Source organism: Electrophorus electricus, chromosome 9 (genome assembly GCF_013358815.1).
Source record: "Electrophorus electricus isolate fEleEle1 chromosome 9, fEleEle1.pri, whole genome shotgun sequence".
Classification (NCBI taxonomy): Eukaryota; Metazoa; Chordata; class Actinopteri; order Gymnotiformes; family Gymnotidae; genus Electrophorus; species Electrophorus electricus.
In genome coordinates, this window is record NC_049543.1 from 18,777,113 (window position 1) to 18,827,915 (window position 50,803).

Sequence of the window (50,803 nt, forward strand, 5' to 3'; positions counted from 1 at the left end):
CTACGGCTGTCAGAGCCACTGAACCGGAGGAGGGACACAATTCCTATCACATGACCCTATGAACAGAGCACTCCTTTTGAGAGAGAGGGAGAGTGAGAGAAGGAAAAAGAAACTGGCTCTCGTAAAGCATTATGGGTTGTGTAAATGCAGTCTCTTTAGAGACAAGATCCAATGAAAACTAAAAATAGAGTGACTAGGGGGAGATATAAATGCCTCAAAAACATACACAAATGTGTACATACATGTCATAGTCATTCTGTCTAAATAAAATGTGCATCCTTTTCTCAAATCTTCATCAAATCTATCATGAGTGTCAAAAAATGGGAGAATAGTTATTCAAAGTAATTAAGTATCATACATGTCTAATTACACTTTAAGTCTAATTACTATTTGACACCTTATTGTAAAGGTACCCTAGGAATAGTCAATATAAAGTCACCCTGTGTAATTAGGGCTGTGTATGATCAGGTGAGACAAACACATGTTCAAGTTCAAGTTCAAGTTTGGTTTATTTGTCACATCCTTTGTCATGCACAGTATAACTCGCAGTGAAATGGTTGAAAGTGCTCTGTCCAAACTGAGGAAAAAGAAAATGGGGGGAAAACAGGGGTGCATAGAGAACCCTGAACATGTGAACTTGCCTCAAGGCAGTAAATTTTGGTTAAACTACATACAAAGTGGTTTGCAGCCACAAATGAGTTAGACAACATGCAAAATGCTTCACAGACGAGATTGTAGCAGCCTGCAACTTTACACCCATTATCCTCCCTATAATAGCCAGCAGGCATTTCCTGAGCACTTAGGATTATTTTTTTGCATTTAAGAACATATCTTATAATTATAGTTTCGCCTGCCATGAAACATTCTTACCTTTTCTCACCCTTCAAACTTTGTCTTTTCTGCTGTGTACCATTCGGAACTCTATTATTAACATTGGCATTATAAATCACTACATTACTTCAGGAGAATGACAACCCATTTGGAGATAATGCAGTTTGGAGTAGATACAGGTAGCACTAAGTGGATAAGGAGAACATTTATGTGATAATCTTAAGTCTCCTGTAGTTACAAATTGCTAATAAAATGATAGGACAAAAGTGGGTTTTTTTGGTTTGTTTATTTGTTTTTTTTTTCAGAATGTCAAGGGAATATTTACAGTAGATCCAAAAGCACCACTACAAACCCTTCCCTGGAAGGTATATTATATTCAGGCATAAATATGCATTCTTGGAAACAGAACATAAATTTATTATGTTGCATATGGCTAGTGGTAGGTAATATAATTGCTCAGAATAGGTGATGGGAAAGACATACAAGTTTTCAATAAACAGTCATTTTATTGTACACATTATTATGGTACTTATGAGCTCATTCTATGATGATCCTATTGTACAATGCAGTTCAACTGGGAAACTCTGTGGTGCCTTTTGCTAAGTATTCTGTTGTTTAAATGGTGATTCAAGCTATGGCGTTTAAAACATCTCTCTTCTAGGCAAAGTGTATATTAGTAATGCTTTTAGGCTACGTTTTTCATTACAAGTTACATTGTTCAATTCTGAAATTTTTTGCTCAGATAGGAATTGACTGTCTGATGATTCACATTCACAAGTGACCGGTAACTGTGCGTAATGGGAACACATCTGTCTTCCAAAATGGGATGCATGCACACAGTGATATGTTTTTGCAAAAGTAACCTGTATTACCAATAATTTTTTTTTGTCATGGTATTAAAACTAACAAAATGAACCTAATAGTAGCTCTTATATGCATCGCTCTGGAGGATAGCAAACAATTCGTTAGCTGTACGCAATCAGGTTCAGAAGAAAAAAGGCAAAAAATTGGATTTGAATTTCTTCATCCTGGCAATGTGAACATAGCCATAATGTCTAAGAATAAGTCAACTACACAAATACATGTCCTTGATTATAGACTACTATCACTGTTCTGCTATGCTTCAAAACTTCCACTGTGTGTATACTCTGAGTTAGTATACTCTGACTGAGGCAGTTTTGTATTCATTAGCCCAGACATGGGTTTGAGGTAGGAGCTGTCTTCTCTCTTGAATCAGGTGCAGTGAGCTAACTGTTCTAAAGAGGCTCACATGTTCAGGGAGTTCCTCTGCACTGTCCACAGACACCCTGGAGGTGCACTTCCAACATCTAGGGCCCAGGGCAAACTTGAACTGAAATGGTACATCAGCATTATCCCTGGGCTGAAGTTCATTCTCAGTGACAGTGTTTAACAGTAGAAGTCACAGTTCTTTGCAGGACCAGGATATTACCTACAGGCAAGCACACACTTGAGAATGTAAGAAGAAAAGAACTTCTTTTTACTCTTAATAAACAATTTTATGGGAACACAGGTGCACGAGAGTGTAAGTGATATTTGGATGACACTAACGCAAGGCCTGCCTATCTTCTGTGTTCATGGTGCTAAATAGTGCTGCTTGACTGGCATTTCAGAAAGAGGTGAAGGTAGTTTAATTAATTATGCAATTATACATACTTAATGGTTTACAATGACTTACAATAGCATCCAAATGGAATGCAAAGATGTACTGTACTTCAAACAGCCACAGAATAATACACACTTTAGGAGTACTGTATTCTCAGTACTGAAAGGAAGATGCAAGACAGTTAAATGTGGTATAATAAAGGCTTATAACCCCATGGTTGTGATTAAAAAATTACAAAATTAAAAGGGATAAATAAAGGGCAGCAGTACCCAAGAGGGCAGAGGAGATTCTGACAGTCCATTTAAGATAACATTTCACAGCTGCGGTTTTGGCAGTCCAGGGAGGTATCTCATATTATTAATCCCCTTTGGATCAGCGATTACAAGAGGTCCAGGTGGAGGCCCCAAACCTCTCTCAGACAAAGCCTGCCAAATAATAGATCTTACTGGATTATCTATCCATGTTGGGCCCTGCCTGGCTTCCCCTTTTACCATAACAGGTAAATTTGCACTGGTGTACCCCTCCTCCACACACAAACACCAAAATACAAATGCAAATTCACTCATAGCACAGGGCAGAAAGCCTGCCCCTGACACACAAACTTTAGCTTTTCCTCTTAACTAAATCCTGTAAGTGCAGAATTTGGTATGCAAACTCCTAAATATCCTTCTTCCCAAGCGTCATTAGTGAGACTAGCTCTTACAGTTATTACAGCGTTTGCTGTAGAGGATATCTCAACAGATTGACATGCACTGTCAACCCTCCTGGTGCTGACTGATTGGATCTACATCTTATATAACTTGTGGCAACATTAGTGTCTAAACCTTTAACATATACTTACCAACCACATTATTACAAACAACAGTAATAAAGAAACACCTTTAGGTTGCTGTTGCAATGCCATTTTCTGTTAAGTTTGTGTTAGCCCTTTTCTAACCCCTATTTGTACATTCACACAGCACGTTTCTTTAGGATTCTCAAGTGTGTTCCAAATCCCTGTGCACTGATGCCTTATGACCTTTTTACAAGTCTCCTGCAAGTATTACCCCTCGTTGGATTAAAAGAGAACTTGGATCAGTGGTCGTATAGTTTCTTACCACAGGTTGAGTTTTGCTATTACAGTTGAGCTGGACTAGAAGACAGCCTTGTATAGTGTGAAAATGCTTTCTGGTTATGAGGCTGCAAAAGCACCACGGGTTTGTGGCCTTAACTTGGATTAATTATACTTTTGATCTAATGAGCCTTAAACATCTGGAATGGATTTTAAATTAATGTGCATAGTGGATGAATGGTGCTTCCTTAGAAAAAAAGTGTTAATATTCTCCTAAATAGGTACTACATAAGTTACCTGCTTAAATAAATCCGTAGTCAGGGGAAAAAAATTGCCACCTGAAAGGAGCTGCCATACAAATATTTACATGTGGTCCAAAGCAAAGACCTTGAGCCTCTGAGTTAATCTGTGCTGCCCTCAGACCTCTGAACAGGATGCGTGTACCGTGAGATTTGACTGCATGTCCAACTCCCACCTTTCAAAAGACGTTTGACGCACCTGTGTAAGAGAATAGAGATATTGTGATATTAATAGAGATATTGTAAGGCATATGCCCTCATTTCCCGCTGAGGGTTTTATTCGAAGAGCCTTTCAGTTGGAAACTGTGTTCCATCTGTTTCTGTCATGACAGGTGCTCCACAGAGCATTATAGTAAGACAATTGTCTTAGATGTTACAATTATTGCTGCTGAATGACAATGAGTCATGTCACATGTGAGGTAGAATTTGCAACAGATGAAATTATGCTTTATGAAAGGACCATTCACCTGCTGTCAGAACTCCTCAATAACAAAAGTCCAAGAAAAAGCTTCTAGTATGCAGGCAAACTTTAAAAATCTTCCATAACACAGACCTCAAATGAATTTTCTGGACACCTTTTTATGAGTAAGATTAATTCCTATGTAACCTGACAACTGTAGACTAACCCTTCTATTCCCTGTTGAGTGTGGCAAGTTGATGCACCCAATAAGTTTTCTAAGGGTTTCACAGCTCATAATCAGTTCATAATCCTGTTCATATGCTTAGCGACTTTAAGAGCCAGTTACCTCCACAAGAAAAAACTTGTCTCCCTCACACACAAACAAATCACCTTTAGCTAGCTGCTCTTATTTCCAAAAGTCATCATGTGCTCACAGAAGAGTTAGAAAGTTTGATTCACCTCCTTAAATTCTTTCACAGGCAGTTTGTATGATGCTGTTCCCTAAAGTAAAGTAAGTGTGTTATTATGTGTAGATTCAGTGGAAATAGTTATTAAATTACTTTTATGTAACAAGACCAGGAACCAGGATGACATCATGTCATCCCAAGCGTGATACTGTGGGAAGCTTGTATGGAAAAAGGTCATCACACAGAAGAACAGAAAAGTATAAAGCTCTAGTAAGCTACTGCCACAGACAAGTCTGGATGGCCAAGGGATTTCTCTGCATGACATAGTACATTGTATGTAGCACTTGGAATCTCTGTAGAGATGAAATCTATAGCATATATTGCAGACACTGTAGAGAAAGCCTACAGATGGTTTTGGACAGCAGGTGTCATGTGATCAGCATGAAAAGCACCCAAAAAGCCATATTAAAGACCAGATGGGTATATATGTATATATAATTCTTTCCTTCTCCATCAAAACACACACACAAACATACATGTGTGTGTGTGTATGTGTGTATATATATATATATATATGTTTGCACAGTCTGGGGTTTCATCCACAGTACTGGCTCTCTCAGCAGAGCTCAAAAGGAGGGTTGATAATGAGGACCGGAAACGGCGAGTGGCCTTTCCCGCCACATTCGGAGAGCTGGGGGATCTGGTCTGTGGCTTAAACCCACACAGAAAAACAAGGTGCGTACTGTGAACTCCAAGGCTGCTAGCAGTCTCCAGTTACCCCTGGTGGGGGAGGGCTAGGTGAAGAAAGAGTGTTTGCCTCACAGAGCGATACAGTTTTGAGTATGGGAAGGGGTAGGGGCACAAAAAGACGGGCAAGGCTAATGCAGACCAGGTTGAGAACATGCTGCTTTGAGCTGAGCTAACAGATTAGCTCCATCTGCCATCCTTGAAAATAACCCCTATTCCCTATGTAATGTTCTACTTTTCCATCAAAACAATAGTATGTTAGCATGAACGATGCCAGTGTTTAATCATTTATGTTTATGACTGTATTTACAAAATGATTAAAGATATCAAGACCTGTTTTATGAGTTTTGATATGTAGGTTTTGTCATGGCAAGCTAAGTCTCATCGAGAGATAATTCAGAAGCATTTCTTCTAGGGGCAGCACTTCTTGCCTCAGGCTGAGAGGAAATAGTTAAGGAATACAAAACCTGATCTCAGGAGAGGCAGATCTTCACCTTAATTTGGTGGTTCACTAGGGCAGGGCAGAAATTGTTTCAGTTTTTTATAACGGTCCCATGCAAATTGTTACCATTCAAGATGGGGTCCAGTTGTACAAGAAAACATTATGTCCATTATTCCAAATGACTAGAACATAAACCATGGCAGGTTCAGGCAATACTTTCATAGCAATCACAAGCAACTTCTATTAATGTTTGATTATGCTATAGCATTGTCAATGATCCATGGTGTTCTTCCTTGTTGTGAGTATCATTAAAACTTCACATTTTCTTTTCAGAAGGCTGGAATTTCTGAATATAATAAAGTGTCTTAACATTGGTTAGTCAGATCCTTTCAAAGTGTGCAACTACACACACACACACACACACACATTCTACAAAAAATGTATGCATTTATGAAGACATTATATTGGTCTCTTGGTTTTTGTTATATTGTCAAATTTGTTTTCATATCTCATGTATTTTCTTGTTTAACCTTCAAATTAATCCTGCATTTCAGAATTTTTAAATTCCTTGTTTCAGCACCATGGACAGTCCTAATTAGTCATGTATTTGTCATTGAAATTCCATAATTTCAATAATTCCATAATCTAGAAATTTCATAATTTGCCTGTATTTGTTTCATCAGTACCTTACCTAATGCAAATCTAAGTAAGCATGAAGTTATTCAAGTTTTTTTTAATTTTTTAAATTTTTTTACAAAATTCCCTTGTCAGACCTGTGTAGTAAATCCATCAGTTGTAGAAGTAAGACAAAACTTGGATTAAGCACATGGTGCTGCTGGGTAAAGATTTGCTTGGTCACTTTGTGTGGCGTCTCAAAAGAATTTTTTTACATGAGGTGTATCTAATATGCAACAGAGAAAATGAACATAAATATGACTCTGCATGCAGTAAAATTACTCAATGTGTCTTGGCAGAATAACAATTTTAGTACTGTCAGAACCAAAGCAGCACTTTCTGAGCAAGGCGAGATATTTGTTGGAGTTTATCTACTGGTTTTGTGTGGGTAGAATCTTATATTGCTGTGATTTTATAATGCTGAATTTGTGGTTGTTAAACTAGTATTGCCAATTGACTACACCTCTTGCTAAAAAAGCTTGTTAGATAAAGAGGTTGCATACAAAAATGTAATGAGATCATTTTTACACTGATTTCTAGTACTGTTTCATTATTTTCCTCAGAACATGATCCTTCATTGATCACTGGTTTCACATTTCAGATATCTGAGTCTTACAACTTGACTTGTATGAATATCTTTTACAGTGAATATGAAATGTAATAGTAAAGTCAGCAATTATGCATTACAACCCGGCATTGTAATATTTTTAAAAGTAAGAACAATTACGAATCAAGGCATATTATTGAGTGATATTATAATATTAGCCCTTTTTACTGTACCTTTTGTATGCATTGAACAGCAGTTTCATTGGACTAATCACTAACAATAAGGACTAATGCAAAATTGTTTTTTGGGGTCAATCCTGTCAATGAGTTTGCATGCATTTTGTTACAGGTATTTCTCTTTTGTTGGGAATGGTATTGTGATATTGGTCCTTCACAAGCAGAGACTCATCCTTCAGCCTACAGATTTGTTGATGTTAAACCTTGCCATCACAGATGCAGCTATAGCTGTGTTTGGATACTCCCAAGGGATTGTGAAAATATTCAGAATTTTCAGAGATATGTCATCACAGATATGTCATCACATGGATCTGGACTTGCCAGGTATGACATTTTAATATAAGCCTCTGGTATATGGAAAAACATATATTACTGATCATTTCATATGTACTGATCATTCTTTTATATGATATCTGTTTTCAGGTATATAGGTTTTACTTAAAACAAGGATGGATGATTTGTCAATGTAATAATAATAATAATAATAATAATAATAATAATAATAATAATAATAATAATAATTCCTATATAAAATATATACTAATGAAATAAAATGACTATAAGTTCTGAAATATAAAATAAAATTAATTCAAACAAAATAAAAGGCCCAACAAACTACGAATAGCCCTGGCTACATTGAACACAAATGAAAAAACACCTATAGATCTTGCAGTCCTAATACTTTAAGAAACAACATTACAGAGGTTAGAAGCCCTATAAAAGCAAAATAAGTATCTTCCACCAAGTTGGAAGTGATCCCAGGGATCAACAGTAAGACTGCCTCAGATGAGCAAAGTGTTTGGATGGACTATAATGCTTACAGAGATCAGAAAACTATGTCAGATCTAGGCTATTAAAGGGGTAAATGTCAAATGTAAGACTGTGGATTTAGCACTGGATTCTTATTTAAATATGAAACCTATTAAAAGAAAGAGCAGGGAAGGTCACACACTGCAGTAGTTTAATGTAGAGGGGTAGGGAAGCTTGTACTACTAAGGGAAGCTTATACTACTTTCTCAGCATCATGTAGGGTTAGCATATATCTTTTTTGGATGTTATTTTGGATATGAGGGACCCCCAGTCACTGATATTAATTCTAGATTCAGAACTAGAATTAAAATGTGATGTTCTCTATTTTATTATTTTAGATTTTTAGTGTGCACCACACATCCATGAGAATTAGGATGAATGCCATATCTCTTGTAAAATATAGAGCTCTGCCAAAATAAGTCATAGATGTCAACAAACCCAATTATATTACTGAAGTACCACTTTTTGCTAAAACCTTAAAATAACGTCTTAGAATTCTTTAAATACAAGTTAGTGCTTGCATGAACAAAAAGCATGCACTGCTTTTTTTCTTCAGCAGAGAGATTAACTGCAAATTAAGATCCAGCACGCACACGCACACACAAACACACACACACACACACACACACACACACACACACACACACACACACACACACACACACACACACGCATAGCTGCTAAGGCTCCTAAACCAGTCAAAGAATAGTTCAAGCCATTAGAAAGAACTAGTAGCAACTCACCATGCCAGACAAACTCAAAGAACCTTGTGATTTGCTTTGGTATGGTGATTTAGTTTTAAAACTAAAATATGCTGTGTTTTCCAACATATTAAGCAAAACATAACAGTCGTAACATAACTGACAACTATAGAAAAACTGTGTACTAATCTGCATTTATAAGATATTGTTGTGCCTGCCCAAATGTTTGAAGGGGCATTTCAAGTGGCTGCTTTGTGCACATCTTGCAAGAAGTGCTTGGAAGGCTTGGTTGGTAAATATCCTTGAGCCAATATCCTTGATCACTGGTATTCAGTAAAACTTCTGACTGCTAAAGACAAACATTTTGGGGATTTGAACAGGGAGAAGTTAAGGTTCCTGTTTTTAAAGGAAGCTTTATGTAAGTGAAGAATGAAGAACAGGTCACGAGTACATGCTGTCAGTTATATATACAATGTGGCATTGAACTTGAGGGTAGGGCCTCTACCACGAGCTAACCACAAAGCTGTTCTTGCTTTTTTTTCCCTTGCTTTTTTTTTTGCCACACACTAGCCTACCAAATTATTCTTTCACAAAATTTTACTAAATTGTACAGTTACAGTCAGTTACCATATGTTCTTTTTGCTTCATGAAAAAGCCACCTTGGAAACCTTTATTGGGCTACATTTAAATAGCACTTTGTCTTTAATAACCACAAACTATCATGTCTATATGATTTCCATCAAAGGCAAGACTTGGCATATTAGAACAATTGTCTGCATTTTCCTAATCCTTGGCTTGGAATTTGCTCTGCTTATTTTCATATGTTCCAGGACAGTAGGCAATATAAAATCTCCCTGTCCTAGCCTCTGTATGTGAGGTGTCCATGTGGAGCCTTAGAAAAACATCCTTGCCAAACAATAACAGGCCAACACCCTCCCTTGTTTTAGATGTATGGAGATAAGAGTGCCTATAGAAGCTCCTGTGGCCCAGAGAATCTATCTTTATTCCAGACATGGCATTAGCTCATCTCCCAGTCATTTGATCCCTGGGGTGCTGTGTTCAAGAGCAAACCTCATTCTACAGAAGCTCCCTATGCACATGCACCCTACACCCTACCGAGAAGGAGTCAAGGGAGAGAGAGAAGGATACGATGACATGGTGGTGGGAGGAGTGGATTGGTGAGTTTCAGAGGCCAGAGGCATGAGGAGTGAACAAGTGAGGGAGAATAAGAAGGAGGGAGAAGGTTAGGCATGTGAAAAGCATTAACAGATTACTACGTCAGCATGACAGGACATGAACATCTCTGTGAACTCTGATGGGACAGGGAAGAATAGCTTGTACCCTTTCCTTAGAAATGGCTGGAAATGTGTGTTTGCAACTAAAAAATACATAAAATATCCCATTCTTGTTCTGTGAAAATACTTCTTTATTCATCTTTTGCTAAACATTTCCATGTCTGCTGAGTTAAACAAGCTTATATTATTTTAAAGCCAGGTCTCTATTAGCCAAGTCAATATTGGGCATTTTTAAGCCAAGACTCTACTGGCAAGTTCAAGTATGAGTCAACAGGATTCTAGTCTTGCATGCTAATCCAAATATACACTTGGTGGAATATGAATGTTTATGTACCATTGCCTTTCCGAGTTATGTACTAACTTGAAGCAACATATCCCTTATTAAATGTACATACATTTGCATATATTACAATAACAAATTACGATCATCTTGCTTCAGGTTTTGGATTTTTTTGTAGGCTGTAGGCTGTAAGGTTGAGGATGAAATAAGGAGGTTAACATTTAACAGAAGTTTGAGAGCTCTCAGGGCCAGTACAACATGCAGTGCTGTGGAGTGAAGTGAAGTGGCAGCAGCGATGAGTAGCAGCTGTGTGGAATGGCAACAGCAACAGGTTTTTGGGACAAAGCCATGTTATGATGCAGCAAAGACTAAGAGACACATAAGGGACATTCACTCCGGGTAAACTAGGGGAAGTGCTGAGACTGGTGTTTTGGGATATCTGACCGAGATGGAAAACAAGCAAAGCCTGCAAGTGGAGCAGACAGAACTGAGATCTAAAAGACAGATGTGGCCCTGCCTTCATTAGGGCCTTGTTCATAATTAGCTGGCCAGGAGGTGGCGGTTACTTAGTGTGACCACTGACCAACTGGAATATAATCTCTATCTTTTTCTAACCCCTCCCCCACTCCCCCTTTAGGTGAATGGTTTTCTAACCCTACTCTTTGGTCTGTCCAGTATCAACACCCTTACTGCTATCAGGGTTACCAGATACCTCAAAGAATATCATGCAAATAAAGGTAAAAAGAGTGAAGAAATAAGGTTAGTTTACCTTAGAGTCCAAATAAAACTAAATCTGCCTACAAGGAAAATACACTATTTTGCTAATCTTACAGAGTTATAGTAGAGTATCCATCTCTAAAGATAAGCTCTTTAAAATGAATTAAATGCTCTCCAACTTGTGTATATTGTAAAAAAAAAAAAAAAAAAAAAGATTTTGCTTTTTTAACCTACTAAACTCTTAGTTTACTACATACTGTCAAGCACTGTAACTACATGCCTATTATATTTGTTTCAGTGTAATTACTGAAATAAATACTCTGACTTTTTAACTTACTAAACTCTTAGTTTACTAAGAGTTTAGTAAGTTAAAAAGTCAGAGTATTTATTTCAGTAATTACACTGAAACAAATATAATAGGCATGTAGTTACAGTGCTTGACAGTATGTAGTAAAGTATGACAGTTTGGATGCTCTGGCAGGGCCTTGGAGTTAAGGTAATGCAATTCACTTTAGTTGGAGTTAGGCAGTACATGTTACAGTTGCTCAAACACCTGAGCATGTTCTGTCTGAAAGTTATCTTTAACAGACACACCGGTTATAGACACCTGCAGTATACCAAATTTCTATTATATGTGACTATTTTATAAGTCAGAAATTAGGGTGCACCAACATCAAATAACATCAATTAATTTTTTTTGTTGTTCCTTACACAGTGTAATATGTGCTGTGTCAACAGTGCTTCTTTTCATTGGCAAAGGTTTGCATGGGTGGTTATGCTGAGAACAGTTTATTGTTCCTAAAATGCCACAGTGTGACATTTATAACTGCAAGAATGCTGTACTTTAACCTTCTTCCATCTGTGTTTCACTTTGTTTGATAAATGATTACATTGGTGCATCTACCCACAGGCATTTTTCTTGTGCATTTGTAACAACACTAGTATTTCTATATTTGTAACAAGAAGTTCGGTTGCATACCTTGGCAATAGACCTCTATGGGATGTTCTGGTTTTCTAGTCTCTTCTATCACTACAGCTGTTCTTGCACTTTTAAATGAGCCCCCCTGATAAGTAATTTTTCACATCTTTTAGATTATGTGAAACCTAGTCTGGATTCTGATAGTCCGTTGAGCGTGATGACTCATCTTCTCTATGATGTGCTTTCACAGGATACAGTGTGAGTAGGAGCACTATCCTCATATCCATTATCTTCATATGGAAGGGAACACTTTTCTGGTCCATGGCCACGCTGCTGGGTTTGGGCGGTTACACAGTTGCACGCATTCAATTCAAATGCACTAATCTGAACTGCATCCATGAGGCTGAAATTAGCATATATTTTATACATATATGCATGTGCATCAGTCCTTGAATCACAGTGTGCATTTATACAGGTTATGCTTACTGTTATCAAGCATTAATCATTCATTATGTGAGAGAAGAAATTATGGAATTTTGCCTATATGTCTTTAAATATACATGGGTTATCAGATATCACTCATGAACACTCAGGGAAACCCTGTATTCTATTGTAAGAATAGAATAGAATAGAATAGAATAGTATATGCACCAACTCACCATGATATTACTCCACAGACCGTGGTTATGGCACATGTGATGTGGACTGGTTCAAAGCCAACTGCTCCACCACATACAAATAATTCCTTACCTTTATCCTCACTTCCTGCTTCATTATCCCTGCTCTGGTCATGTTCTCTACCTACATATCCACCATAAACACGGTTAAGAGCAGGAATGCCATGTTGGTTAATGGCTACTTCTCTGAAAGGCAAAGGAGCGTGGAGAGAGACATGACCAGGGTAGGTGTTTGCCAACATCACCCTACACTGTACATCTGATGTACTGAATTCCTATGAAATACAGACTACAAATATAACTTTGTGAAAGGGCAAGTAACATACTGTCACATTTATTGGGTCCCAGCTGTAGACATCATGCATGGATATTCAAGAGACAGATATTCAAGAGACTGTGATAGAAGCCATGAAGATGATTACAGATAGCAGCTATGAAAATGATTACACTGAAAATGATCACAGATTTCTTGGTGTTATTCATGAGTAATCAACTTCCTTCAGCAGAGTTGGGTGGGACAGCGCAGGGCTATCATTTCCTGGAGCCAAGCTCAAATGAGTCATTCACAAGGGTTTAATTTCAAACCCTGGTATCCAAAATGGGGAAAACACAAGCATGCACTGACCAAAGACTAATCAAAAACTAGCATTAGTGTATACAAAGGAGATGCAATAAAATAAAAGAGCCCTTTCCAGTCCAAACAGAATTTAAAGTTGTTTGATGAGCAGGGGGTCTGGCATCATATGGTGAGGACATCATTGTAGGCAGCACAAACACCCCCTCCCCCCACGATCTCACAGCTGTTCGTGCTCTTAGTAAACCTTTAGCTCAGGCTGCCACATGCAAGCTCTTATAGTAGCAAACAGTTACAATAAAGCAACAGAAGATGACAGTAATTCCCACCTCATAACATTTCATGTCTCTGTGATTAATTTAATAGAAAAGTGAGACTTTTTAATTGTTCAAGTTGCAGTCAAAAAAAAACAACCATATAAGGATAAACTAGATGAAGACATATATCAGCATAATGTGGCAAGATTAATACATGCAACATGGTAAATATAACACAAGCTCGGTGCTGTGCAGGCTATAGCAATTTTTTCTGCATTTCTGCAAAAAATGATTTCACCAAACCATTTTTAATTGTTAACTTTGCCATCTCTATCTCCTGTACATCTAACTGCAGGTTTCTATAGCCATCAGCACAGCCTTCATCCTGGCCTGGTCTCCCTATGCCATAATGTGCATACACTCGGCCTGGGGCCGGCACATGCCCAATGAGGTCCGTCTCTTCACCTGCCTCTGGGCCAAGTCCGCTTGATTTTACAACCCATTCATATACCTTGCCGTGAGCTCCAAGTTCCGCTGGGAAGTCACCCACCTGGTGCCAGGCTCTAGCAGGCCCAAGATGCCATAAGCCTCCTGTGCTTGACATCGTCCAAGCCCAAAGCTGAGCTGGTGTCAATTAGCCCCCCACAGGGAGAGGTTAATCAGTCCAAGGTGGAACTGCTGACAGAAGACAAAAACTCGGGGGTTAACAGCCTTCTTAGCACACTGCCCCAACTCAGCAAGGGGCACTTTGACATCCGCCTTCACAAAGCTTCTGATTCAACAGAGTATGAAAGTGACAGACTTCGAAAGGCAGCTTCATTTTTTTTTTCTCTTTGAAGTTGCACTTCAGCTGTTTTGGAAAAACTGAACTCGAACTTTTGCAAAAAATTTACTTAACACCTCAGTGTTCATTGAACCCTACAACTGAGATCCAACATTTGAGGTCACAACAGTTACACTGCACTTTGACCTGGGCTTGCTTATGTTAATAAAATCCTCAGTTCTCTAAAGCAGTTCTGTCTGCTCCAGGCACATGCCAGGTAGAACCTTCAGGTACAATGGTTTCAAGTTCTTTATCTCTGTGTGCAAGCACTTTACCATTTTCTGTAGGCCATCATGACAGTAATGTACCATTACACAGCACAAAATGATTTTCTATGGACCATTTTTCTCCAAGTGTCCTTTGCAATGTTGTATTTTCAGTGAAGCCTCAGTAAGTGATCCTTATTATCACTAATAATAAAATAGCATTAGTGTAATGTTGCTGCTGGCCTGAGTGCTGATGGGTGTGGAGCAGGATGTACAGACTTCCTCAACAGTGATGTACATTTATTAACATAGAACACATACTATAACGATGGCACTCACACACAACATTAACAACGGACATGACTTAACACTGGCTACACAAACGTTTTACATACATCAACAAACAATGACCAACATGATGCACACACTAGCAGAGGTTCAAATAGACAGACAAAACACATGATGGTAAACCCCATGCAGATGTGTGCAATCACAGAGGGCATGGCTACTAATGACGGTGAACCCCCCTGCACACAGCAGGCCATACCATATGACTCGTGGGGGGGAACGTCCTGTGACAATTAGATGCCACATGACATAAGATGACCCTGAATTCTTCTGATATTGTAATATTTTGTGTCCTGGATGCATATTTTATTTATTTAATTATTATCATTCGTTTGAGTCTTTGAGCTATATTAGATGGTACCAAGACAGAGCTCTCAAACAAGGAATAAAATTCCTTATCAGTCTTGCAATCAACTGAAATAGAATAGGTCCTTTGAAAGCCAGGGCATATTGCAGCTTAGAGGCTGCTGTATTTAGAGGTTGGTGTGCTTGCCCATGGGTAAATTTTTAGATTTACCTCAACCACTTAAAACAGCCAACATTTCCAAGCAAATGCTAATTATGCTACTTTGTATGCTAGTGCATGCCTAAATGATATTGGTAATTGTGCTTGTGCTGCTATTTCTGCAAGGAAAAAAGCATAGCAAGGAAAGAGAACCATGTTGGCTTGTGCTACTATGCACTGGATTTACGGGATGTAGACTCCAGCATACGGTGCATGAAAAGCAATTACAGTATCTTAATGGTGTATACTATGAATTGAGCTCTTTAACAAAAATGTCACATCTACATTCTGGTGTAACCAGCAGATTGTTGACAATTACCTCAGTTATGGAATATTCACCCTCTTTAGTTTCTTTTGCGCTCTCTGCCCTTGGCTATGGTCATAATCACCTGTACAATGTGCCCTTTTACTGAGGTCCTTAAGACCGTTAAAATGGTATGCAGTCCCCACACCCAAAAGGGAACCGCTAGTGCTCCTTGAGAACCCTCTTGTCCTAGTATGCAGTGAGCACCAAGTGGAGAGCCTCCAGTCAGATGGGGAAGCAGTGAGGTGCTACATATGGAATGAACCCATGTGATATAGCTGCCTGAGGTCACAATTACCCTGATGATCCTCAGGGTTATAGATGGTGATGATACTCAAGGATTACAGATAGTGATGATCCTCAGGGTTATAGATGGTGATGATACTCAGGGTTACAGATGGTGATGATCCTCATGGTTACAGATAGTGATGAGCCTCATGATTACAGATGGTGAAGGTACTCAAGGGTTACAGATAGTGATCTTCATGTTTATAGATGGTGATAATACTCAAGGGTTACAGATAGTGATGATCTTCATGGTTACAGATGGTGATGATACTCAAGGGTTACAGATAGTGATGATCTTCATGGTTACAGATGGTGATGATACTCAAGGGTTACAGATAGTGATGATCTTCATGGTTACAGATGGTGATGATCCTCATGGTTACCGATGGTGATGATCCTCATGGTTACAGATGGTGATGATCCTCATGGTTACAGATAGTGATGATTCTCATTTTTACAGATAGTGATGATCTTCATGGTTATAGATGGTGATGATACTCAAGGGTTACAGATAGTGATGATACTCCAGGGTTACAGATAGTGATGATCCTCATGGTTACAGATAGTGATGATCCTCATGGTTAAAGATGGCTACACACCAACTGTTCTCTTTGGCATGGAGCTGTTGATGGAGAAGAAGAAGAGAAGACCAAACAATGGCTGGGTTTCTGTCATTTTCACACTCCTACATGGGACTCTTTGAACCTCCAGGCAGCTTAGGCAGTGTCCTGTCTGCTCACTGGTTAAAAAAAATATAAAATAAAAAAATAAAGATAAACAATCAGTTGAGCAGGATGCCTCAAATGTTCCAAAGAATCAATTTCTGTTGAATGGATTGGATTACAAAGTATAAAATCATAGTTTTTTGACCATGTAGATAGATAGATAGATAGATAGATAGATAGATAGATAGATAGATAGATAGATAGATAGATAGATAGATAGATAGATAGATAGATAGATAGATAGATAGATAGATAGATAGATAGATAGATAGATGTACACGGGTTTTTTTTTAAAGAGAAATAGGATGTTTTAGACAGAGGTAATTAATCAGCTGAAGCACTTTTTTTGTAGATAGATAGATCGACTGGAATTACTACAGACAGACAGGCCAGTCTCTGTAATTGTGCAGCCTTGCTTTTATAAATGTCTATGTTGAGGGTGGGACGGGAAGAGAGGGAGTAAACTTTCACTGAGTTCTCCCTTTAATGAGCTGTCTACCACCACCTTCGCGAGCATAAAGACGCGAAATGCTGAAAGTGAACCCGACAGCTCCACTCAGGATAAACAGAAGCGTGCTGCGCCGACGTCAGTGACTCCATAGTCATGCCTCTAGGAGTGTTTTACCTGTGAGAGATTTTGATACGCCTAAATATTTTTTGTCGGAATCTCACCGCCTCCAAAGGTAGGTTTATATTTATTTCCCACCTGAAAATCCTCCCGTGACGCAGTCCGTGATTTCAGTATAACTTTGTTCGCAGCGTTTTATATACTCACCTGTTTCACGATTTTAAAACTCTTAATTAGCTGTTTGTTTATGCAGTGTTTTCACACCTTTCTCTCGTGTCAAAACAGAGCAAAGACTTGTTTTTTTTTATTTCGGGTTTTTTTGTTGTTGTGTTACTTAATTTGAGATTAGAAATAACTGACTGAATCTTTTGTATCACTGACTGAATCTGAGTAACTTTTAGTGTGATTGTGAGATTTGTTCTTAATTTAGCTAAGGTGACAAACTCTTATTGAGAATTCCTGATCTCTGCAGCCTGCCGAGCTATTGGGCTACTAGTATGGACTTGAACCACTCGCCTGAAGCATTTTCTGCTACTCTACTTCACTGCAACGTTAGCTGGTTTTTGAGGAATCATTCTGTTTCGACAGACTTCATCGTCAGATCTGTATTTTCTGAGCTATGCCATTATTGATTTTATGCCGAAAGGCTTAAAATAACACCATCATATTATAAGATTGTATTGCTTTTTTTTCTACTCAAACCAAAACGTGTCAGTAAACCGCCTCCCGCTTTCAGCGCTTGCATATCCTCACGTTCTCAGCATCAGTCAGCTGTGTCTGGAGGTGAACCTGATGAGACATGTACAGCCCGACAGTGCCAAGAGCTAAGCTAGTGCTGTCAACAAAAAAGAAAGAAAGAAAGAAAGAAAGAAAGAAAGAAAGAAAGAAAGAAAGAAAGAAAATGTAAAAGTGGCCCTGCAGAAACATGTTTGTTCTTTGAAGTTTCCTTTTCTCATATTTGTAAATATTAGAGTTCCCTGTTATGAAGCGTTTACCAGAAGAGATAATGTTTACAAAATGCAAGTTATGTGTGGGAGCTTTCCCTAACATCAGGCTGAAAGGGAGGTATCTAATCCTGTTCACAGACTTGCTTGCTTTATTTTTAAAAGGTTTCTAAAATAAACAAGATGCTGGATAAATAAATAATCAAAAGATGCAGATACAAACAACTCATAATAAAGGAATGTCTTCAGGTGAGGTTTTAGAATAACAAGAAAGAAGGAAAGAAAACCAGTGAATATAAGTACTTAATTACACTTTTTGCCTTAATTGCTTTGTGAGTCCCAACCAGGCCAGGTGACAATCAAACAAATGTGATGACACACACTTTCTTTCCAACATGCACAAATAACATGCTATATAGTTATCTGAAAGTTCAGCCCAGAGATTGTGCTATCATTTTGGCAATTACTGGTTGGGACTTTATCACATGGAATTTTCAGCTTTAGGTTCTGTTTCTGATTGAACCATAAACTGGACAATGTGCAGTGTTCCATTTTGGATTTTGGTGACTGTAGATGATGAACATTTCTTTGGATTATTTTTAGCTTTTGCACTACACAGACTACATACGATTTGTGAAAATACTAGGTGTTGTAATAGGATCTTCAGTTTATCTAACTTGAGGTTTAGGTCAATAAGATGAAAACAATTTATAACTTATTGAGATGTAAATTTGAGTCATTTTACAGATAATCCATGGAGCTGTTTTGATTCTTGCACAGAAGTTTTAATATGCCAGAAATTTTCATATTAAACCAGAGAAATGCTGAACACAAGGGTGCTCAGTTTCTGTAAATGAAATTACTCAGTAGCCATCTTCAACTCCTAAAAACAGCATCCTGTTTTCATGCTTCTTTCTGAAATCAGTAGGGTGTTGAAATCACTAGGGTGTTGAAATCAGTGGGGTGCTGAAATCAGCTTGTGGTGTTAATACAGATCTGCATAAATCAAAGCAGCTTCCCCCCAAAAAACTTGTTACAGGTCCATTCATTGCTGCTGAAATGTTTAGTAACCTTTTTTATTGTGAGGTGTGCTTGAAATCAGACATATCACTATAATTGGTGCTACCTCAAAGCAACAGCAGAACTAACCAATAGTAGTTCAGCTTGCAACCAATAAAGCATGAAAATGTACATTGACTGGGCCCTCTTTGAACAAATTCACGCTCTGAAAATAAATCCTTTGGTCTACATTGGTGTACATTGTCTGCACACCCATATGCCACTCAAAAGACCAGATGAATGTTGCATGAATGACTTGCAGGTGCAACCATAGATTTTCACATCTGTCTTTGTGATGAGATGGGATAACATCCTGTTTCCCCTCTACCCAGCTCCTTATCTTATCAACAAAACATGAATTTGCCCTGTATGCCAATGGGGACACTTTTTGGTGCAGATCGCTGTAGGGTCTTGTCAAACACAACGGAAATGTTTCTTCCTTGTGCTGTGGGCAGTGGCATGCAGTAGGAGCACATTTCAAAAAGAAAAATCCAACTAGCCTGATTATGAAACTAGACCGTTTCTTTAAGTTTACAAGAGACTAATTGAAGTTGTGAAGTTCTGAAGTTGTTTACAAGAGACAAGTTTATCTATCATTAATTAAAATGTAATTATCACCATTTTTGCTTTTTAAATATAAAAATATATTAAATATTAAAATATCTAAATATAAAGGTTTATTTAATTACACATACACACAAACAGGTCATTTAGTCACATTAATCATTTCACTGCACTAGCATTCTTTTGTTTTTAATTGTTTTCTCCAATACAAACTCCTGCTTGCCACCAGCAAGGGAAGGTAAACTTTGACATTCCCTTTGGCATATTCTCTTAGTATCAGTTTCCGAGCTGTAGTTGGAGGGGAGCCCAGTATAGGTGAACACCAAGTGGGACTTTCAGCACAGATAATGACAGGTTTTTGGCACACACTTCAAGTAGTTTCCTTTTGCCACAGCATACTGGCCTGGCTCAGTGCTATCATTGCAGCAGTCTTTGTCTTCAAATACGCCATGCATATGTCTTGGCATGTTTTCTCTCTCTCTCACTCACTCTCTGTCTCCCTCACCCTCGTTCTCACTTGCTTGTCCACTCTCTCCCTCTCTCTGCTCCATTCTGTATGATTGAGAGGGAGACTGCAAAGTATACAAGAAAGATGGGCTTTTAATCTGATCTGGAAAATAGGCTGAATTTGGGGATACAATGTATTCAATAAGTAGCCCTTAAAATATTCTTGGCTTACCATTTTGTTTAGATGCACTTTTAGCACTGCAGTGCTTTTGATGTTTCGCATTTGTGTGTCTGTGTTTTTTTGGTTGTATATAAATCTCCTTAGGTGGCCAAATATTCATAGAGCAGTACTGCTATGTTTGTTGTTTCATCGCAATTCCTCCTGAACTGAAATTAAAACTGAACATTTGCACTTGGCTGACAATTGAGTTTTCGGTACTGCCTTTGACTGAAGCTATAAGATGTAAGATGCCCCAGCGAGTACTGAATCTGGCTTCTTTTTTGGTATACTTTATGGATTATCACTTCAATCCTCCTACTGGGCACCCAGAGAGCAGTAGTTGATCACAGCCATTATCTTTGTCTGTTACTGTCAGTGCACTCGCATCTAGCTTCCTATATATCAGCGGGTCCAACCTAAGCAGCTCCACCCCTCTGTGAATATCCGCGTGCGGGTAATGTCAGACAGCCGCACCCTGCTCCACTCTGGGTCACTGTCAGGTCATGTGATCAACCCCTTAATCATGCATGACCATCGGATGACCAGACTGAAACAGCTCAAGGGTCCGCCAGTGCTGAGGGTCCACAGGCATACCTCTCATAACTGAGATTACAGGGACATAATATGAGGGCTTGTATGCCAACACCCTGTTTCTCTCGCAAGATAATTAGCATCCTTGGTAGATATGGGCACAAAAAAAATTTACTCCGTTGTTTATCAAGTGTTTATCATCTGACACTGAATATATATCACTGAGAGAAATCCATTATTATTATTCAAGCAAAGCCAGAATTATGAAAGATGTAGGTGAGCTTTAAAAAAGTAAAATGTGAACAGGTAGATTTTGTTCAGAAGGATATCTAGATGTGCCAGTGTAACATGCAACATCTTTTTAGTTAAATATTATTTTTCTTAAACTTTTTACTATCTTAATTTTTTTTTTTTTTCTTTGCATAATTTTACTTCACTGGGAGGTTAGATTTCTCTCAAAGATAAACCTGATAAAGAGTTTTTTCCATGGCTGTTTTTGTTTAACAAGGGTGACCACAGTTCTGAAGGCCACTGTATATGTGTGTAGACTCTAACCTTCTATGGATATTTGGGAACAGGAGAATAATCCTAAATGAAGTAGAAAATGCCTTCAGGTAGAATGGTTGGTTTAAGGACTAACCATCTCACCCTGTATCGTTTGACTCTGCAGCAGAATACGCTGTATGTTTTTGTTGCAAGGAGCTGGATCGGGGTAGAATCATTGCTTTTGTAAACATATACAAAATGCTTTATTATCTTTAGGGCTGTATAGGCTTTGCAGACAGACCACTCTTACACAGTCTGACTTGTATGAATTTGTTTAGTTAAATATGTTTATGATGGATTATATTCTTCATACATGCCTAAATCATTACATACAGTGTAACTGCTATTTGATGATTAGTTCTTTTATTCAATAAAAGCTTGATTGAATGCAAGTAATAACTTTATACTTGCTTTGATCCATTTGGATACATTAGTGACTGTCACTGGTAATAATTAAACCCTATTCTTCCTCTAGGTATTAGCTAGAAAACAACTGACAGAACAAATTCCACCTTCTTTGCTCCTTCTTCATGATGGTCAGAGCATCTGTCATAACCATCTGTGTCGGTAGGGTCTTTGTTTTTGACTATCCATTCGTATATCTGTGCATTGCTTTGGCTGGGGGATTAATGATTTTGAGCAATAAAAGGAAAATGTGACAGTATATACACAGGTGCAATATGCTCAACATTGTGAGTAACATATAGATTAAAAAAATAGTGTAAATAGCTGTTCTTTTATTTGCTTGTTTCTAACACTGACACTGCCGGTTGTATTAACAGTTTTAGCAAATTTGTGCATTTATTTCCTTCTATAGCATTCCTTCTCATTTGTAGCAGTGAAGCTAAAACCAATGGAAAGAACAAGAAGCCAAAACAGGGTACATACAAGGACAGTACATGTTTATCAGATATTTATGGGTTTCATTTTCTCTTATGACTTATGTTGTCTCCTGTTCCTCAGTTGTGCCAGATATAGAGTGTGATGTGCGAGCAGGGAAGGTCAGCTATCCTGAGTTCATTGTTAAGTGTCCCGCCAGCTGCCGGGAGACCAACAGAGGGTATACGGGTCGGGGGTCTTCGCCCTCATATCCAGCATCTGCAATGCTGCCATCCACAGGTGAGCTTGTGTACTGCACCTAAAAATTCAAATCAGCCATATCAGCCATCATAACATACATAGTACTTTTGATTACATATACTGTGGTACTGTCATAGCAAATAAAGAATATATTCAAGGAGTATGGCTGTTGCTCAAAGTTGCATTTGCTTTTCCATGTCTTTATGATGTTGGATTGATGATTTTTTTTTTCATATCAGTTTCACCCTTACCCATCTAAACCAGTAGATCAGACAAGATGAGATTCTTGTATTTCCTGTGTATGAAGTTAAACTTATTCTCTGGCTGTTGCTTTCCAGTGGGGTAATTACTAATGAAGGGGGGAAGGTGATCGTGAAGAAGATGGCAGGACAAGCAGAATATAAGGGCAGCTTGGCTAACGGCATCCGATCCCTGTCCCTCCCCAACTGGAGAGAGTCTTTCACAGTCTCGGGTAACATAACTCTCAATTTAAGAACTAGAAAAGATGTCTGAGGACAGTTGGCCTACTCAAACTCAGATGGCACCCCTTCTTTGCTTGGTTCGAACTTTCTCGCTAAACTGAGGGTATGAGAGGACTTTGATGTTTCTGGTCCTATTTCAGTCGGCAAGCCAAAGAAGGGCGTCATCTACCCGTCCACTTTAGACTACGCTTCTTCCAAACCCGCCACAGTAAAAACAGGTGAGGGATCATGTTTTGGTTCAGCTTGCATAATGATTTGCATACTCAAAGTCATACATAACTGCAGTCCATTTAAAAAGTAAATTTACAGATCTATGACTGTAGAACAGAATTTTTTGATTGTATGCATAAAATGCAGATTGATTTCAGATGCCTTGCGTTTTAGAACGCTACACGTCGTTGTAAGCCTGAAGGCCTTAGCAAGTGTGTGGAAATGAGACACGAACCCCTTGTGAATATCAAGGACAGTCCTCTCTAAACAACTCTGCAGTATGCTCAGGGCAGTAGTAGACTTTTACACCTGAACATCATGCAGTGTAGTGTCCAAGGCAATGACAAAATAGGAGGCTGCGTTTTGTACAGGGAGAAAGCCCTGTCGACTGTGTTAAAGTAGCTGATGAATCTCTGCCTTGCGCTGTCTTGGCCCAGCAGTGCTGGAATGCATTTAAACACTGCTCTTACTGTAAAGGTTTCCACCCCCCTCACCCCTCTGTCTCCCTCAAGGTCAGAAGGAAGCCAAAGCCCTGCCAGCCTCCACCATGTTGCCAACCACGGCAGTCCCTGATTCAACCACAACAGCCACAACGGAGCCAACCACCACCATGACAACCACGACCCTGCCCACAACCATTTCCCTGACCACGCCCACCACGACCACAGCTAAGCCGAGGGCTGCAGTTCATAAAGTCAGAGATGCAGGTGCACTTGGCTGTCTCTTTGTCACGCGCACACACACACGTGCACACACACAGATACGCATACAAACACACACACACAGACAAACACATGATCTTCACAGACCTAGGCTTGCAAACACAAAATGTGGAGCCTTATGAACTTTTTGTCAAATGGATTGGTCATTCATATGGTGATGAATTGTTATTATTCATGTGAGCGTCAAAAGTTTTAGCTGTTTCCATCAGTAATAACAATCCCAGATCCATTTGTAGCAAGGTACAGTATACAAGTTCTCCATTAAACCATTCAGAAATGATAACTGCATAGAAAATGCATGTGCTTACATCTTGGAATGGATGTCCATTATCAGTAATAGTTTTGATGATCACTGGATTAAAGTGGCCTTTCTTTTTATTTGGTCATAAATTGTACATAATGGAAGTCAGTGCCTCTCTCTCTCTCTCTCTCTCTCTCTCTCTCTCTCTCTCTCTCTCTCTCTCTCTCTCTCTCTCTCTCTCTCTCACTCACTTTGTTTAGCTTAGTTGCCTCTAAAGCGTCCCCCTCTCTCTCTAATCCAGGCAGCAGTTACCCATACTTTGCCTCTTTGGCTGACGCAGCCAGTGCACGTAAGTCCAGTAGGCATGATAGAGAGATTTAATAGCAAGTGTCTGGTCATTCTGGGTCTTCTGGGCTTCGGTGTTCTTCATTCTTCTGTATGATGGTAAAACGTACTTTCTGCATGCATGTCAGGAATAAACCATGCTTTCATCCCAAATTCTTTCATAGCAAAGCAATAAAAGCCTTTTAGATCTTTTTATTTGTAAAGTAAATCTGTGAATGCTGGAAGACTTGTAATTATGCAGGCCATCAGTGTGATGTGGTTTTCTGCTAGCCTCTATTTTCATGAATGACATTCAGTGATTCTGTGATATTTTATTACTGCAAACAACTTCAAAAGAAGCTACATCTTTGTAAATTGCATAGTCATTTAATAGATTTCCTGTGCCCGATTTGTTGGTCTAAAATGACCGGAAAGGACAGAAACCGGCGATAAATTAAGAAAGGTTCAGAATTAACGATGATATTGCAGCAGTCCAGTATTACCTGACTGCACATATTAAATGACTCAAATCGTTCTGTCCTGACGTTGGCTATAGGTCAGACACAGAATCGCCAAGGGAAGGCTCTTCCTCAAGGTACGTTGCTCTTTGGTGTTTTCTGTGTCTGCCTGGTAATGCACTGCCATCTTAAGAATCTGAATGTTGCATTTCTCCAAAGCATTCAGGGGTGGTCCTCCCTATGCTGGTAGATTTCCCCCCCGCATCAACCCAGGTAAACCATATTTCTCAATTTCCTGAAAGCGTCCTGTGTGTTAAGGGAAAAGCTATATTAACTACTTCAACACGGCTAACGACAAATGGCCATTAGTGGTCACCAATTAGCAAGAGCTTATTTGCATAATGCTAATTAGTGGCTAATGTTGGTAGCATTTTTGACTGAACTATTCCTTTAAAGAAATGCTTTTTTTCATCAAAAAAAAAAAAGCAAAAGTAACTACGAGTTTGTGAAAGGTAAGATTTGCAATGGCTGCTGACTCATTTTGTTTTACTAAAAGCACCACTGACACACCTGTTGAAGTATTCTATTAAAACCAAATCATCATCTCTTCTCTGTCTCCATAACTTGCTTAATGTGTCTGTTTATTACATATAAACAGCCGTGTAGTTTGGAACGACCATCTCCACAAGCAGCAGCCAGCCCTGAGTTGGCCTGTGTTACCTTCTACCTCACATGCCTTCATTTATTTTTTTCTTTCCCATTCCCCCAAGTACCACACCATTTCCTATGTGAAGGATCCAAAGCCTCATGTTTAAAAATGTTTCAGCGCCAGTCCAACACATCCCGTGGAGCTGCAAAATATACAAAGCAATGAAAGGACACTCACAAACACTGCCCACCTCTGACTGGATTATTTGCTTGCTTTTAAAGCCAACTAATTAAACAAACAAATAAGGACCATAGAAATGCTTTGTGTGTGTGTGTGTGTGCTCTGATTTTATCATCACATTTGAATAATTACAGTATTTATAGCTAATTCTTCTGTTTCTTTATCATTCAGCATTTTGTTTAAATCCTGCTATATAAGCTCTTTGATGTCTGGGAACATGTTGTAAATGTCACATTAAAAGTTATTTGTGCTAATTACTAACCCAAGTTTTTAATGTTATTTAATAGCAAAGGAGTTATTGCTGCTGTTGATACTAAGTTTGTGTGCTGTGTCCTTGATTATAGGGGCACGCAAGACAGAGACAGGCACCACAGTCAAAAGGCAACCATTACCCCCGTCTACATCAGGTTAGAAACCCTGACATGCATTCTAGTTACATACTGCAGCTCAAGTATGTCAGACACTAGTCCTAGAGGGCCACAGTTTGGTTTACTCTCTCTGATCAAACACACCCAGTAAAACTTATCAACTCATTGACATGCCCTACATGAGAGGAACTGGGTTTAAAGGAGCAAGAGTAGCACTTAAATCTGCATTTTTGTAACTGAGTAAGGACTGAGTAAAACTCCCAGACTATGTCTGCTCTGTATTCATTTTCTACCAACCACTGAAAGTTGGATTAGTGCATTTGGAGCATGTAAGTATGTTGACTGACTGTTATCTTAAATCAGTCAAATTCATGGTGAATCAGGTAACCACATTGACACAGGAAGGGTGACTGGAGGGAAGTTACAGTTGTAAGTCACAGTCCTTCTGGAATCTTCTTCACTCTGTACATTTATTTTCTATCCCGCTGCCTTCCCCTTCTGTGATACCTTTCAAACTGGCCTGGAATGCCTCTCTGAAGTTCTCTTATTTTCATTCTTTGTTTTAAGACACAGGGAGTGAAAACAGAGGAAACGCTTAGAGCACTTAGATGCCGCTGAGTGTCTCTCTGCATGTCTGCTAGTGTGATCCTACTGATCCTTCATTGCCCTCACCCTCAAAGCAAACAGCTGCCGCATTTGCCATGAATCTCTCTTTCTTCTTCCCATCCCCTTCGTCTTCCTCTGTTCACTCTGCCCCTGTCTGCTTCACGTTGTCATGCAGCTTTCTCTCGAGTCCAGTCTGAGAGGAACCAGCATGTGGGCCACTCCAATCCTAGTAAGTATTTGCCACCCCCTGTGCGTCCGTGTGCATGCTTGTGGACAAAGACTGAACATCAAACAACACGTGCCAATTTTCATGGTTATCTAACAAATAAGTTATTGTTAAACTACATAAGCATAGGCAGTAATGACAGGATTGTAAAAAAAATCTCCCATTTTTCATTTTTCAAAGGAGTTTGCAATGAATGTTCTCTCTGTGAGTTTGTGCTGGACAGGGTTCCTGGCTACTCACTTGTCTGCCTTTAGCCAAAACTGCTTAAAGGGATACTGTTTATTCAACAGTAAACTTTTATTAAAGTTATTAATAAAAAATGACAACTAGTAAGGATATTTGAAGAAGTTAATGGTAACTGCTTTATTGCTAGCTTTCTTTTACTATTACCTTTCATTTGTTGCATTTTTGGGTGATGGATTCTTTTTGGATGCATACAGATTTGAAATCAGTTGTCTACATAATGTGCTGTGCAGTCAACATTATTGCACACGATTTCCTCAAGAATGTTATATGGATGTCAGACTGAGAATTACCTTTTATTGGGTCAATAATATAATTTTTAACACATGGTTAGCTAAATTACAATTAAACTACTACTAAAAACGATTATTAAAGTAGTTAAAAGTAATATTGCATATCAAAGATAATTCTTTAATCTTAATGTAGTTGTGTATCTGAAATTGAACATTATGTGGTAGCACTTGGGGTAGTCATTTTAATTAGCAATGTTCCGAAAAAGGTCTTACTATCCTCAATGATCTTTTGAACAAGTTGTTAAATGATATCGCATGCGGCTCTTTTAAATTGAAACATCATGTGAGGGCCAGCATCTGGAAGACCTCCACATGCTTTGAGAACTTAAAGAAACTTGGGCTGTTTGAGTAGGCTCTTCTCTGCAGTGAACTCTGACATTCAATGCCGAGAAGTCTCCACAGCTCATTTTAGATGTAGTGGTGTAACCAAGAGGACAGGGAAGCAGACCAGCAATCGGTGGCTTCTCCGCACCTCATAATTTCAGAAAATGGCTGCAAGAATGAGCGCAAAGCAAGAAACTTAGAGACCTTCAAGGATCTGGCTCTCAAAGTATGTCAGGGTGCTTTTGAGGATGCCCTCCGCTAATGACGCATTTGGAGGATTCCTCGTGCCCTTCGGCCCATGCCTTCGGGTCACGCTTACCCCGAGCCGCCTGTCTTTTAGTGTTGTTCAGGCTCGGTCATAGCAGCTTAAAATGCACTCTCACATGCTCCACAGAAGAGGGGCAAGCCATTAAACTGCTGCATTAAACTGGTTGGGGAGTGGATGGTCAGGGGTTGGGGGATGGTGCTTTGGGAGGCGCCAGGAAGGAAGCTTGGTAATGCGTGGAAGCCTTGCATCCTGCAGGGCTGAGTGTGCCGCTTTGTGGTACCTCGCCGGCCTACAACTATACCACGCGGCTTACTGCGAAGTCATTAAACTGCAGCCCTCGAAGTCGTTGATCCACCAATGCGCGGAACTCCCTGGATACTGTTGCTTTAGCCCTCTGCTGTACTAGCTCTGGGCCCCGGAGAGAGTGTGGAAGGATTAGTTTGGTGGGGGTTTTTGCTGTCAGGACAGGATGACAGGATGTTGTTGGGGCTGAATAATTATGACTAAGCCTGGATGCATGTTGACTGTGACTGTTGTGATGGCATCTTGCATATCAAAATGTAATAGCATCTCACAAGTGTTCTTCATTAAAATGCATGGCTTTACTAATGACATTTGGGTATTAGGTTTCACAGTTGTTCTTCATTAAAATGCTAGGCCTTACTAGAGATGACTCAAACTCTCTGGGGCTGACACATTGTAATCTCCATATACAGCTTTTGCTAGGAGGGAGTGGCCACACCCAGCCTATGCACGACCTGACTGGTCACATATGCCCAGGACACCCACAGGTATCTCACATGATACAACAAATTAAGGATTTCATCTTTATTTTATATAACCCTTCATTAAATGTCATTCAGTCACAAGTCATATGTCATCATAATAAACTTCTAAAACCAAGCCTTTACCCACCCTTACTGACAATGCCACAAAAAAAGTCATGCTGCTTATCCTTTGTGTTCAGATATTAGTAACTCTGAGCTAGACTCAGGCTACACATGGACTGATGTTGACACTGGCGATTCCACAGGTAAGACCTACAAACTCAAAGATTCACATGCACTCTGCTGGGAGAGAAGAGTGGGAAAAAACCTAAATGTGTCAGCCTGCATGTGGTTGAACCAACATGCAAAGCATATGACGCCTCCGTAATGTTTGGTCCATACTTATATGGCAAACGTAGCTACGCCATCTGTTGCTTGTTTGCATCTGCTGTGCCCTGTTCAATCATGCTGTCATGTCAATATGTCATGTCAGTAGCCCATGCCAATGCTATCAATATGACATTTATAGTGTTTGCATGTATATATGGTGTTGCTATGTCCTAAGCTGTATGGGCTATTTTTATTGTCCATGAGAAAACATCAACCAGTGGAATTGAATTTGCGATTGGTTGATTGTTTACTTGGACAATATGTGCATTTGTTTCTAACAATGCACCAGGCTGACCTAACTGCATCTGAAATTCTGGGCTCCTTCCTTGCAGCTGCAGACCCGAGACCAGATATTTCAGAATATGAGCGCTGGTATTATAACTTTGGACAGTACTGTAAGTGGTCTTTTTTTACACCTAAAGAATACTGAAATGTGCTCGAAATGCTGCGGGATAGTGTATGATATCCCTGAGCATAAACATTTAGTTGGAAGGTTTGCTTTGAACATGATTGACACTGGTGTGACTTTTCTGGGCTTTTTGGTTGCTGGATCATCAAGCTTTTATGGACTCAAGCAGCGAAATGTCTAATTTTGTTTTATTGTATCCAGATGCATAACAAGTCCAAGCTACACGTGTTTAAACTTGTCCTAAGACCTTAAACCAGAGTGGGAACATCGAGTGCACCGGCCATTAATTGAATCGTCTATGAATCCTCAGGAAGACAGTGTGACGCTAAAGACTAATTTTAAATCTATCATAAGCAATCAAGATACAAATCATAAGTTTACAGAAACCATGGGAGGGCCATGGACAAGACACCAAATGGCATCCATAAGGCCCCTCAGCATTTAGCGATTCAGAATTACAGGGTGATGAGTATGGCCTCAGCCACAGAGGGTCTGGTTTTGGAATGGCAAAAGCTGACACTGTTCTCGTGCACGCACACACCCCAATACGAATAAAAAAACTTCTACTCAAGATGGGCAGAGTCCCCACCCATGCTCTTGTGGTAGGTGGATATTTTCTTGGGTTTTGTGAGTGATCTGTTTTCTGTATTTCTTGTGCTCACTCGGCTATTCTCAGCTCCTCGGCTGGCGGAGGAGGACGGAGGGCGCAAGCTGTTCCCTAAAAATGACCACACCAGAGGTACGTGCTTGGACATGTGTGAGACATCTGTGCAACTTGTGAGCAAAGGTGCACAACATGAAGGACCATCCAACAAACAGAGAAATGCAAATACATGTAGAAATGCAACTTGATACAAATTACAATTACTTCAATATATGTTTCATTATAAGATTACAATACGTTACTGTATTTTTTATTCAGATACATTTGTAATTCAGTTATAGCAAAATACATTGGAAAATTTTGGAAAAATGTAAAATGCTATTTACAATAGACTGTCAGTGTGCCAAACAGTTCACCTAGGCACACTGACTTACTAGAGGCATGGGACTGAGTAAGTTGCCAGGGGTGCCAGGAGACTGTGTACAAACCAACATCATCATATCACTCTGTTAAACTGTTGTGCATTTCTGCTCTTTCACACATGGCAGGCAGATAATTAAATTACTGCATAGCTGAGTCAATAGGATGCTTTGGGTAAAGACTACTGGAAATTAGCTTGCATGTAATAGTATATAATGATAAAGGTGTTTAGGGGTAGCTTGAGCTTATTGCATAGACCATAATGCAGTGATTTAAAGGAGGCCCTCTTGCAAAGTTCAGAGTTCTGTCCAACCAACATGTGGTTCTGTCCAGTGAGCATGCAGCTCCATCCAGTCAGCATGTCGTTCTGTCCAATGAGCATGTGGCTCCATCCAACCAGCATGTGGTTCTGTCCAATGAGCATGCGGCTCAATTCAACCGGCGTACGGTTCCGTCCAACCAGCATGAGGTTATGTCCAACCAATGTGCGTCTCCGTCCAACCAACATGTGGCCCTTCTCAGTTTGATGCCTTCTTTACATTAGTCATTTGCTGGGTTCAAAGTGACTCCTGCTGTATTTTATGGATGAGTTATGGCCTTTGAGTGAAAAAAAACCTTTCTACACCCACATTTACACACCATAACCCAATTCCATATGCTTGGCCTCCTGCACCATCAGCAGCAGGTATTGTATCACAGAATAATGTGTACAGTCATCTTATTTGCTGAATAGAATTGCTAAAACTGTCACAGACTTCACAGTGTTTTATATCCAGTAGTCAATTTTGCCTTGCAGGCCTTCATGGAATATGTCAAACTATTGTTTATTACATCATCTGTCATATCCACCTATACAAACACACACATGCGAACACTCTCACACTCACACACACACTGCATGCAGTTGCTCTTGCTTCGCTGTTCAGTGCAGTGATGTAGTGATGTGTGATGTTGCTGTCGCAGTGGAGCCAGTGGAGCCGTGGAAGACAGAAATGAACCCTTTTGACTCAGGTGAGTTGACTCACTTCAGTTCTCTCTCCCTCCCTCTCTAAGCTGCTTGCACCATTTACCCTTGGAAAGAGCTGAGGATGAGACCTGGGATGCACACTTAGATTTTGTTCCAAAACATCATGTAACTTAGTTTGTTACTAAGTAGAATTCTAAGTAGATTTCTCATTTTAAATAAGTCCCAAGTTTAAGCTTCTCCTGCTTGACTGAAATGAGTGAACTGACACAAATACAGATGTGCTATATCAGTAATACATACTGCTGTATGGGCGATATGAACCCAACATACAGGCAGACGACGGCCTGAAATTTTATCTTCTTCCTCCTCCTCTTCTTCTTACTCAGGCTTCGGCACCCGAGAGCAGGACTCCTTACCCCAAGCTCCAGAGGCTGTATTTCAGGGAGACCCAAGTAGGTTTGCTGTTATTTTCTCTATACCTAAACTCCTGTTTCTCTGTTTGCACACTTGCAAACTTGCATACTCCAAGTGCCTTTCTTTTCCACTGAGTTTCCAATGAATGCAGCAAAATCTCTGAGTGTAGATGGCATATACCTCTCACTGCAGACTGCAAAGTGGACATTGCCTTCCTAATGGATGGCAGCTGGAGCATTGGCAAGCGTCGCTTTAAGATCCAGAAAGACTTCCTTATGGAGGTTTCCCAGGTGCTCAGCGTGGGCATGGCAGGTCCTATGATGGGCATCATCCAATATGGGTAACTCCACCTCAGCTTCTCCTGTGATGCAGTGATTCTGAGCATTTATTCAGAGAGAACATGGCGGAGATTACGGAAAGTCTTTTAGGGCATCCATAGCTTTTATTAATTTTTTTTCTCTCCTGTGCACTAAAGCGATGACCCTGTGACTGAGTTCAGCCTGCGTCAGTTCTCCAGTTCCAAAGACCTGAAACTGGCAATTGACAAGATCGTCCAGAAGGGGGGGCTCTCGAATGTGGGTGAGTGGGCTGCCCCCCTAAACCAGCCCTAATCCCACAGAACCTGTAGCCTGTGCCTCCTGACCCAGGACTGGAGTTTGACAAATCTCACTTTGTCACCTTCAACTGAGCCAGATTATTTGCTTTCACTGTTGAGTGACTCCCTTCTTTTTAATCTAATTCCCCATTGCCTTTGGAAATCGCAGCTGATCATCAGCCGCAGACCTTTGAGGGCAACTCCTAGTATAAACATTGATAAGATAATCGAGCACAAGCAAAAATTTATTTAGCTTTCTCTCCGCTTTCATGGGAAGTTTGTGATGCCAGATGTGTATTCAGATGAAGCCTCAATGAAGTAGATGTTTTTCTACATGCAGCAGTTGCTCATTGTGAAAGCAAAAATTATCACATGGTTTCACTGCCTTTTGCCATACTTACACATTCAAGGCTTAAATTAAATCTAAAAGTGAAGTGGTATCTGGCAGAGAAATTACAGGGCCACTGTCCCGCACTGGTGATTTTGCTTAAGTTAAGTAAGTAAATGCCTGAGGATTTATCTATAAAGGGGGTTGGATTTGGCAAAGCTTTTTAGATGGTATGTCTGCCTCATTGCTTAATATCTTCAGATTACTCAGATTGCCATTTGATGGCTAACCCCTTCCATGAAAATTGGAAGCTCCAGTGTTGCATGCTGTTTATGCATGGCATACAGAAAGGTTTATTTCATGGCCAAAGTTCCCGAATGCAGACAAATAGACATTCTTAACCAAAAGCTTTACTGACATGGTAACATGCCTTTAGCATCAATAAACTCTTCATGTCCTTTATTAATTATAATTCTTGCTTAGTATGATTTTTAACAAATGTCATGATGTGCCTGAATTTTGCTCGTATTTGGTTTCTAAACAGTTAATTAGTTTTCCAGTGGTGTTACTGGAAAGCAAAGAAGAGGCAGACGCTGGCAAACAAAAACAGTGCCACGTCTGACAGAGAGATTTGTGTTCAGGCGCGGCCAGTCCCGGAGAAATAGGGCCGGTGTGTTCTGACCGCCACCTTTTCTGCCCTCTTGTGGCTGTTTAGGGAAAGCCCTCTCCTACATCAACAAGCACTACTTCAGCGATTCAAACGGCAACCGAGGGGGGGCGCCAAACGTAGCAGTTATCTTGGTGGACGGCTGGCCCACCGACAAGGTAGAGGAGGCCTCGCGATTGGCGAGGGAGTCGGGCATCAACATTTTCTTTGTCACCATAGAGGGTCCAGATGATAATGAGAAACAAAATGTGGTGGAGCCCAACTTTGTGGACAAGGTAATTCGCAAAGAGGTTTGAGTTGCCTAAACCAGAAATCAAAAGTAATATATGGCATACATTGGGTTGACACGGTTATAATAAATATAATTTCCATCACATTAATTGCAGGTTTTCATCAGCTGAAGCTCTCAAACGTAAATGTTTAATGTTCCAAGCGTCAAATTAAAATTCATTTATTAAGCAAAATGTATGGTGCACCTCATTGTAATGTAAGTTCTCGTAGATTTGCATGTGGTTGAATGAGCTCGTGGCTCTTCCTTTGCGCAGACTAAAACAGTGTTATAAGATTAGGGAGTACCCAGTGACCGTAACGTCCTCGTGACGTCTCGCCCTATTCTCCAGGCCGTATGCCGGACCAGCGGTTTCTTCTCGCTGCCCGTGGCTAGCTGGTTTGCGCTGCGCAAGGCCGTGCAGCCTCTAGTGAAGCGCGTGTGCGACACGGATCGCCTGGTGTGCAGCAAGACGTGCCTAAACGCCAACGACATCGCCTTCGTTATCGACGGCTCCAGCAGCGTGGGCACGGGCAACTTCCGCACCGTGCTGCAGTTCGTGGCCAATGTGACGCGCGAGTTCGAGATCTCCGATACGGACACGCGCGTCGGCGCGGTGCAGTATACGTACGAGCAGAGGCTGGAGTTCGCCTTCGGCCAGCACAACACCAAGGCGGATGTGCTGAATGCCGTCAAGCGCATTAGCTACTGGAGCGGCGGCACCAGCACGGGCGCCGCCATCACCTACGCTGCTGCGCAGCTCTTCAGTAAGTCCAAGCCCAACAAGCGCAAGATCATGATCGTCATTACCGACGGGCGCTCCTACGACGACGTGCGCGCGCCCGCCCTCGCTGTGCACCGTCAAGGTAAGTCGGAGTCGGAGGAGCGCAGCGCGTAGGTGTTGAATTAGCTTGAAGGACGCACACGCCAAATGTTAATGTTGCTATGGTGTGAAAACATGCGGGGAGGATTTTTTAAAATTTATTTATATTATATGCTAGCATGTTTTGCATGCTGTTAGCCATGTTAGGTAATTTTGCATGCTGTTAGGTATGCTACCATATTTTACAAAGTATTCCCTTGTAATAAACACTACAGAGGTGAGATCAATTTGGGTCAGTGTTATGCTGGACATCCTGAAGGATTTTGTAATTTAGGTCATTTGTAGCATTGCGAAAGGAGATGATGTTTGCATTAGCGGGTAAAATTTGCTAAGTAGCTTGCAGAGTATCCCACATTGTCCTTTTGGCTACACTGTATATACTTATATGAGTTTTTAACTTAAGTTATACTACAGATTTACTTTATGATTAACATGTGAAACAGCTTGACTCTTGATATGACAGTCTTCTTCAACTGCTTATATCTGGAGAGAAATCCCATGTGCTAATTCTGTGCTCTCTTTCGGATTAACCAGGTGTCATTGCTTACTCCATTGGCATTGCCTGGGCTGCCCAGGATGAGCTGGAGTACATAGCCACTGACCCAGACAGAGATCACTCCTTCTTCGTGGACGAGTTCGACAACCTCTACAAGTACGTGCCCAAGATTATCAACAACATATGCCAGGAGTTCAACTCTCAGCCCCGGAACTAAGGAAAGCGAGGGCCTGTAGACGGGGCCATCTTCAGACATCTTGAGCCTCAGAGATATCAAAAGGCTGTCCCAAGGAGGACAGATTTTTAACATAATAATCAGTAACAGCATCACTGTTTTTACTGCAGCAGAAATATTTAGCATTGGTCTCAGTGTTTTTAGACTGGAATATTGGCAAATGAAAGCTTTGGCTGACAGATTGTATGTATAAGAAGCTGTGCAGTATGCACAATTCACCGAATGCATGCTGGAAAGGTGATCAAGAGACTCAGGCAGGTAAGAGCATGGCAGTTAGCACAGTGCTAATATATATGTTACACCTCTTGGATAAAGACGTATGGCAAGCCTTTTTCTTACTCTGTATGCATAGCAGTGGTGCTATATTACTTTTGTTTAATCAAACTTCTTGCCTTGCAAAAGTGTCTTTTAGCTGATGGCATTTGGTCTTTTGTCCAATTGAAGGTTTTCAAAAGTTATTTTTGTATTATATAGGGCCTTTTCACATGCCTAAACATAAAATGATTTCATACTTGCAGTAAATGGATTATTATATCTTATGCATGATAAAACTAACTGATACTAACCTAAGATACATTTTTGAACACAAAATCAACCAGAATTTATATCTACTTGGTTAAGAATTATTTTAAAGAATATTTTAAAGATGCTTTACTAATTGAAATGACAGTTCATAATTGTTTTGATAGAATTTGTACATTTCTGCATTTTTTGGTAGGTCCACTCTTGTAAGATTTTTAACCATTTAATTCAAATATAAGTTACAGTGCCTGTATTTTCCCCTTTCCATTTCAGATATTTAATTACCTTTTTGTAATTTGTCATATTTGTACATAGGCACATTAAAGTAAAACCTTTTGCTTTTTATTTTGTAAGTTGCAGAAATAATTGCTTGCTATTTTAATGCGATTTTTAATAAAAGATGGTCTTGAAAACCTGCAAATGATCTATGGTTGGTTCTTGTATACAAAGAGATTAAGTTAACCAGTTAAAAATACTCTGGAAAAAGGCCACAGTCTTCTCTGTCAGTGACCTATAAAAACAAGCAAAAAAGGGGAGTTGTTTGCAGTAATTTAAAATTAAACAACCTTTGTATGTCGTTTACTAATCTTTAGCATTATCCATTATTGGCATGATTGTTTATAATTTGATGCACTAATTCTATAAAAGCTCTTTTGTTATGAACGCTTGCTAAACACAAGCCAAATATATTACATTTGAAAGATATTACAATTGATCACTAATGTACTTGTGCATTAGTGAGCGTTTCACCTCATTGGTATTCTTCCATTCACCACAGACATTGTCTGAATTACTGGGGTCTGTGTTGAGCAAGCCTTTTTAACTACAAGTCATGTTTTAAGGCTATAATGGACATTAGTGGGACCACAGTTTAGAGATCTGTTTTACCTGTTTTTAAGTTTTCCAACAGTCACATCTATTTCTTACTTTGGTTATAACGATCAAATAACTGTCAATTATAAATGAAAACTCTTCATAAAATCATAAGAGATTACGCTGCATAGTTTTTGACTGCATAGCCTGTTTCATAACAGAACCAAGAAAGGAGAAACTGGTGGAGGGCCAAACAGAGGGCTCAAACGACTTCCTGTGCAGCTGTGTGCATCTACTTGGGTGGAACAACAGAATGGAGAATGTCCCAGGAAAATTGGGCAATGTTTTTTACATCTTAACAAAAAGTGCTCTATTCTGGGGTTACACAGCAGGAGTTATCACTACCAGCAGACCAATGATAGAGGGAGCACTCGAGACTGGAAATACAAAATTGCATATAAAATTGCATTTATGGATCTCAAACTGCACTTAATATTACAGTGGTGTAGTGTATGTAGTGTTTTAATGGATTTTGCTAATTCAGGTCATAGTTCTGAGACTCAGATTCAGTGCATGGGGATACACATACCTATTTACAACATGAAAGGAAACAGAAAAGAAAAAGAAACTTAGATTTCAGTTGTTATTTTAAATGGCAATGGCAGGCATTTAAAGTAATGCTATTTATTTATCACCTATATTAAGACCAAATGATATGTGATTCATTAAAGGCTTCTACAAGGTGTGGACCTGAACATCTGGAAACATATATATGACATTAAACTGCAATAGCTGTCACTACTGCCCAAGTAAGTGGTATCATATCTGCTATTGCAAGATTGTGGTTATACATAGTCGGGTCTCTTTCTCCGCCAGTCATTTTGCAAGTATTAGTCTATCTTTTTTTAGTCTATCCATTTATCAGTCATATGAAAGAATCTCTCATTGTCCCATTGTCGCGCTCATGTTAGTGAAAGTCTGAGCTTTATGTGGTTAATGTGGTTAAAGGCTGTTGTGGCCTCTCAGCCACTCTTCGCGTCTGTTTGTCTGTTTGCAGTGAACTTTTGGAACGGTCTCCACCCGATCTCTCCACCCCCGACTGCCTCAGACTCCACCCCATCTTGCAGCAGTTCCACTTATTCTCCCCACCCCAAATAACCCAAATTTCCCTTCCTCCCATTTGCTGTTGTGAAATACAGTATAATCCACGTAGCTCACGCTCGCACGTTTTTAGGTACGTTACCCTTCAAATTACTTAGCCTTCCTTGTGTAAATGTCGCAGTTTTGCGGGAGATGTTTCGTCGGCATTGGGCAAATTCTTTCGGATGTCTTATTGTCATTTTTTTGTAGCGGAAGTAAATGAACTCCAGATGGAAAAGCTAGAGGCATCTTTGAATACATCCGAAACCTAATTTGAAAAGAAGAAAAATACATCTGATAGAAATGGCGTTGACTTTGGCCTAATCCAACTTTGCCTTTAATCGCAACATAAAAGATTAAGAGGTTGGGCATACGGTTGGCATGGTTATTTTGGGCTGCTTTATAAATTGTCTTCAAAAAGGCTTTAATACAGATTCGGTGACTGACTTCCCCAAAGGGTGTTTCGCGGTATCGCAAATCCGACCAGCGATGGACACAAACTCAGGAAGAGAGGGTTTGCCAGCAGAGGGAGCCCAGCCACCCGGAACAACCATGACAGGCGGCCAGAAACCTCTGCACCGCTTCCTCAGAGGAGAGCCCAAGAGTGTCGGGGTGAGAGCTGGCACAACGGTCTAAACAGGGCACGAGGACAAGGGGCGTGAAATGTACCTCTGATTTTAGTCCAATAATGTACGACCTTGATAATTTTGATTAAGTACATATTTTTAAACGTTATTATGCTTTAAAATTATTATGCTTTTGCTATAATGTTATAAAATCATTACAATTTTGATATACTTTTATGTTTTTCTTGTACTTGAACATATGTTTAATGTGGGATTATGATGTAGCCTAGAGGTCTGGAGGACAGGATGGGTCATGGCAGAGACATGACAGAGTAACAAACCATGCAGGAGTTTCAATTTGTCACATTGTTTTGGAGACATTTCATGCACTGTTCTTTACAATGTTTGAGGGCAAGCCCCTTCCTTTTCATCTCAATTGGGTTCAGATCTGGACTTTACAGTATTTCCAGTGCACAGGATTAGTTCATCATCAAAAAGTGCGGCTACCTCTATAAAAGCAGAACATATGGTTTTGGTTGGTTTGTTGTTCTGGAGCACTCAGAAGTGTGTCTACATGAAATGAAAGGACATCAGCCATGACCTCAGAGAAGCAATCATTGCTGCTAGGCAATCTGGGAAGGGCTATAAGGATATCTCCAAACAATTTGAAATTCACAATTTTACAGTCAGAAGTGTTGTTTACAAAGGAAGTATTGTTTAAAAGTCAGTTGCAAGTCTTCCCAGGAGTGGGCATCCAGCAAATGCAGTCCTAGGTCAGACCATTTAATGCTCATATTTAAATGGACTTACATGCCTTCTAAACAATCCATAAAGATTCTGCAACAACATCCTTTGGACTGAGGAGTCCAAGGTGGAGATGTTTCGTGGTCATGCACTGTGCCATTTTTGGCAAAAGCCAGACAAAGTGTATCACCACAAATACCTCATAGCAGCTGTCAAACATGGCCATGAAGGGGTGATGATTTGAGGTTGTTTTTACAGCCACAGGACATGGACTCCAGAACAATGTGAGACTTAAACTCCTGCAAAAAACATTTACTTTGAGTTAGTGAAGTTGGTCTACGTGTCTCTGATTTATACAGTATATTTTGTTCTTCACCTGCATTCTGAATATTGGTTCACTATTAGGGAAAAATGAATGCATAGTTATCTGTTGTAGATATATTAGTGCAAGGATTCTCAGTGTCCTTTTAACCTTAAGTTTCATGCCTTTATCTAAACCTTAGTGAAAACAGCCATGTATGTGTAGAAAGATTAAAGTTTAGGTACCCCCATGCCCTGTGCACAAAGAACAGAAATTATGAGAAGAAATCTTATGATTTCCCTTATTGTGTGCACAGACAACAGTGTTGTGACATGTGGTAGCACTGTTAGATGTGTCTGATTGTGTGAATTGTTTTGCCCTGTGTTTCTGGTGTACAAGATCGTGTTGCTCTTTCTGGGCTCATCGCTGTTCTTGTTTGGAATTCCGCTGAAGAAGGATCAAGTCGAAAGCTCTGCAGACCTCTACAGCTCCTTCTGGCTAGGCATCTTGGTATGTTCACATGTGTACTGTACTGTTTGTGTCTCTTTGACAGCACTAGTACAATAATGACACTGAAATACCTTTTATAGAGCCTACTGTTGTCACTATTGACATAATATGAGGTTGTTCAGGCAGAGTCTAAACATAGTTCTCAACTAATCAAAGTGTGAGTTTTAAAAGTGTGTTTCAAGCAAACTTTCAAATATGAATATTGCTAATAATTATTAAAGGGGTGGAGCCACACATTGACATTATATAAATTGCCACAAATATGCAAATTGTGCAACATTGTTGAAATAATCCTTTCAGATTTAAGATATCTTAGCAGATACTAGCTCTTGACCTCATTGTGATTTGGCATCATGGTGCATTTAGCACCTAGAATGTTTAATTTTAAAAATTTATGAAATTCTGTTACTAAAATGTATTTTCCTTTTTCCAGTACTTTATATGTGGTATTCTGTATGTGCAAGCAGAACGTGCACCCACCAAAAAGATTGTGAGTGGTATAAATCTCCCTTTGATGATGATGTGTCTGATATATTAACACAAATCTTCACAGTAGTACTCCCACACTGTCTGTTTGCTCTGGACACCATAAATACAAGGTCAATATTTTCCCTCTTAAATTTGCTTCGATGGTGATTGCAGTAAAATCGTGGCAACAACTATTTCATAGTGCTTTTTCCTAGTAGCATCTTTAACTCAGAGCTCCTCTGTGCCAAACAATAGGTTAGTTTGTTGGGCATGCATTCTTCAACATGTTTATGGTTGATTGTTGTATTATGGGGACAATTGTTCATTGGAGACTCTTTCTTTACAGGTCACCATTAGTTTCGCCCTCAGCATCATCGCAATACTCGGGACTGTGATCGCTGCCTTTGATTTCATCAAAGCTATGGCCTCTCTTTCACACTCTATCCGAATGGGGTATTTTTACGTGGATGAAAATCTTGAATATGATAATTATTCAGTCGTGATGTCCAGTGCTAAGCAACGTATTGTAAGTAAAAAAAAAAAAAAAAGGATTTGTATTTGACTCACAATAGTCCTACCTTTTCAGTTATTTTTTAAATGTTAGTGAATAAATGTAGAAAATGACATATATCTATACTTCAGAGGGGAAACTAACTACTCAGATTACTTAAAATTGAAACTTCTTTCCCTGTGGTCAACAAAATGTATGCAGTTATCAACCTTACAAACTTAAAAGGTTGTAGGTTTTACAACTGACAAATGTTAATTGGTCACAAGGCAGCGACTGCTGTTAAAATGCATTTATTTAGTATTTCAAAACACACATTAGCCATTATTTGGCCAAATATAAACACATACCGACACACATATACAAACACACACACACACACACACACACACACACACACACCCACAAACATTGTTTTCAGAAGCTCACAAAAAAGTGAACTTCTGCTCCTGTCTAAGATAGCTTTTCTTCCAAGAATAAACATGTAATTCAAATGTAGTGTCATACATTACAGTGTTGATCAGTCTGCCCTTGTGCTACAGATGTGACAGGTGGAGGCTAGGTTGGAAAACCCTGGAGTGTCTATCTAAGCACCATTCCTTTTTCTTATTCCTAGATGCAGCACTACAGCCTGGAGGCAGTCTTCCTGTTCCACAGCCTGGTGGCAGGAGTCATCCTCATCACCATGTCTACATTTGCCCGCATGGCCCTCCGCTCCAGCCGGACACAGGTTAAGCAGCCGGGGGGTCGGGTCTGCCCCGCCCCCCTTCCCTTACCTCTCCCTCACAATCCCTCCCTTCATGTATTTGCATCCTCATTTCCAGATTTTCGTTTCCTTGAATTTTGGCAAATTCATTTCCACTAAAAGTCTGTTTCAGCAGAGTGATGTGACCATTAAGATCCATGGAGAAAAGGAATAAGAATATAATAGCCATACGTAAGAACTCCAAATGATCGCTCTCCACCCTCTCCCTCTCTCCACAGATGGTTGTGGTAATGAGAAACCTACCTTCGACAGAGTGAAGATTATCACTATTTTTGTCCTTTTCGTACTAACTATAGAAGCAAACTTGACCAACTCACTCAAACATTTCACTAGAACTAACACATAGCACTAATAATTCAATTTCCTATAGGAATATTGTCAATGTGTATTGTCAAATAATCTTTTTGATTGTTATGGTTAAGATTTTGTTTAAAATCTGGTGACATTGAATCATGTTCTGTGTGCATGCTGGTATTTAGAGTTTACAATACTATGACTGGTTAAACAAAATCTCTAATATTGTGCATCTCACTCATTGACTTGTGTTTTCAAATGAGTGACACAATAGCGTTAATTTAGTATTTAAATAAACACAACAATGTTCATAGTAACTTTAATATCACAAATTCAACAGTTTATGATATTTGCTATTATTTTTTTTAATTATTATTATTATTATTATTTTTTTTATTATTACAGAAATGAGAAGGAACAATTGTTAATGCCCAACAGTGTTAAGAATACTTGCTTTGAAACTCTAAATTCACATTTACCCTACATAAAATATCTTTGGCTTGGCATGTTAAAACAAAATATTTTTCATACTATAATCTTGTTTTTCATAAGAATCTTACTGTGTATGCATGGCAAAACAACCAGTGTTTGATTACCACCAACTGGAATACCATCACACTACACCAGTCTCTGATACACACAGCAGTCTTTTAAATGTCAGACACTGCTTTGCTGTGTTGTAGACTGATGCTGACTATGTCATTGGGTTATGAAAGCCCCTGTAAAGTTAAAATAACTAAATAAATCAATATTTGTTTAAAATTGTGTTGTATTTCAAATTTGCTCAAATTGACCCAAATGAGGACATTTCAAAGGGATGTGCAAATGTAAATTGACTGATAAGTAGTGACAGTTAATGCTAGTAACAAATCAGAATTAAAATTATTTTTCTATGCTTTATCAAATAATTCAAGCACAATAGCAGGCACTCAAACGTTATAGAATGTGCATGCATAATGAAATCATTGTGCCCACTGGCTTCTATATTGTTAGGGGTCTTTTTCAAAGATTCAGTGTTTACCCCAGATTTAATGCAAAAAAGAGCATCCAGACAATTTAATCATTTGAATTGTGAACATAAATTCCACATGAATTTACTTTAACAGTGTACTAAACATCTGAGACACTAATGTACTAATTTGAACACTTGTGGTCTGATCTAATGTATTCAACCATGCCTTATTCTCTTTTTCTTCCAGTGTGATCAGTGAGGAATAAGTTTATTCTGCCACCTTCCACAGCTTTAGCATTTACCTTCAATGCCGCATAGTGAACCTGAATTAGACCAAGATTTAAACACATACCATCATGGTTACAATGAGACACATAGCTCTAAGTATATGCCTACCCCCACCTACTGGCACATCTTAGTGCAAATACATGTGAGCTAAATTGAGCCGAGCCCATCCATCAGACATCCACCTGCATGTCGCCAAAGCTCAGGTGGCCTGTGGACGGCGTGTCGTAGTTCCTCAGGTGCACACGCATGTGTTCTGTGACCCGGTACTGCCTGGAAAAGGTCATGGTGCAGCGGGGGCAGGAGTATGGCCGCACGCCCAGGTGCGAACGTACGTGCCGGTTTAGCCCCTCTGGCTAAACGGCCGCTTGCACAGTGAGCACTGGAAGGGGCGGGGCTTTGCGCGCTGGCATAGCACCTCCAGGCTGATGCAGCGGTCAGGGAGCGGGAGTGGTCGCTCACCGTCCAAGCCACTTGAGTCAGAAGAGGGGTGCAGGCGCTCCAAGAAGCAATGGTAACGCACCTGACCTTGATACACACTCGTGTCATTTCTCCCTGGGATGGAGAGTTTGTAGCTTTCAGCCTGGTTGACACTTTCAAAGTTTTTCTGCACAGCACTCTTTTCTGTGGTTCCCATTTCTGATGGCTTTTGTTCAGTCATGGATTTTTGTGTATGTAGTTGGTTGACTTCAGGCCACACATCTTGGTCCGAAGTTCTTTTTTCACACATCATATCACTAGTGTCAGCACTACTAGAATTTTTCAAGCACAAAGGGACATCACAGTAATTTGTGGTAAATTGACCACAACAATGAAATCCATCTGTAGGTCCCATGCCAGAGATATTGCATGAGGTCTTATCATTAAAGGCATTAGAGAACATTTCCACAAGTTGGTCACCTTTTCCTGAATCGAAAGTATTAAAGGACCTGATATCTGAAACACATCTACTATTGCCACTGCTAGCACACCTGTAAACCTGAGGACAACTTTGATTACTGGACTGATGGCATTTAGTGCCAGGAGTTAAATCTTTAGTGGTTGTATAAGCACTCTCCATGCAGTGATCTTTATTGTTGGTGTTTTGGCGGAGACAAGTGGCAGTATGAGAGGCATTCTCAAACACCATGGACTGAAGCTGTTCACTCTTACCAGACTGACAATCGACGTGCTCATTGACCACACTCGGCAGGTTGTTTGGTGAACTCTCTTACAGAATTGGCAGGATCTTGTCTTGCTTCAAATGTGAAGAGCTACTTTCTAATACACGAACGCCATGGGGGTTGCCATGGTGAGAAGGTTCCTCAGCGTGCAAAAGCCACTCGGCATCAAGGGTGGTATGCCAATTGCGCGAGTGGCTTTGTGGTGAACGCTTGTCATTTCCTGATGTCCTGACATGGCGTATGACTGGAACAACTTCGTAAGTTGGGGAGGATGGTGCAGCTCGGTCTGAGACTGGAAGGTTTTCATTGAGAGACTGACAGTCTATAAATCTTCTCTTTTGACTGAGTTTACCCTGAACTGCAGAAGGAAGTTAGTGGGAAGTTAAGACCATGCTATAATGAGCTGAGGGGTGTAACTGTGTTCATATTTATTTATCATCAATGGGGGACAAGTTCAGATTCTAACAGCAAACATTATGAATTATCCTAATTATCAGTTCTACCTGTTATCTTGAGGTAAACAGAAAATTCATACTCCTGGAACAAAATTATGAGGAGGACATTTTGAAATGTCCACCGATTTATTATACTGGGGCTACTACAATACTTTTGTACTGTAAAGGTTAATAGCATATAGAGTATGAGGTCAAAACTCCTTACACTACAAGGGCCCAACAATGGGTCCAGACTCCCATTCCTCACTTGTAGCTACATACTTTCCATATTAGTATAATTAGTCTTCGAATAAAAAAAATATTTAACTGAGAAAGTAAACGATAAGGCAGGCATCTGTGTTTAATAATAAATAATAATATGAATAATAACAAAAATAAATAAAAAGGTATTGCCTGACCAACATTTCTTGAGTCATTCAAAATTATTTTTCATGTTTTCACCCAGATTTTAAGGTCATGGTCTAATCCACTGTGACGAAGCATATTTGGACACAGTTAGGATCCACATGCAGGATTTTACTGGAATAAAAGAGCATGGCCAAAAATCGGAGGCAAAAATCAGAGGCAAGGCAGGCAGGGGTCAGTAAACAGATATGCAAAGGTACAGGCAAAAGGTAAGACAAAAAAAATCACAAAAAAACAGAAGATGTCAAGAAGTCAAAATCCAGATAGCGATTAACAATAACAAAATCCTTGAAATATTTCGGAGAGTCTACGAAGAAACTACGGAGAGTCACCGAAAGCGTACAGAGCGTGTTGATGTGGCTGATAGGACACAGGTGAGTGTGATGAGTCACCATGGAGACCACTAGTACTCGGGGGATAAGGACCTCTTGTGTCCAGAGTTGTGCATGCCAGACACATCAACAGTTACCACCCGTGGTCGTGTTATATAAAAAATCGGGGGACGTGCGGGATGTTTTACTGAGGGAGTGTGTGTGTGTGTGTGTGTGTGTGTTGGGGGTGAGTGGGAGGGGATGAAGAAGAAGAAGAAGAAGAAGAAGAAGAAGAAGAAGAAGAAAAATAAACCGAGCAGAAGGCGATGGGGCTTGGGGGGCGGGGGGTTTGTCTTGTTTTCCTGGGGGGATGGCACCTGGGGGGATGGCACCACCTCGCATCACCCAGAAACGGCAAGAAGACGACCGTAAAAACTGCATATCATTTATTCTGGTGTGCAAAGAACCTGCCTACAAATTCTAATTTAACTAATTTAGCTCTTTCTTCACCTACTTCTATTATGAAGCTATTCGATGTCTGTTGTTGTTTTCAAAGACGTAGCAGCAAAAAAGAACAAACTGACTCAAATGTTTTTGCAAACGATGGATAAATTCAGGCAGGTATAGCAATACTAAAAACTAACAGTACGTGAAAATTAGTTCAGAATTCCTGCGCTTATTTTTAACCGTTGGGCACTTTTAATTATATACTAATGAACAAATTTCCTGTTTGTATAATTTTTCTCTATAAAGAAAAGAAAATTCCTCACCAGGGACTGTGATCTCCCCTGTTGCTTTTTCCCTGCACTTCAGGGTCTGCTGCAGTTGCTCCATTTGCAGGCAAAAAGCTTCCGTGCGCACTGACTCTTCTTGGCTCTGTGGATTTAGATTATCCAAGGTTTCGGGAGTGAGGCAGGGTAAGTCTAACTCCATCAGTGTGCCGTGGCGCGGAAGAAGAGAATCGAGGACCGGACTGAACGCAGCAAGCACGCTCTTATGCGCCAAGAACAGTTTTCCAGGATGGCTGTGCAGTTGTATAACACAGTCACAAAACTGTCCTATTCTTCTCTGCGAGTTCAGTTCCTTCAGTAAAGTAAAACCATGTGTAAGGTTTGTTGTGAGGTCTCCTTTAAGATAGGGCAAAATGAATGCGGTTAGGCAAACAAACACTTAACACTTAGATATAATTCATATTAAAGACAAACCCTTATGGGATAGCCTACGATAGTCATGCCATCAGAAAGATACCAGGATAAATATCAAAATGCGCTTGTCACTTTACAATTATGTTCTTTATTCACGGATAGTCCAACTATAACTATGAGAGGTTTCCTATAAAGCACTACATTCATGCAAGAAATACTTACTTCCATTTTGACTGTAAATCGTGCACTTTACAGTGTAGTTTGTCAGCGAATGGCAGCAAGGTAGCTCACAACAGGTCACGAGCGCTTTCATTCGCCAAACAATCGCGCGCCTTCGAAGTAGGCAATGAACTCAAGTTGACACTCCTTTCTTTTAGGGAGTCCCTATCCTGATGTCAGAGGCGCAGCGTGCCCAGCCCAGGGGACGACTTCAACCGGTCTTCTGTCACGTCGCGTGACGTTTTTGATGACGGAACCTTACAACCACGTGTTTACCAAAGCATAGTATCACTACCATGTGAGCTGCTTTACATAGAACACAGCATACCACTGGTGTGTGTGTGTGTGTGTGTGTGTGTGTGTGTGTGTGTGTGTGTGTGTGTGTGTGTGTGTGTGTGTGAGAGACAGATTGCTTGCAGTTTGCAGATGACAGTGATACTCATTTTAATACCACTTAGAAGCGTAGTTTGGCCAGTCCCTTTCCTACAGCGATCTCTTACATGTAGCAGCACAGCTGCACTGAAGTAATGTTTCTGTATTTGGATTCCTTACAACTGCAAAGATAATTTTTTTAATTAATTGCACTATACAATGCCTATAAAATACTTTAACATATTTAAAATAACTTTTTCGAGAGGTTTGCTGATATTTATTTCAGCAATCTGTACCAATATTTTGAATACAAAAATAATACACTGAGAGGTCTTAGTGCAACTTGCAAATGCTAAGGCACAAATAATATTCACTTTGTAAATAAAAATATATAGGCATTTATTAAATATAAATGTAAAATACAACGGAAAATATGATCATGTGATCCCATGCTCGTGCTCGCTGTGTGCTTTGGACATTCCGGACATAGTCACATGCAGTGCCCGAACCAGTGTGCCTAGTGGGCAGTAAAAAGGGTCCTGGTTGTGTGTGTACGTGCGTTTCTACTGTGCCAGATCCCCGCGTAATCAGCTGACAGAGAATCCGCCTGACAGGGTTCAACCTACCGTTGCCCAAGTTGCTCCTGCTATTTGCACGTTCGCCTCGGCCAGTTGTCAGTGAACACGCGCATCCTGTGGTCCTATTATTAACTCGCTGGACTGGAGTCCAGGTAAGGTGTGGTGTCAAAGGTTTGAGAGTATATGTGTTGAAAATCATGTAGGTTAGATGGCATAAATCCAATTTGTCCAACTTGTTATGAAAATGAATTAAGAAGTTTCTTATAAAAAAACACAATTTGAAGCATTGCATTCATGCAAATTACTCACTTCCATTTTGACAATAAATTAGCGAATGGCACAATGCCACAACGGGCTACGATCACTCTAACCCAGATCTAGTACGCAGTATCTCCAGAGCCGATTAGCTGACAAAAATTTTTTTTTTCAGTGGATCCTTTCTGTGCCAGTAAAATATATCGGCACAGACCCATCTGTGTCGTCTTTAAGGATTTGAAGGTTCTTAAAGGATGACGGAATGAAAAAAAAAAAGAAAATTAAGTGCTGTTGTGGCAAAACACCATTAAATAGGTAATTAAATCGCAAAAATAAATGAGTTAAAATAGTTCTTTGGCACTAATCACACATAGAAAAGGTTGTTTTAACAAGCTGAGGTGGCATTGCAGTATGTTTTTAATTTGAGCATTTATTGAGCTTGACACTTTGTAGGTCTTTTTCAGATACATAACAACATATAGCAAACGAGCACCCCTAATTAATTTGGCAAGTTACCGGATTAGCCTGGCAATATAAAATAACTATATGCGTGTATTTGGTGATCTCAAGTATGCAGATATCAGTAAAGGCTAAATATCGACAGAGTAGTACAAACTAGACTAGTGTTACGTGCAGAGCGTGCACGTTTGGTTTGAGTGGGCTTTTTTCCCCGGCTTGTGTTTCTGTCTGTGAATGGGCTGCGTCACAGTGAAGGGCGGAGCTATGGCGTTAAAAGCGGATGTAACTGCAGTACTCGCAGCTAGCGTTCGCGCTGGGGTTGTAAGTAAAGGATTTCGTGGGAATCAAACATGGTGGCGCTGGTCCTTGTCTCAAGTTATTGGTTGGCTGTTTTGTTTAGGCTGTTGATTTATTAGGTGTTTTCTTGTCGCTCTCTTCGTCTAAATGTATTTTGACTTGCACAGCTGATAGTGTAATACTCTAATTCAATTGGGCAGTCCAAAAGTTAAGATTGGGGTGCCTCTTCCATAGTCTCATGGGACAATTTTTGTCTAGTTACATCAGTTCAGTAGTCGGGTGCTCGTTTGGAGTTTTTGTTAGAGGATCAATCAGATAGGTAGGTTTTGTTTTCCTTTATTCTTTTTAGTCTCAAGTATTGCTATATTAGGATGGGTTTTATTAATTTTCTGTGGCACTGTTAGGTTCTCTCTTATTCTCAGATGCTTGTATTTAAAGTGAACTATAGGGTGCTTATACATATCTTATATGGATGTAATGTTCCTGAATAAATATGCTGTCATGATATGCTTTGCCTGTTCATTCATCACTCCTCTCTTGCAGCAGTATAAATGGGAGATCTGATGGGCCCTGGTGCAAATGGATCTGTTAAGATTTGGGATGTCCAAGTCCTGGAGGGCCAGAATCCTGCAAAGTTTGGTGATTTGCTCTGCTCAGGCACACCAGATTTGCCAGGTTCAGCAGGTGTGTCTGAGCAGAGCAATCACTAAACCTTGCAGGACTCTGGCCCTCCAGGACTGTACTTGGGCACCAAATGTTTTAGATTTAAGGGTTATAAATAATGAATGTCATGTTTTGAAATATCAGTAAAATTGTCTACCATATGAAATACACTTATAAGAGGCATAAATAAACATTAGGGTATATTTAAAAGCATACATTTTGGTTGGCTTGTGATGGATATTAAGTTAAAGGATCTGTTTGTGACTAATACATGCTATGATGGAAGGGACCGAAGTAGCCCACAGGCCATGGGCCAAAGTGCAATTGCCCACCCCACTCTTTGGGATATAACACCTAGATAGTACAATGACTTGGGTAATTGTAAACACAACATGCACAAAAATCTGATGTGTGAAGTTGTGTAGTATTTCCAGTTTGGTTAGTGTTATGCTGTGATGATATGGGGCTTAATATTGCTATAGTGATGGGCTGGTTTGGAAGAGAGTACACAGAGGCAAAATACAAACCAAAAAAAAAGCAACTAAAGGTTAATTGTTTTGATTGAGCAGAATAATAGATGCTATGATGGAAGGGACCGAAGTAACCCACAGGCCATGGGCCAAAGTGCAATTGCCCACCCCACTCTTTGGGGATATAACACCTAGATAGTACAATGACTTGGGTAATTGTAAACACAACATGCACAAAAATCTGACGTGTGAAGTTGTGTAGTATTTCCAGTTTGGTTAGTGTTATGCTGTGATATGGGGCTTAATATTGCTGTAGTGATGGGCTGGTTTGGAAGAGAGTACACAGGCAAAATTCAAACAAAAAAAAGCAACTAAAAGTTAATTGTTTTGATTGAGCA

General features: G+C 39.8%; 3 protein-coding genes and 1 pseudogene across 5 annotated transcripts; 3 read left to right on the forward strand and 1 right to left on the reverse strand.

The window, feature by feature from the left end:
* Positions 1-6,733: 6,733 nt before the first annotated feature.
* Positions 6,734-14,075, forward strand: LOC113586665 (annotated as a pseudogene).
* Positions 14,076-17,194: 3,119 nt separating this feature from the next.
* On the forward strand, positions 17,195-36,690 carry vit (vitrin). Its single transcript, XM_027024963.2, is given in 24 exon segments — positions 17,195-17,371; positions 22,043-22,134; positions 22,385-22,447; positions 22,531-22,614; positions 22,617-22,686; positions 22,986-23,119; positions 23,270-23,347; positions 23,852-24,046; positions 24,604-24,651; positions 25,183-25,221; positions 25,304-25,357; positions 26,318-26,380; positions 27,123-27,176; positions 29,018-29,092; positions 29,269-29,334; positions 29,791-29,853; positions 30,544-30,606; positions 31,855-31,902; positions 32,245-32,310; positions 32,465-32,612; positions 32,748-32,851; positions 33,911-34,137; positions 34,483-34,996; positions 35,548-36,690. Coding segments are annotated over 23 exon segments (2,472 nt in total). The 5' UTR covers positions 17,195-17,371; positions 22,043-22,097; the 3' UTR covers positions 35,727-36,690.
* On the reverse strand, positions 22,536-47,515 carry LOC113586664 (zinc finger and BTB domain-containing protein 43-like). Of its 2 annotated transcripts, none has more exons than XM_035529631.1 (3): positions 47,315-47,515; positions 46,718-47,074; positions 22,536-22,705 (listed from the first exon to the last, which is right to left on the reverse strand). In XM_035529631.1, the coding sequence occupies exons 1-3, from the start codon at positions 47,403-47,405 to the stop codon at positions 22,653-22,655; spliced, it is 501 nt and encodes a 166-aa protein (XP_035385524.1). In that variant the 5' UTR covers positions 47,406-47,515; the 3' UTR covers positions 22,536-22,652. The 2 variants fall into 2 exon arrangements, with proteins under 2 accessions (XP_035385524.1, XP_035385523.1); XM_035529630.1 differs by lacking the exon at positions 22,536-22,705 and adding an exon at positions 42,726-45,134.
* On the forward strand, positions 38,211-43,138 carry si:ch1073-291c23.2 (uncharacterized protein LOC799862 homolog). 2 transcript variants are annotated; one of them, XM_027024961.2, is made up of 7 exons: positions 38,211-38,313; positions 38,677-38,831; positions 40,230-40,340; positions 40,774-40,830; positions 41,155-41,334; positions 41,933-42,046; positions 42,301-43,138. In XM_027024961.2, the coding sequence occupies exons 2-7, from the start codon at positions 38,709-38,711 to the stop codon at positions 42,337-42,339; spliced, it is 624 nt and encodes a 207-aa protein (XP_026880762.2). In that variant the 5' UTR covers positions 38,211-38,313; positions 38,677-38,708; the 3' UTR covers positions 42,340-43,138. The 2 variants fall into 2 exon arrangements, with proteins under 2 accessions (XP_026880762.2, XP_026880763.2); XM_027024962.2 differs by lacking the exon at positions 38,211-38,313 and adding an exon at positions 38,324-38,582.
* Positions 47,516-50,803: the final 3,288 nt, after the last annotated feature.

What these genes read in the sequence shown, in the direction of transcription:
- si:ch1073-291c23.2 (XM_027024961.2), top strand. Translation starts at nt 38,709, where the DNA reads ATGGACACAAACTCAGGAAGAGAGGGTTTGCCAGCAGAGGGAGCCCAG. An exon ending in CCTTCTGGCTAGGCATCTTG is followed by an intron (nt 40,341 to 40,773) that starts GTATGTTCACAT and finishes TCCTTTTTCCAG; the next exon opens with TACTTTATATGTGGTATTCT. An exon ending in GTGCACCCACCAAAAAGATT is followed by an intron (nt 40,831 to 41,154) that starts GTGAGTGGTATA and finishes CTTTCTTTACAG; the next exon opens with GTCACCATTAGTTTCGCCCT.
- LOC113586664 (XM_035529630.1), bottom strand. Translation starts at nt 47,405, where the DNA reads ATGAAAGCGCTCGTGACCTGTTGTGAGCTACCTTGCTGCCATTCGCTG. An exon ending in GATTTACAGTCAAAATGGAA is followed by an intron (nt 47,075 to 47,314) that starts GTAAGTATTTCT and finishes CCTATCTTAAAG; the next exon opens with GAGACCTCACAACAAACCTT. An exon ending in AGGGGAGATCACAGTCCCTG is followed by an intron (nt 45,135 to 46,717) that starts GTGAGGAATTTT and finishes TTCCTTCTGCAG; the next exon opens with TTCAGGGTAAACTCAGTCAA.